The sequence below is a fragment of the Saimiri boliviensis genome, chromosome 11 (assembly GCF_048565385.1).
Source record: "Saimiri boliviensis isolate mSaiBol1 chromosome 11, mSaiBol1.pri, whole genome shotgun sequence".
Lineage (NCBI taxonomy): Eukaryota > Metazoa > Chordata > Mammalia > Primates > Cebidae > Saimiri > Saimiri boliviensis.
In genome coordinates, this window is record NC_133459.1 from 38,672,496 (window position 1) to 38,737,200 (window position 64,705).

Here is a 64,705-nt window from a genome sequence, read left to right on the forward strand (position 1 = left end):
TTGTATTTTTAGTAGAGACCTGATTTCATCGTGTTAGCCAGGATGGTCTCGATCTCCTGACCTTGTGATCCACCTGCCTTGGCCTCCCAAAGTGCTGAGATTATAGGCATGAGCCACTGCGCCCAGCCTCTTTTCTTCCTTTCAAACTGTAACAATTCTTATCTTTTTTTTTTTTGAGATGGAGTCTCACTCTGTCGCCCAGGCTGGAGAGCAGTGGCATAATCTCGGCTCACTGCAACCTCCACCTCCCGGGTTCAAGCAATTCCCTGCCTCAGCCTCAGCCTCAGCCTCAGCCTTAGCCTCCTCAGTAGCCAGAATTATAGGCACCTGCCACCACTGCAGGCTAAGTTTTGTATTTTTAGTAGAGATATGGTTTCACCATCTTGGCGAGGCTGGTCTTGAACACCTGACCTGGTGATCCACCCCCTCCCCCCGCCGCCCCCCGACCTTGGCCTTCCAAAGTGTTAGGATTACAGGCGTGAGCCACCGCACCTGGCCAACAATTCTTACTTTCATTAGGCAGATTCCTGAGCCAGGTGGTCTGAGAGGGCTTTCTGGAGGAGGGAAATTTTATCTGATCTATAAGATACTTAAGATTTTAGTGGAAGCAAAAAGGTGAAGATGGGAGAGGAGGAGAAACAAGATTTAGGGAATGGGGAGGTAGGAAGAGGAAGGGCTCTGCAGCTGGCCCCAGAAGAATTTAACCAGATTTAAAATCTGGTTTCTTGGCCTGGTGAGGTGGCTCAAGCCTGTAATCCCAGCACTTTGGGAGGCCAGGGTGGGCAGATCACGAAGTCAAGAGATCGAGACCATTCTGGCCAACACGGTGAAACCCTATCTCTACTAAAAATGCAAAAAAAAAATTAGCCAGGTGTGGTGGCATGCGTCTGTGGTCCCAGCTACTCCGGAGGCTAAGGTGGAAGAATTGCTTGAATCCAGGAGGCGGAGGGTGCAGTGAGCCGAGATTGCGCCAATGCACTCCAGCCTGGCGGCAGAGAAAGACTATCTAAAAAAAAAAAAAAAAAAAAAAAAAAAAAAAAATCTGGTTTCTTTTTCTTTTTTTTTTTTTGAGATGGAGTTTCACTCTTGTTACCCAGGCTGGAGTGCAATGGTGCCATCTCGGCTCACCACAACCTCCACCTCCTGGGTTCAGGCAATTCTCCGGCCTCAGCCTCCTGAGTAGCTGGGATTACAGGCACGCACCACCATGCCCAGATAATTTTTTGTATTTTTTAGTAGAGACGGGGTTTCACCAGGTTGACCAGGATGGTCTTGATCTCTTGACCTTGTGATCCGCCCGCCTTGGCCTCCCAAAGTGCTGGGATTACAGGCTTGAGCCACTGCACCCGGCAAAAAAAAAATCAGGTTTCTTATTCTGCATTTGTGGCTCTGTTACCTTGGCTTGGGTTTCACTGCAAAGCTGTCCTTTCCTTAGAACCCTAAGGAATGTAGCCTTGCTTTAAGTTCAGTGAAAAAAGGGTTCAGGAGACCTTGTATCTCCCTCTACAGCCAACCTGGGGAAGGGGCCAGGCTTAGAGACAAAAGAGCAGCTTTCAAGAACAGGCTGGGCGCGGTGGCTCACACCTGTAATCCCAGCACTTTGGTAGGCCGAGACCTATATATTACCTGAGGTCAGAAGTTTGAGACCAGCCTGGCCAGCATGGCAAAACCCTGTCTCTACTAAAAATACAAAAATTAGCTGGGTGTGGTGGTGGGCACCTGTAATCCTAGCTACTCAGGAGGTTGAGGCAGAAGAATTGCTTGAACCTGGGTGGCAGAGGTTGCAGTGAACCAAGATTGCAACATTGCACTCGAGTCGGGGCAACAAGAGCAAAACTCTGTCTCAAAAAAAAAAAAAAAAAAATGAAAAAATAGCCGGGCACAGTGGCTCACACCTGTAATCCGAGCACTTTGGGAGGCCGAGGTGGATGGATCACGAGGTCAAGAGATCGAGACCATTCTGGTCAACATAGTGAAACCCTGTCTCTACTAAAAATACAAAAAATCAGCTGGGCATGGTGGTGCGTGCCTGTAGTCCCAGCTACTCAGGAGGCTGAGGCAGGAGAGTCGCCTGAACCCAGGAGGCGGAGGTTGCAGTGAGCTGAGACCGTGCCATTGCACTCCAGCCTGGGTAACAAGAGCGAAACTCCGTCTCAAAAAAAAAAAATAAATAAATAAATAAATAAAGAGAGGTGGGTTGAAGGAAAAACTTCTCTCTTTGAAGCAGTGTCAGGCTGAGCAGGCTTGTACTAACCCTTAGTTTTCTCAGCTGTAGAGTGGTTTTTCCTATTTAGGAGCATTATTGGAGAATTAAACTATTTGCAAAGTTTTAGCACAGTGCCTGGCACAGAAGAGAATTCCAAAAATGCCAGTTTTCTTCTCTTCTTTGGACATTTAAGGTACACAATCTGGGCGAGGTCCCAGCGAAGGCCCTGAAAGCCTGGCTACGGAGCTTGGACTAAAGATGAAAGTATTGGAGAATCATAGGAGGCTTGTGAACAGAAGAGTGACAGATAGATGTGTGCTTTGGAAAAGTCACTTCTGGGAGAAGTGTAATGCAGGATGCAGCGTCCTGAGCCCCAGATCTGCATCTAACAGACTCCATGGTTTCATCCTTGCCCAACATATGAATGGTCTCCATCAGTGTTTCCCCAGTGGGCTGTGAATTGGGTCAGAGCTTAATTCCTAGCACAAACTGAGTCTTCCAGTTTATTTTCCTAGAGATAGAGTTGATTGCGGGTGGGGGGACGGGCAGAGTGTTCCCCAAACCTGAAGAGCTGATATAGCCAGCCTGAGCTGCCACACGGAGGATGAAATGTGTTTTCTGAGCAGCTCTGGAGATGGTGATAATGACTAAAGTCCAAGGGGGCCCTCCTGGCACTGCCCCTCACGGGGACATAACACTAAGTATCTTGCGCTTGAGGGCAATTGTGAGACTGTATGTACCCTCCTTAAGGAACTTTTTTTTTTTTAAGTGAAAGCAAGTTTATCAAGAAGGTAAAGGAATAAAAGAATGGTTACCCCATAGGCAGAGCAGCCCCTTAAGGTCTTAAGGAGGAGTGATGACAAACTTCTTCCGCACCTTTCTTAGGGTACTGAGCTCTGGGCACAGGTGGAGCAAATCACCTGGAAATAACTCTTCTGTCCACTAGAGGGAAACCCAGGCTAGAGAGATGGTGAGGGAAACCCAGGCTAGATGCGTGGGAGCCCTGAGGCTGAGGAAACAGAAGGGGCTGAAAGCCCCAGGACCGAGTGATCTAGGTTCAGTGCTGTGCTGGAACTGGCTTGTATCAGCTTGGTGAGAGTTGACTGTTGCATTTTCAGGAATCTTAAGAGCTGGTTGTTAAACTTGATCATTAAATAGTAAATTATAATATTAAATTATAGCTGCACGTGGTGGCTCACACCTGTAATCCTAGCACCTTGGGAGGCTGAGGTGGGAGGACTGCTTGAACCCAGTTTGAGACCATCCTAGGCAGCATAGGGAGACCCCTGTCTCTACAAAAAAATTAAAAAATTTGCCAGGCATGGTGGTGTCCACCTCTAGTCCCGGCTACTCAGAAGGCTTAGGTAGAAGCATCACTTGAGCCTGGAGGATCCAGGCTGCAGTGAGCTATGATTGTACCACTGCACTCCAGCCTGGGAGAACAGAGCAAGACCATATCTCAATTTTTTTAAAAAAGAAAATAATTATAATATGTCATGGGATTAGGGTGCTAAATAAAGTAAAAATTAAATGATGTAAATTTACATTTAAATAAACTATTTTGGCTGGGCACGGTGGCTTATACCTACAATCTCAGCACTTTGGGAGGTCAAGGTAGGCAGATGACTTGAAACCAGGAGTTTGAGACCAATCTGAGCCACAGGGTGAAACTCCATTTCTACAAAAAATACAAAAATCAGCTAGGCATGACCAGGCGCGGTGGCTCACACCTGTAATCCCAGCACTTGGGGAGGCTGAGGAAGGCAGATCACAAAGGCAGGAGTTTGAGACCAGCCCGGACAACATGGTGAAACCCGGTGTCTACTAAAAATACAAAAAATTAGTCTGGCGTGGTGGCACGCACCTGTAATCCCAGCTACTCTGGAGGCTGAGGCAGGAGAATTGCTTGAACCCAGGAGACAGAGGTTGTGGTGAGCAGAGATCACACCACTGCACTCCAGCCTGGGCGACAGAGCAAGAGTCCATCTAAAAATAAAACCAAAAAAACAAAAATCAGCTGGGCATAGTGGTGAGTGCCTGTAGTCCCAGCTACTCAGAGGCTAAGGTGGGAGGATCACTTGAACCTGGGAGGTTGAGGCTGCGGTCGATCATGTCTCAAAAATAAATAAAATAAAAATGATAAAAAGACTCCAAACCCATCAGTCCCTAATTATTTTACTTATTTAGTTATTATCTACCTATTGTATCAGTTATGGTGAAAGTACTATATAGTGCTGTGCTACTGTCCAACTTCAACTTCATGGTTTTTTTGTTTTGTTTTGTTTTGTTTTGTTTTGAGACAGAGTTTTGCTCTTATTGCCCAGGCTGGAGGGCAATAGTGAGATCTCAGTTCACCGAAACCTCTGCCTCCAGAGTTCAAGCGATTCTCCTTCCTTAGCCTCTCCAGTAGCTGGGATTACAAGAGCCCACAACAACGCCTGACTAATTTTGTATTTTCAGTAGAGACAGGGTGTTCTACATGTTGATCAGGCTGGCTCGAACTCCCGACCTCATGTGATCCGATCACCTTGGCCTCCCAAAGTGCTGGGATTATAGGCATAAGCCACCACTCCTGGCTTTTTTTTTTTTTTTTTTTTTTTTTTTGAGACAGTCTCGCTCTGTTGCCCAGGCTGGAGTGCAGTGGCACAATCTTGGCTCACCGCAACCTCTGCCTCCCAGGTTCAAGAGATTCTCTTGCCTCAGCTTCCCGAGTAGCCGGGACCACAGGTGTATGCCACCACATCTGGCTAATTTTTGTATTTTTAGTAGAGACAGGGTTTCACCACATTGACCAGGCTGGTCGAGAACTCCTGACCTTGTGACCCGCCCGCCTTGGCCTCCCAAAGTGTTGGGATTACAGGCGTGAGCCACCCCGCCAAGCCTTTTTTTGTTTTTTTGAGATGGAGTTTCACTCTTGTTGCCCAGGCTGGAGTGCAGTGGTGTGATCCTGGCTCACTACAACCTCTGCTTCCTGGGTTCAAGCAATTCTCTTGCCTCAGCCTCCCAAGTAGCTGGGATTACAGGCGTGAGCCACACTGCCCAGCCAAACTTCGACTTTGGTTGCTTGCAGTTGGTCTTGGCAGATTATTTATTTCGTGAAAACCCACGAATGCTACAAATCAAGGTTCTCTCCTGCCGCCCACCTTCCAGGTTGTTAAATATTTGCCAGGATATCGCTGCCTAGGCATCCCCACATCAGGAGTTGAGGGAGGACATGGGCTTTTCCAGAGATCTTGCCAACATAAGACATACTTAGAGATATCCCTGTGGAGGGAGCACCCCATTTGAGCAGGCGGTTGTTGGGGGCATTGTGGGAGTATTGTTGTATTGTTGCAGGAATGTGGCCTGGAGGTTCCCACCCACTCTCCAGCTTTGCACAACTGTTCTACCCACCTGAAATCCATCTATACTTAAAGTGCTCAGGCATCCCTTTCTGTCTGCTTAGCAATGAAGTGAGGTTCTGTATCATCTAGCGCTAGAACGTGTTCCCACATCAGAAAGGGAGCTTCATGAAGGGCAGGGAAGCCCCACACCCCAGGTTCATATCCTCAGGCCTGACTCAGTTCCCTGGGCCTAAGTATTGCCACCGCCACAAAGAACGCCCAGGAACAAACAAGACACTGGAGTCAGTCTGGGCTGTGCCACTCCTAACTGTGTCACCTAAACCAATCTGATCTTGTCTCCTATCCTGTAAAATAGGGAGAATCCTGCTCATCATGCCTGGCTGTGAAGATTAAATAGGATAATCCATGCAAAACTCATAGCTGGGCGTTTCCATCACCCAGAAGGTGTTCCATGTGTTGAAGCTATTATTGTTATATTTGGGATGGAGAGGGGGTGCCGAATTCAAAGCGGTTCTGGGTGCGGGTCTACTCTGACACCCTGTGTGTCCAGGAGGAAGGAGGAGCAGGACTAGGAAGCAACAAATCCATTACAGCACAGTTGGAAGATGTGGCCCGTCGCACAGTCGAGAGGTGGACCAGGGACTGGACACCAGCCCTCAGCCCCGGACTCGGCCAGATGTTCCATGCCTAGCAAGGGGCGCTTCTTCCCCCACCCATCCTCCCCGACAACCTAGGCCTGTGGCTTGGAGGGGCAGAGGTGGGGATTGGCAGCCGGACGTCGCAGGCCCCAGGCTGAGGGCAGGAAGCAGGGCCGAAGTCGTCCTAAAGCCTCAAAGCGGCGGAAGGGAGGGAGCAGCCGGCACCTGCATTGTGTGAGCCCGGCTCCCCGCTGAGCCTCTGTGACCTCTGGCGTGCTCTTGGCGTCCGCTGCTGGAGCAGGGCCCCCGGCTTTCAGGGAGGTATTAACCAGGCAGAGAAGACTAGATCTTCGCTGGCTTTCTTTCATTCAGTCACACATCCACTCATTCATGCATCCATCAGTTATCCAGCTGTGGCAAGAGTTAGTGCATAAAAACATAGTCCCTGATCTCAAGGACCTTCACAGTTCGTGGCTGTGTACACCGTCAGGCTGCTGGGTTGGAATCCTGGCTCCTCCACTGACTAGCTGTGTAACTTGGGCAAATTCCTTAACCTCTCCCCGCCTCAGCTGAGGCGTGTTGGATTATGAGTGGAGGTAGCTCCACTACTTCATGGAATGTTGGATTAAATTCTGTGTGAAGCACTTGGAACTATGTCTGCAACTATTTGTTAAATGTAGAATTTTTAAAATTATTTTTATTCTGATTATTACAAAAAGACCATTTCAGGAGTGGAGCATGGACTAGAGGAGCCCAAAGTTGCTAATTGGAGGCCTGAATGGTGAGAGGTTTTAGAGATTTTAAAAAAATTGATTACCAGCCAGGCATGATGGCTCACGCCTGTAATCCCTTCACTTTGGGAGGCCAAGGTGGGTGGATCACCTGAGGTCAAGAGTTTGAGACCAGTATGGCCAACATAATGAAACCCTGTCTCTACTAAAACTACAAAAAACTAGCTGGGTGTGGTGGCAGGTGCCTATAATCCCAGCTACTCAGGAGGCTGAGGTGAAGAATGGCTTGAACCTGGGAGGCAGAGGTTGCAGTGAGCCTCCAGCCTGGGAGACAAGAGTAAAACTCCATCTCAAGGCCGGGCGTGGTGGCTCAAGCCTGTAATCCCAGCACTTTGGGAGGCCGAGGTGGGTGGATCACGAGGTCAAGAGATCGAGACCATCCTGGTCAACATGGTGAAACCCTGTCTCTACTAAAAATGCAAAAAATTAGCTGGGCATGGTGGCGCGTGCCTGTAATCCCAGCTACTCAGGAGGCTGAGGCAGGAGAATTGCCTGAACCCAGGAGGTGGAGGTTGTGGTGAGCCGAGATGGCGCCATTGCACTCCAGCCTGGATAACAAGAGCGAAACTCCATCTCAAAAAAAACAAAAAACAAAACAAAACAAAAACTCCATCTCAAAAAAAAAGTTGATTGCCAACTTTTTTTTTGAAACTGAGCCTTTTTCTGTCACCCAGGCTGGAGTGCAGTGCCGTGATCTTGGCTCACTGCAACCTCTGCCTCCCAGATTCAAGTGATTCTCATGCCTCAGCCTTCAGAGTAGCCCAGCTAATTTTTGTATTTTTAGTAGAGATAGGGTTTTGCCATGTTGGCCAGGCTGGTCTCGAACTCCTGACCTCAGTTGATCCACTCACCTTGGCCTCCGAAGGTGCTGGAATTACAGGCATGAGCCACTGCACCTGGACTGATTGTCAACATTTAAAAGTTACGAAATTTGGGGGCTGGGTGGATGGCTCACGCCTGTAATCCCAGCACTTTGGGAGGCTGAGGTGGGTGGACCATGAGGTCAAGAGATTGAGACCATCCTGGACAACATGGTGAAACCCCATCTCTACTAAAAATACAAAAATTAGCTGGGTGTGGTGGCGCGTGCCTGTAGTCCTAGCTACTCGGGAGTCTGAGGCAGGAGAATTGCTTGAACCTAGGAGGCAGAGGTGGTGGGGTGAGCTGAGATTGTGCCATTGCACTCCAGCCTGGGCAACAAGAGTGAAACTCCATCTCAAAAAAAAAAAAAGTTATGGAATTTCATCTAACATTTAGATTTTGGCTTCTTTTGAAGGGATTGAAGATTTGAGATGCTTGTGTTATGTAACTTGCTGTTGAGTGTTATGCTAGAGGCAAGTGGCTTTTTAAAATAATATAATACTTTTTTTTTTTTTTTTCTCTAATGTGGGCATCAAGAGTGTTGAGAAGACAAAAGTGGAGAAAAACAATTCAGTCAACTGAGAAGAAGAAAAAAACCCTTTATTTTAATTTTATTTTATTTTATTTCCTAGCAATTTTCATTTTTTTAAACCCTTTTTAAAATAATAATAATAAGATCCAAGAGGAGAAAAAAACAACATAAAGGTCTTTTAAATATATGTACAGTTTGGATATCTGCTTTTTTTTTTTTTTTTTTTTTTTTTTTTTTAGAATAAAGAAGAGGAAGAAAGTACTTTTTTTTTTTTTGAGACAGAGTTTTGCTCTTGTTGCCCAGGCTGGAGTGCAATGGCATGATCTTGGCTCACCGCAACCTACGCCTTCCAGGTTCAAGTGGTTCTCCTGCCTCAGCCTCCCGAGTAGCTGGGATTACAGGTGCCTGCCACCACATCTGACTAATTTTGTGTTTTTAGTAGAGACGGGGTTTCTCTATGTTGGTCAGGCTGGTCTTGAACTCTTGACTTCAGGTGATTCATCCGCCTCAGCCTCCCAAAGTGCTGGAATTACAGGCGTGAGCCACTGCGCCTGGCTGTAATACATTATTTTAAATATTATTTGTAGCCTTTTTTTTTTTTCCTTGCAAAGTGGTGTTAGTTGTTGTATAATAAAAAAAGCTCTTGGACAATTTCCCTGTTATAAGGGTCTGAAAAACAAGTTTATTTTTAAGGGCAGATATTTTATTTAGCTGTGTTTTTTTAAATTTGTTTTTGAGGCAAGGTCTCATTCTGTCACCCAGGCTGGAGCACAGTGGTGCGATCCTGGCTCACTGGAACCTCTGCCTCCCAGGCTCAGGCAGTCCTCCCATCTCAGCCTCCTGAGTAGCTGGGACCACAAGCACACACCACTACACCTGGCTAATTTTTTGTATTTTTGGAAGAGATGCAGTTTCACCATGTTGACCAGGTTGGTCTCAAACTCTTGAGCTCAAGTGATCTGCCCTCCTCGGCCTCCCAAAGTGTTGGGGGATTAGGCATGCGCCACCAAGCCCAGCCTTATTTAGTTGTGATTCTTGTTGATTGCCTGATTTTTAAAATATTACTTTCTGGAAATAATCTTCTTATTCTCCTCCTCCTCCTCTTCCTCCTCCTCCTTCTTTCTTCTGTCTTCTTTCTTCTTTCTTTTTCTTGTTGGTCTTGCTCCGTTGCCTAGGCTGGAGTGCAGTTGTGCCATTATAGCTCACTGCAGCCTCAAACTCCTGGGCTAAGTGATCATCCCACCTCAACCTTCCGAACAGCTTGGGACTACAGGGGTCTACTATGTTACCCAGGCTCGTCTTGAACTCCTGGGCTCAAGCAATCTTCCTGCCTCAGCCTCCCAAATTGCTGGGATTACAAGTGTGAGCCACCACACTGGCCCTAAGACATCTAATGAAAGATTTCTCAAACATGTCAGAATGAGCTGCTTATGCCATTTGAGTCCCCTAAACCAAGTAAAAGATCTGTAGGCCTTTGGGTTTGCATTAACTGGAGGCTAGCGGGTAGAAGTTAGTGACTGGGTGGAAGAAGTGTTGGTCTGACCTGAAAGTAGAGTGGGCTGGAGAGAAGGGGCAGACAGGGAACAGGGATTTAGAAGGAAGAATTAATAGGATGTGGGGTCTGGAGGAGAGAGAGGAGACAAAGTTGACTCTTGGGTTTCTGGCCTGGGAGAATGGGTGGGAGGTGGACCTGTTCACTGAACTGAGGATCCAGAGGGAGAATGGGCTTGCTTTTAGTGCTGTGGAGTCTGCAAGTCTGGGTCGGTCATGAGGAGATCAGTGGAATATTGGGGTTCTGGTGCTCAGGAGAGGAAACTGGGCTTAAGATTCACCATGGGTAAAACAGGGCCTCTGGGGAGTGGTAAAATCACCCCCACCAGACTGTGTGCAAAGAGCCAGAGGCCTAGGTTGTACCGGGAGGATCCATTTGTATTTAAGGGATTAAAGATGTTTGGCCGGGCGCGGTGGCTCACGCCTGTAATCCCAGCACTTTGGGAGACCAAGGTGGGTGTGAACTCCTGAGGTCAGGAGTTCAACACCAGCCTGGCCAATATGGTGAAACCCCATCTCTACTAAAAATACAAAATTAGCCAGGTATGGTGGTGCTTGCCTGTAATCCTGGCTATTCAGGAGGCTGAGGCAGGAGAATCGCTAGAACCCAGGAGGCGGACTTTGCAGTTAGCCAAGATCGTGCCATTGGACAACAAGATCTGGGCAACAAGATCAAGCCTGGGCAACAAGATCAAAATTCTGTCTCAGAAAAACAACAACAACAAGATGTTTAAGAGGCCGGGCACAATTAAACGCCTGTAATCGCAGTATTTTGGGAGGCTGAGGTGGGTGGATGGCTTGAGTCCAGGAGTTGAAGACCAGCATGGGCAACATGATGAAACTCCGTCTCTACAAAAAATACAAAATAAATTAGCTGGGTGTGGTGGCACATGCCTGTAGTCCCAGCTACTCAGGAGGTTGAGGTGGGAGGATCACCCGAGCCCAGGCGGACTAGGCTGCAGTGAGCCGTGATGGTACTATTGCACTCCAGCCTGGGTCACAGTGAGACCCTGTCTCCAAAAAAAGAAGAAAAAAAAAAGATTTAGGGAATTGTAAGGAAGTTAAAGGAGGAAGAGAGGAGCCCAAAAGACTGAAGGGTCCAGCTACCTCCCCAGGTGGACTTAGCCTCCATCCTGCTGGGCTGGACCTTTTCCCAAAAACCTTACTACAGAGGCAGACTGAGGAACAGGTGGGGAGGAGGGATTCTGAGCAGAGCCGGCTGTCATCAGATAAAGGGTGAGGTGGGACAAGATTCCAGGCAAATTCAGGATACCCACGTGCCCTTCAGCATCTCCCTCCTGCTCTCCAGGGCCACTTAGTTAGTGGGCCTCTGGGACACTGCTGAGAAGGGGAACTGAGAAGAAGGTCCTGACTGGGACCCACTGGCTGGAGAGTGAGCAAACAGGACACCCAGGACATTCTCAGTTGTAGAGAAGTTGGGAGGCCAGAGGTGCCCACGGCTGCCATCGTAGCTCCTCAGACTGCCCCCAGTGGGACACCGGGCTGGCTGCAGGCCAGGCTAGCGAGCTCCACTCCTTGTGGCCATGAAGCGTGGAGATCGTCATTGATAGAAGCCAGCATCTTGCTTGGGAGCTGGAGATCTGGGCTGAGCAGGGCTGAACTTTGAAGCATGCATTGACTTTTACTATGTGCCGGACACTCTCCTACATGTTTTATTTAATCCTCATGAAAAATCCAGGAAGTGAATACAATTTCCCCCATTCTACAGAAGAGAAAAGTGAGGCTCAGAGAGCACAAGCCCCATATCAAGGATTCACAGCTGGTGAGAGGCAGAGTTGGGTGGGGGACAAGCCTGAAGCTCAGACTCTGTCTCTCCAGTTTTCCCTGGGGTGGTCCCACTTCTGCAATGGCCTCTTGCCTCCCTGTCCCCTGGGGGCCTTTCTGGCCTTCACCCTCTCTCACACTCATCCTCCAAATCATCACCAACTCCTGTCAGCCCTCCCCTTCTACAGATCTTGCATCTGTCCCCTTCCCTCTACCCTTGGTTTAGTCTCCCAGCTTGCACTTCATGGTCTCCTGCCCTGGGTATGACATCAACTTCCTCCTTCATCTTCCTGCCTTCTGGTTCTCCCACCCCCACCCCCAGTCTTGCCTCCACATCAGCAGCCAGAGGGCCCTTTTAAAACACAGATCTGACCTTCTTAGTGCCTGCCAGTGACACCCCATCGCCCTCGGCTAAAGTTCAGCTTCCCGTACAGGTCACCAGGTTCTGTGGGCTCTTGTCACTGACCTCAGCAGCCTCATACTCACTGCTCTGCTGACCTGCTGTGCACTCTCACCAAACAGAATGCTGACTCTTCCTCCTGGGAACAGGCCCTGGGCCAGGCCTTCTTGCCTCTGGGCCTCTCCCATCACCAACCCTGCCCACCACAATCTCTCTCACCCATCTCTGATGACTGAAGTTCTGGCCATCCTTCAAAGCCCAGCTTCATGGAGTGCCTTTTGGCTGGAGCCCGGTGTGCCTTGGATTAAAGTTCTCTGCGTTCCTCTCTCTCTCCCCTACTGTGCAGCGTGAGCTCCTGTGTGTCCTTTCCTCTGTGCCTGGCATGGTACCCGATATGCTGAGGAGTTCTGGGAGGGTGTGGAGGGGCGCCTGAGCCTCTGTCTCTGTCCTCTTCATCTCTGGCTCCTCGCCCTGATCTGGATGTGTTCCAGCAGCAGCAGCAGTTCCAGGTTTGGCTCCTGGCTCAGAAACTTCGATTCCAGCTCTGACCTGCCTTAAGCCCCTAGCCTGGCGCCAGCTTTGGCTCAATATCCAGGACTAGTATGGGCTTAGCCTATGGCACTGGGACCAAACTTACAACCCATCTGTTTCCCTCCCTCCTGAGGAAACCACAGCTCCATGTGCCTGGGCTGTGGTTTCCTGCCTCAGTGCTCCCCACTTACAGGGTGGGAAGGAGCCCATGCAGGACAGAGGCCCGTGCAGCCAGGGATACTTACCCCTGCCCTGGAGTTGCCTGGCTGCAGTATCCCAGCCCAACTTCAGGGTGCTGGCCAGTGCTGTGGGAACAGGTAGTCCCTGGTCCAAAGAAAGACCCTGTCATTTACTGTCTGTGAGGGTTTGAGCACCTCCCTGGACTCCAGTTCTCTTGTTTATAAAATGGGGATCACATTTGGTATGAGAACAACAGGAAACAATGCTGTGGACCTCTGGGGACAGTGCCTGGCACAGAGTGGATATCAACAAACATGAGGGCCTTTCCTCTTTACTCTTTCCCCAGGTCCATTGGATCAGTTCTTGTAGGTTCTTGCACATTCCCCAGTACCTGTTGCATAAGAGCTTCTCCTGCCACCATGACATTGGTGGGCCTGGCCCAGGCTTGCTTCCAGGCTGCTGGCTGCAGCTGCTGTCCCTAGGGCATCTTGGGCAGTGGGGACAGGGCCGAGGCATCCCATTGGATCTCCTGCCCAGAACTCCATGTCCTCAATGTCAGGGGCAAACGTAGGTCCAGAGGGTAGTGGGGGAAAGGTTGGTCTTCCTTCTTTGCTGTGGGCTGAGGATATGTATTTGAGTTGGGGAGGTAGGGGTGCTTCCTTCTTCCCTCTAACTGCGTGGCTGAGTCTCTGCCCCATCAAAGCTCAGAAGACAAGGGTTCCTATGAATAAGAGAACTTTGGGATCCTTGCCCCACAAACAGAAACCAATATCGATGGGGGTCTGGGTGTAATGTTAGGTGAGTGTATGGGTAATAATGTATGTGTGGGATGTGTACAAGGTATGGTGTGTCGTGAGTCAAGGCGTATTATACTATCATGTGTGTAGTGTATAGATGTCTGTATGTAATGTGGGTGTCAAGGTGGGTGTTTCTATATGTGATGTAGGTAGTGGGAGGGCTGTATCTATATGTAGCATATGTGTCGTGTGTGTGACTTTTGTGTGTGAATAACTATATCTGGAGATAGATGAGGATCTAAGTATGTGGTACAAGCCAGGGGTCCTCAACTCCCAGCCTGCAGACCAGTGCCTGTCCGTGGGCTGTTAGGAACCCTAGGAAGCAAACACAATTTCCCTCATTCTGCAGAAGAGAAAACTGAGGCTCAGAAAGCACAAGCCCCATGCCAAGGATTCATAGCTTGCGAATCAAGCACAGCAGATTGAGCTGGTCTTAAGCACAGCAGAAGGTGAGTGGCAGGTGAGCAAGAATTACTGCCAGAACTCTGCCTCCTGTCAGATCACCTGGCCGTGTTAGGTTCTCATAGGAGCCCGACCCCTATTGTGAACTGTGCATGTGAGGGATCTAGGCTGTGTGCTCCTTATGAGAGTCTCATTAAGGCCTGATGATCTGAGGAGGAACGATTTCATCCTGAAACCATTCTCCCGCACCCCAGTCTGCAGAGATTGTTTTCCATGAAACCAGTTCCTGGTGCCAAAAAGATTGGGGATCACTTGTGTCAACAATATGTTTGGTATGTCTGCATGTGATGTGTGTCTTTGGGAGAGGGGATAGGGGCCACTGGGAGCTGAGGGGCTCTGCTAGGTAATGGGGAGATGCTAGAGCATTTGGGATTCCCTGCTGAACTCTCTGAGTTGGTGATGGGGGCCAAGGTCATTGTCCACCTGCTGTAGGAGCAGAGAAGGTCAGTGGAGGCAGAGTCACGGGGATTGAGTTCATTCCTCCAGAATGCCAGGCACCCTGCACCCAGCCAGCTGCCCTGCCCTGATGTCTGCAAACACATCAGGGAAATAAACACAACCTTTGGAAGTCCTGGTGATGTGTCGGGGAGGAGGCTCCAGCTGGCAGGTTATGCGGGCTCTACTCCCTTCCCCACGGCCCTGACATTGACCAGTGGCTGAGGCTGGTGGGGCCAATGGCCTCGATATCATTAGCCAGTCCTAGACTCTTACCTCAGCACTTTAGCTAAGCTCCAGAGCTTCCACAACGTCCTTGTTAAGGAGACTTGTCCTAATTGCGAATCAGTGTTTCTTGGACCTCTAGGCCTGTGAGGGAGGAGAGTTTAGGGACTTCTATGGCCAAGCCATACCCAAGAACCTAATTTTAGCCCAGGCTGGCCCCTCCCTGCTCCACCTCTAGGTATGCCTCTTTCCTCAGAATGGGCCATGCTTCTCCACTCAGAATGACCCCTTAAATGAGGTGATCTTGGCTGGGCATGGTGGCTTATGCCTGTAATCTCAGCACTTCGAGGGGGCTGAGGTGGGCAGATCACCTGAGGTCAGGAGTTTGAGAACAGCCTGGCCAACATGGTGAAACCCCGTCTCTACTAAAAATACAAAAATTAGCTGGACATCAGGGAGGGCACCTGTAGTCTCAGCTGCTTGGGAGGCTGAAGCAGAAGAATCACTTGAACCCAGGAGGTGGAGGTTGCAATGAGCTGAGATCATGCCACAGCACTCCAGCCTGGGTGACAGAGTGAGACTCTGTCTCAAAAAGAGGTGATCTTGTTGGTGTATCATACTACATCCAAATATGTACTTCATGCTGGAGATACCCTGACTCACTTGCATTTCCAAAAATGCACTCTGTAGCCTCCTGCCAAAAACATTCTACTCTGCCTGGCTAATTTTAATTCATCTCTTGAAACTCAGGTTAAGCATCAGCTTGTCAGAATGCTTTCTGAAGCTAAAACTACTAGTTTCCCCCTAATATCCGTATCATCTTTCTTGTCCTTAGTCATAAAAGACTGATATTTAGCTACACACGTAGTTGGTCTGCAGTAAAAACCATGTTTTCTGGAATTCCTTGCAGCGAGGTGTGACTAAGTATTAGCCAGTAGAGTGTATGCAAAGTGTTTTGTGCAACTCCCAGGAACTGTCTTTAATTAATTTATTTATCTTTTCTTCTCTTTCTTTTTTCTTTCTTTCTTTTTTTTTTTTTTTTTTTTTTTCCCGAGATAGGGGTTTTGCCATGTTGCCTAGGCTGGTCTCAAACTCCTGGGCTCAGGCAATCCTCCCACTTCAGCCTTCCAAAGTGCTGGGATTACAGGCGCATGCCACTGCAACTAGCCTTTTCTTTGTTTTAGAACCAGGGTCTTGCTATCTGGCCCAGGCTGGACTTGAACTTATGGTCTCAAGTGATCCTCCCACCTGAGCCTCCCAAGTAGCTGGGACTACTGTCACATAGTACTGCACACCAGGAACTGTTTTGTTTTGTTTTGTTTTCTGAGGCAGGGTCTCACTCTGTTGTCCAGGCTGTAGTGCAGTGATGCAATCATGGTTCACTGTAGCCTCAACTTCCTGGGCTCAAGTGATCCTCCTGTCTCAGCCTCTCAAATAGCTGGGACTGTAGGTATGTGCCACCATGCCCAGCTAATTATTTGAATTTTTGTAGAGACAGGGTTTCACCATGTTTCCCAGGCTGGTTTCAAACTCCTGGGCTCAAGCAATCCTCCCACCTTGGCCTCCCAAAATACTGCGATTACAGGCCTGAGCCCACACAATTATGACTTTTAAAATAGTTCCTGGACTGAGGCCAAATGTGGTAGCTCATGCCTGTAATCCCAGCACTTTGGGAAGCCGAGGCAGAAGGATCACCTGAGGTCAGGAGTTTCACCAGCCTGGCCAAGATGGTGAAACCCCTGTCTCTACTAAAAATACACAAACAAATTAGCTGGGTGTGGTGGCAGGCACCTGTAATCCCAGCTACTCAGGAGGCTGAGGCAGGAGAATTGCTTGAACCCAGGAGGTGGAGGTTGCAGTGAGTTGAGATCATGCCATTGCACTCCGGACTGGGCGACAAGAGTGAGACTCCGTCTCAAAAAAAGAAAAAAAAAGATCTTAGGCCAGGCCATTTTTTACCCCTTCCTTCTTTGGGCTGGAATACAGACACAATTACTAGAGCTTGAGCAACCATATCAGACAATGAGGTAGAAACTTCACGTTAAGCATAGCAGAGAATGGTAGAGCAATACAACAGAAAGCACGGGGCTCTGATGATCGTGGATTCGTCATACTAGCACTGTGCTAGTTATTTCCAGACTTCTAACTGGTGGGGATGACTGTGATTATGGGTTTTCTGTCACCTACAGCCATGCGAAAGCTGGATACACTTTATTTGGACCAGCTGTCTCTTCTCCTGTCCCGTCAGCTATCTCTGCCAACACTCTTTATTCTAATTTATTTTTATTTTATTTTTTATTTTTGAGATGGAGTTTCGCTCTTGTTACCCAGGCTGGAGTGCAATGGCGCAATCTTGGCTCACCGCAACCTCCGCCTCTTGGGTTCAGGTAATTCTCCTGCCTCAGCCTCCTGAGTAGCTGGGATTACAGGTATGTGCCACCATGCCCAGCTAATTTTTTTTTTTTTTTTGTATTTTTAGTAGAGACGGGGTTTCACCATATTGACCAGGATGGTCTCGATCTCTTGACCTCGTGATCCACCCGCCTTGGCCTCCCAAAGTGCTGTGATTATAGGCGTGAGCCACCGTGCCCAGCCCTAATTTCTTTAATTTATTTTTTTTCTGGGTTTTTTTTTTTTTTTTTTTTTTTTTTTTTTAGATGGAAGCTTGCTCTGTTGCCCAGGCTGGAGTGCAGTGGTGCAATATCAGCTCACTGCAACCTCTGCCTCCTGGGTTCAAACGATTCTTCTGATTCAGCCTCCTGAGTAGGTGGGACTGCAGGCGTGTGCCACACCATGCCTGGCTAATTTTTCTATTTTTAGTACAGGCAGGGTTTCACCATGATGCCCAGGCTGGTCTCAAACTCTTGACCTCAGACGATCCACCTGCCTCGGCCTCCCAAAGTGCTGGGATTACAGGTGTGAGCCACTGTGTGTGGCCTATGGACAGGGCCTCGTTTTGTTGCCCAGGCTAGAGTGCAATGGCATGATCTTAGCTCTCTGCAACCTCTGCCTCCCAGATTCAAACGATCCTCCTATCTCAGCCTTTCAAGTAGCTGGGACTACAGTGTGCAAGCCTCACACCTGACTAATTTTGTATTTTTTTTTTTGTAAAGATGGGGTTTTACCATGTTGCCCAGGCTGGTCTTGAACTTGTGGACTGAAGTGATCTGCCTGCCTCGGCCTCCTAAAGTACTGGGATTATGGTGTGAGCCACTGTGCCTGGCTTCATTCTAATTTCTTGGTTATATCTGCTCACTGGATTGGGAGCTCACGAGGGCAGGGTCCATGTCAGTGTCTAACAAACCAAAAAAATGTCAGTTGTATGAGCAAATGTGTAAAATGCACATTAAAAAATGCAGATTTGGGCAGAGCTATAGATTTGGGAGTTATTAATATAAATATGGTCACTGAGGTGGTGGGAGAGGATGGGGTAAAGAGAAAAGAGAACTAAAGGACGAGGTCCACAGAGCTTTATGATTTAAGATCATGTTGAGGAGAAAAAGCCCTAGGATATAGCTGAGAAAGAGCCAGATAACTGACAAGAACCGGGCAAAGGGCTGCAGAGCAGGTGAGCTCAGAGATCACATGGCTTCCTCCAGCAGCTCACAGTAGCCTGGGACAGGAATTATTTGGGCCTGACCCAGGATGAGGGCAAGGGAAGGTGTAGCAAGAGAAATGCCAGCCCTGTGGGAGGAAAAACAAAGTACAATTAGGAAGGACTTCTAGATGGGGAAAAGAGGGAAGGGTGACGGGATATTGTCCCGATAGGGTTAAGAAGCATGTGGCCTGGCACAGTGGCTCACGCCTGTAATTCCAGCACTTTGGGAAACCCAGGCAGGCAGATAAGCTGAGGTCAGGAGTTTGAGACCATCCTGGCCAACATGGCGAAACCTCATGTCTACTGAAAATACAAAAATTAGGCAGGGATGGTGGTATATGCCAGTAATCCCAGCTACTTGGGAGGTTGAGGCAGGAGAATCAAGAATCACCTGAACCGGGAGGTAGGGGTTGCTGTGAGTCATGATCACGCCACTGCCCGCCAGCCTGGGCAACAAAGCAAGACTCTATCTCAAAACAAGCAAGCAAGCAAGCAAACAAACAAACAAAAAAACAGGTGACAGGCCAAGCATGGTACCTCATGCCTGTAAGGCGGTCAGATGGCTTGAACCCAGGAGTTTGAGACCAGCCTGGGAAAGATGGTATGAGCTTGTCTTTACCAAAAATAGTATACAAAAATTAGTTGGGCACGGTGGTGGGTACCTGTAGTCCTAGATACTCAAGAGGCTGAGATGGAGAATCACTTGAGCCTGGGAGTTGGAATTTGCTGTAAGCTATGATTGCACCACAGCACTCCAGCCTGGGCAACAGAGCAAGACGCCGTCTCAATAAAAAACAAAAACAACTACTACAGCAACAACAAAAAACCCAGGTGACATGAGACGGAATGCAGGCATGAGTGAACAGAAGAGAATTTGACATTTTTCAGGGTGTGACCAGGCTACACCATGCCCAGGATAAAAACAATTTCAGGCCGGGCACAGTGGCTCATGCCTGTTAATCCCAGCACATTGGGAGACTGAGGCAGGCAGATCACCTGAAGTTAGAGTTCGAGACTGGCCTGGCCAACATGGTGAAAGCCTATCTCTACTAAAATTGCAAAGATAAGCTGGGTGTGGTGGCACATGCCTGTAGTCTTAGCTACTTTGGAGGCTGAGGCAGGAGAATCGCTTGAACCCGAGAGGCAGAGGTTGCAGTGAGCAGCGATTGCTCTACTGCACTCCAGCCTGGGTGACAGAGTGAGACTCGTCTCGAAAAACAACAAACAAACAAACAAAATCCAATTTCACCAAATAGTGTTTTTCTGGCTCTGCAGGACTCTGCCTCCCTCAAATTCCTCCTGGAGAGCTCTGGGAACCCCAGGAGCTTTTCATATATGCAGAGAGAATTAATTAGCTCATGAGGCCCCTCCCCATTTTCCCCTTTTCCTGCTCCAGATCTCAGTGGAGTTGACCCTTGTCAATGCCAATACCATGGAGAGCCCTGCTGCTGGAGAAGCTCAAAGGGGGGCCTGATGTGACTTCTGGTCTCCCCTTTGGTCTGCACTGAAGCCACCACTCCCCAAAGTCAAGGACATTACTGTTGAGGGAAGTAGTGGTCAAGAGCTCAGTGTTCTAGAATCAGGAGATCCAGGTTTCCAACCTGGCTCTATAGTTCATGAGCTCTGTAACCTTAAGCAAGTTGATTAATTTATCTGAGCCTCTGTTTCCTTGTCTGCAGAAAGGAGGATAATAAAGAACCTGTCTCATGGGGTTGTGGTGAAATTAGAATGAACAAATGTATGTAAACCACTCAGCATAGTGCCTGGCATAGAGAGAGTGATTAACAAATGTTGGTGATTAGGATTTTTGTTATTATAGTCGTGAATTCATTTAACAGGCAAGCTCTAGGCATTCTCCCACATGTGCCCAGTACATCAGACAAAATGTATTTCCTGATATTTCCCAACATGTAACATGTTTCCTCACCCCACTGTGGCTTTGCACATGCCGTTTGCTCTGCCTGGATTGGCCTTCACTTCCTATCTGCCTGGCAAACTTGCCCTTCGAGCCTCAGCTGATGCCTTATCCCCTTGAGGCGCTTGCCTGGACCTCCCACACTGGGTGAGACACCTCCTCTGATCTTGCACATGACCAGGGCTGCCTCATTACACAACCCCAGAGGAGACCAATCATACCGACCCCCAGAGTTGTGCAATGTGGCAGACAACTTTGCCCACATCTCTTGTGTATTTTCTTCTATCATAATTTTTATCACACTCTTACTGTAATGATTTGTTTACCCGTTGGTTTCTTCCTCAGACTCTGAACTCCTCGAGGACTCTGTTTGACACAGGGTCAGGGCTCAGTTAGTGCCTGCCTGAATGAAGGGATCCTGGCCCAGTTCCTGCACTCTGAAGCTGCAGCCTGGTTAGGGAGATGGAATGAACCAACATGAGACATGTCAAGAACTGCGCATGAACGGTTCACATCCCTGAGGCTTTTCTAGGAGAGACAATAAGAGCTGTAAGGGAGGATGCAGTGGTCAGAGTGGGAGCCGGGTGGAGATGGAAAGAATGAGGATGTACTTAGAAAATCCAGTAGCTGCCGGGCACGGTGGCTCACACCTGTAATCCCAGCACTTTCGGAGGTTGAGGTGGGCAGATCACGAGGTCAGGAGTTCAAGACCAGCCTTGCCGACATAGTGAAACCTCATCTCTACTAAAAATACAAAAATTAGCCGGGTGTGGTGGCACACACCTGTAGCCCCAGCTACTCAGGAGGCTGAGGCGGGAGAATTGCTTGAACCTGGGAGGTGGAGTTTGCAGTGAGCCAAGATCGTGCCACTGTACTCCATCCAGCCTAGGCAACAGAGTGAGACTCCATCTCAAAAAAAAAAAAAAAAAAGAAGAAGACTTAATAGCTCACACTTCTGGATTGTTCTCCTTAGGGGTGGAAGAATTTCAGCCCTCTCTCCTGTGATTTCCATCTGGTCTAATGTAAAGGAAGTAATCATTTCAAAGCTCTCACAAGGACATTATGTATCCAAGGAGGGCTGTGGTGGATTGATGTTCTTTATCAGGCCCTATTTTTTGAAATGGAGTTTCACTCTTGTTGCTTAGGCTGGAGTGCAATGGTGCAATCTCAGCTCACTGCAACTTCCGCCTCCCAGATTCAAGCGATTTTCCTGCCTCAGCCTCCCAAGAAGCTGGGATTACAGGCATGCGCCACCACACCTGGCTAATTTTGTATTTTTAGTAGAGATGGGGTTTCACCGTGTTGATCAGGCTGGTCTCGAACTCCTGACCTCAGATGATCTGCCCACCTCAGCTTCCCAAATTGCTAGGATTATAGGTATGAGCCACCATGTCTGGCCATCCAGGCCCATTTTTTGTGCACGATAGGTGGAGGCACAGCCTGGAAGCAGGACAATGCACCCAGAGCATCTGACATTACCCTAAAAAATAATTTGAGCGTTAGCCCCACTACAGGCATGGATCAGGTTATAGGGCTCTTAGGAAAGTATGTCTCTCCCTCAACATGGATTTAGACTGCATCTTTCCTGAGAATAAACACTTGTCTTTTGTAAGTGTGTGCGTGTCTGTATATTTGATCTGCCTTTAAGCACCCTACTTAAGCCATCTTCACTTGCTCTAAAAGGCCAAGTCTGAACAATAAGGAGGAGGCACAGCTCATCACTTCTCATTGGTAAAGAGACATGAAAGGAACAAGACCAGGAGGATCAAAATTGCCACGCCTACCCTAGACTGTTTGGCTGAAACCTGTTACCTGCACTCCTCCATCCTCCTGCTGTGATACTATTCTAGACTCTTGGGAAGCATTCTACGAAGCGTTTCTTATCCTGTTGATCCCATCCCATGTGGCCTAGGGGGTGAAGTTGCCAGCACAGAGCCTGGTGGAGATTTTGCCCAGTGGAGAATTGAAAGGGAGTCTTTCTGTGGGTGTGGAGAAGGAGGATCTGAGATGAGAGAATACACTTAGGAACCCAGCGTACCCATGAGGGGACGCTGTGAGAAAGTGTAACAGGTTTTGGTTGTTTTTTTCCGTGGGCGGTTATGTGACATGTGCGATTTTAATTTCTTCTAGTTGTATTTTCCTACAGGAATTCCTGCCTCTTCAGGGAAGTCATGCATGCACATAGGCCTCGAGTTTGTGGGGCTAGAGGGGCAAGTCAAGGGGTGGGGAAGTAAAGGGGGTGTATCCTGCTCCTGGCTGTCTCCTGTGGAGGTCTGTGTTAAGGAAACTGTGTTGACAGCTGAGTGTGACCAGCAGTGCAGCTGCGGATGAATCCTGCTGGGCGGGAGGCTGAGGCAGAGCAGGGAGGAAGGGGACCCTGACGGGGAACAAAAGGGGTGCAGTCCACCGTAACGGACAAGGCGATCAGGAAAAGAAGCAGGGCTCCAGCAGAGGCTGGGGCAAGCCCTGGAGCAACTCTTCTGGGGACTGAGAGCTTCAAGTCTAATTCCTGGCTGGATTAGAGGGTGGGGCAAAGTCTCTGGGAATGAGGTGGACAGGTGAGGGGGTGGAGCCCCTCAGACTCAGTCCCAGGCCCTGGTTGCTGCCTATCCACCCTGCCTTCCCATGTGAAGCCAGGCTGTGGGCCTGCGCCTGGGCTTCCTTACTGATCTCTGCTCTGCAGAAACATCCTTCATAAGTAGTATGGCTTCTGGCCACCTCAGGATACACTCCCATGCCACCTGCCCTACCCTTTACCTACTGCTGCTTCCTGGCAGACAGGGCAGTCTTCAGGCATTTGAGGAAGCCTACTACCACTTTCACTTTGACCATCTCTCCTAGAGGGAAGGAGCAAGGCTGGAAGTATCGAGGAAGAAGAGAGAGTGAAGGGACAGGCTCAAGAAGTTACTACTCTCCCTTCCTTGACCCTCTCCCCTAACCTCCACCTCCACCCATCATAAGCTTAGAGCCTGGAGTTCAGAAGACAGAGACCATAGCTTACTGCTTATGGTCTAGAACCCAGCCCAGTCCGGCCCAACCCAGAGCCTGGATCCGGAGCCCTGACCTCAAAACCCATCCTCATGTTCTTATCAAAGCCTAGAGCCTAGAACCCAAAGCCCAAGACAAACTGGCCCTAGTCTAAGTCCAGCTCAGAATCCAGAACTAAAGCCCAGATCCCAGAACCCAGACCACAGTACTAAAAGCGACACTCAGTCCAGGCCCAAAGTCCAGCCAGGGCCAAAGACCAGAGCTCAGAACTCAGAAGCCAAGCCTGGGAACTGCAGCCTAGCCCACAGACCCAGAGCTCAGAATTCAGACTAAAGCTAAGCCCAGTCTAGAGGTCAGGGCAGCCCAGAATCCAGCTCAGAACTCACCCCAAAGAACCCAGGGTAGATCCCATCCAAGCTCCAGAACTGAGTCTAGCCTAATAGTCAGTGTGGCCTAGAATCCTAAACCCAGTCTAGTAGTTCCTTGATGCTCCTCCTAGGGGGAGCCCCAAAGAAAGAGGTCAAGTCTCCTGTGGGAAGACAAGGAAATGGTGTTTGTGTGTGTTACAAGGAGAATGTTCTGTGGTCCTCCTAGCAGTGGTCTGGAGGGTGTATATTGGGGATTCAGAGACCAAGCAAAACATGGCCTAAGGTTTTCTCTGCAAGGGCTGTCCCACAGAACCCCAACTGACACTGCTAAATTTTAGTGTGATCTTGTGCAGGCCCTTACCTTCTCTAGGCTTACTTTTCCCAGAAAGGAAATCAGAAGATGCTTTATTTAGACCCACAGATCCAGACACAGGGAGGAAGGGACTATTACAGATAGCCCTTTTGATAGTGTAGTCTCTTTTTCTTTTTTTCTTTTTTTTTTTTTTTGCGACAGGTCTTGTTATGTTGACTAGGCTGGCCTTGAACTCCTGGGCTCAAGCAATCTTCCTGCCTCAGCTTCCTGGGTAGCTGAGACTATAGACATGGACAACCATGCCCAGCTAATTCATTTATTCTTTTACTCATCTAATAGTTATTGAGCATATATAATAAGTACATTTACTTTATTTAATTTTTTATTTGTTTTACAGAGTCTTGTTCTGTTGCCCAGGATGGAGTGCAGTGGTACCATCATAGCTCACTGCAGCCTCGAACTCCTGGGCTCAAGTGGTCCTCCTGCATCAGCTTCCTGAGTAGCTAGCACTACAGATGCACGTTACCATGCCCAGGTAATTATTTTATTTTTGTAGATACAGGATCTCAGTGTGTTGCCTGGGTTGGTCTTGAACCCCTGGGCTGAAGTGATCTTCCCACCTCAGCCTCCTGAAGTGCTGGGATTACAGGTGCCTGGCCCAGTAAGTGGATTTTAAACAGGGGCATACAATGATCTGATTAAAAATTTGTCTGTTTTTTGAGATTGGATCAGAGGGGAATGCTTAGGCATTGCTACAACAGTCCAGGAGAGATGGGATGGTCTGAGGATAGCAAGTGGCAGTGTCGTCTTTACAAAGCACAGATGTGGTCATTTGACTCCTCTGCTAAGAATCCTTTCAGTGGCTTCCCACAGTCTTCAGGAGGAGAATGCAAGGCCTCCTTCTATCTTCTTGGCCTCAGGGGCCACCAATTTCCCATCCAGCAAAAAACGCCCAACCAGCCCACCCTACTCACTGGTTCTGCCAGCACCACCCTCTACCCTGCCACCACATCTGTGGTGTTCCCTTTGCCTGGCATGCCCTTACCTATGTCAGGAACTCCTTCTCAAGCCTCAGGGCTCAGCTCCATTATCGTCTTCTCTGTTAAGCCTTGCCAGACCACCACACCCAAGCAGAATCTGCTGTTCTTAATTTCGCACATGCAAGCAGACCTTGATTAAGCCTTTGCCAAATCATTTTTTTAGTTAGTTTTTTTTCACAGAATCTCACTCTTTGTCACCCAGGCTCAATGTAACCTCCACCTCCTGGGCTCAAGCAATCCTCCCACCTGAGCCTCCTGAGTGGCTGAGACTACGGCAGTGCACCACCACGTCCAGCTCATTTTTTATTTTTTGCAGAGATAGGATCTCCCTTTGTTGCCCAGGCCTCTGTTGTTCTAGCTACTCAGGAGGCTGAGGTGGGAGGATTGCTTGAGCCCAGGAGGTGGAGGTTGCACTGAGCCTTGATCATGCCACTGCACTCCAGCCTGGATGATAGAGTGAGACTCTGAAAAAACAATTAAGTAAATAATAAAAATCTCCCTATGTTGACCAGGAGTTCAAGACCAGGGCAACATGGGGAGATGTTTGTTTTTTATTTTGAGATCCTTTCTAGAATCTCCCTGTGTTGCTCTGGTCTCAAACTCCTGAGCTCAAGAGATGCTCTTGCCTTGGCCTCCCAAAGTGTTGGGATTATAGGTGTGAGCTACCGTGCCTGGCCCCAAATCATTTTGTAATGGTCTGCCGTGTTTGCCTCCACAACTAGATGTGACTCCTTCAAAGGACAAGATCATCCATGCCTTATTCATCTATATCGCTGGGTGGGCCAAGAGCAAATTCAGTGAATGTATTGACAAGGCCACCTTTATATCTATCTCCAAGTATCCTTTTATGTGTTTTTTTTTTTTCTTTTTTTTGAGATGGAGTTTCGCTCTTGTTACCCAGGCTGGAGTGCAATGGCACCATCTCGGCTCACCACAACCTCCGCCTCCTGGGTTCAGGCAATTCTCCTGCCTCAGCCTCGTGAGTAGCTGGGATTACAGGCACACGCCACCATGCCCAGCTAATTTTTGTATTTTTAGTAGAGACGAGGTTTTACCATGTTGACCAGGATGGTCTCGATCTCTCGACCTCATGATCCACCCGCCTCGGCCTCCCAAAGTGCTGGGATTACAGGCTTGAGCCACCGCGCCCGACCATGTTTTTTTTTTTTTTTTCTTAAGGCTCCCATGTTTTATGTTTTTAATCTCAGAACATGGTAAAGAACTTGTTTTGCCATTTTCTATTAATTGAAGACATATATCCTTGCCAATCAGAGGGAAAGGATGAAGAAACAAAACGAACATTTGTTGAGAGCAAACTGTAAGGCTTGTTTTGTACACACACCTTGTCTCATTGGATCCTGAGGATACACTATGAGGTATTATTACAGATCATATAAATGAAACACAGAGAAGCTGTGACCTGCCTAAGGTCACATGACTAGCTAGTGGCAGAAATGGATTCAAACCCTGATAGGGCTGACTCCAGGCCCACATAGCCCCAGCTATGCTGTTATCTCTTGTTCTTAGTCAGCATGAGATCACAGCGTCGCTGCGCTGAGTCTGAAGCCAGCCACGCAGAGCTGGAGGTCTTGGCTAGCCATAGTAGAGGAAGTAGCCACCACAGAGCTCTGGGTTGCCCAACATGCTTTTTGTGCAGATGGGCAAAAGGAGGCCCAAAGAAGGGGAAGGACTCCAGGGGTACCCGGCAGATTCTGGCTTCTGCCACCCTGGTCTGAGTGCAGCAAATCGCTTACTCTAAAAGATGCTTCCAACTCTGAGAGGGTCCAGGCTAGCAGACCAAGGCAGTGCCTCCTTGCATTAACATGGTGTGGGTGTGAGGGCAGAGCTCTGGGCAGCCAGGAAGAAAGAGTGGGTGTGAGGGCAGAGCTCTGGGCAGCCAGAAGAAAGAAGCTCAGGCTTCAGTCCCCTCTCTGTCCTCTGAGGCCAGGCTCTGGGCTCTTGCTCCAGGAGCCCTTCCCCTGATATAATGGGTCCTGAGGCCAAGTAGTAGCTTGGTCCAACCACTGGGGCTCCCTTAGAGCTACACCTTGCTCTCGGATGGCGTAGCTCTCTGTGCCAAGGCTGACGTTACACAGCTTCTCACACTGTCATTCTTACAACTTCTTGGCAGTCTTCCTGAAAAAGTAGGGCTGTCTTTGTCTTCTGGGGAGGGTCTGGACCTTGGGAGAGTCTAGAATGAGATGCTGGGACATAGGCTGGTGGTGGGAAGGGCACTAGCTGTCCTAAGGAATCTCTGGGTGCTCTCCATGCTCCTCAGCCCCCCAAGAACTGAGACTCAGCAGCCAGCCTAGTCCCAAGGCCCACAGAGGGCCTCCCTGTGGCACGGGCCATAGCCTCATGAGATCAGATGGATCAGCCATGAGGTCATCTCTATGCCATTGTTGCTCAACCAACATCCAGGCAGGAACTGGCAACCTCAAGTGACTTCAAGGCCCCTCAAATACTTCCTCCCCAAAGAGCCTCTCTTGGACCCTCAAGAGTCTCTCCTTCCTATTTTCTGCTCTACCTGCTTTACCACAGGGCAAACAAAGGGGCAAGATAGGGAACAGGCCAAGGCATCCCCGTCACAGCAGCTATTCCAGGAAGCTCTTGTTACAGAGCCTGCCCAACCTTTACCTCTTCAACATGACCATTGCTGTAGAGCACCATCTAAGATATCAATTTCCTAGGGACTGTAGCGCCAAGTGTGTTTCAAGGCATAGTCATGGCTCCTTTTCTCCAGAAGTCAGGTGGTAGATCTGCCAGTTAGGGACTGAAGAGATCTTAGCACTGGATAACAGACTGCAAGCTGACCCACCTGGCAACGCCGGAATCCAGCAACACTTTGACTCAGCAATGGTCTCCTAGCACCAACACCCCAACAGCTCCACCTGGTAACCCTGCTCTGACTGCATCCCACTATGCTGGAAATACTACCTCGAGCCACCAGATGTAAATCTAGCCCCTAACCACTTACTAGCAAATTTTCTTCCCTCTGATCTAAGCGGCCTTATGCGGTGAGGTTTTATCAGGGTACTAATAATGATAATACCAAGGAACCTTTTTAAATGCTTACTGTATGCTAAGCACTTAATCCTCATGTGAACTTATGAGATAGTTACAATTATCATTTCCATTTGACAGGGTGGAAACTGAAACTCAAAGAGATTTAATAATTTGCTCAAGAGCAAACTGGAATGGCAGAGATGAGCTACGGAGCCAGGTGGCCTGTCTTTGGGATCTTTGCACTTAACTCTGTTGCTCAGCTTTCTAAGAAACTCAGGGGACCTGGTAGCCTTCCCAGGGGCTGTCAGGAGAGTATGCTAGGGCATTTAAAGAGGCCCCCCCTGCTGGGTTTGGTGCCTCATGAGGGCATAGAGGGGTGCAGGGCATCAAAGGAAACTCAGTTCATTTGTCCTAGGCTACAAGGCTGGGCTAGGCCAAGAAAGGCTCAAAGATGGTAGTGAGGTCAGTCTCACTGTTAGCGGTGGTGAATCCACAGAGGTCTGCAGCAACCTCAATTCTTGCCTCCTCAGAAGAAAGAATTTGACCAATGGCCATAAAGCAGAGTGAGAGACCAATGCAAGTTTCAGAGCAGATGTGAAAGCTGATGAAGTTTTAGAGCATGAATGACAGGAAGTAAAGCACATGTGAAAGAGTGCCAAGCGAGTGACGAGAGGCTCAAGTGCACGCTTTGACCTATGACTTTGGGGTCTTACGTGTTGGCATGCTTCTGAGGTTGAATTACTTCTCCCCTGATTCTTCCCATGGGGTGGGCTGTCAGCATGTGCAGTGGCCTGCCAGTACTTGAGAGGGGCCACATGCGCAGTGTGTCTACTGAAGTTGTGCGTGCGCTCACTTGAGGCATTTTTCCCTTTACCAGTCAAGTATTCCTAAAGGAAGTTCATATACCAGTTAAAATCCACCATCTTGCCTCCTAATGCACATGCTTGAGCCTATTTACCCAACTCCTGAGATGTTATCGGGAAGCTGCTGATGATCAGTTTCAGATTTTTCCCATTATTGGGAGACTGTCTTTCCCTGTTGCTGCTTACGACCAATTATTATTTTAGAGAGATAGTTTGACAACCACCTGACCATCACCTGATGGTTGCCTGACATTCTTGGTTGGGGGCGGGGCCTCTCCTCCCCTACTCATGTCTGACTACCTACTGTAACGCTGCCACAGACGATGAAGCTGTCTGCCCCTCAGGAAAAAGTTTTTGTTCTCACTGCTGTTCTAGATGGAAAGAATATTGCTATGAAGAATGGGCCCAAGTCTCTGCTCCAGGCTCCTTGTGAGGTTGCCCTCTGCCCACTATGGACTAGAGCCTCAGCAAAGCCCCTTGGACCCATGCCTGTAATGCAAGCACTTTGGGAGGATCACTTGAGGCTGGAAGTTCAAGACTAGCCTGGGAAACATACTGAGAGCCCACCTCTAACATAAAATAAAAATAAAACACTTGCCCAGCATACAGTGCATGCTCAATAACTGGGAGATGTTGTATTGGCAGTGCCCTGATTCAGTTAATGGTGAATGAGTGCTGGAGAGCTCAAGGGTTTAGGAAAAAGCCTCAAACTGTGTTTTCCTCTCCTGTCACACTACCACCACAATAGTCATCAACACAGAAGACATCTGTGACCAAAGGTGTGGGAATTTTTCCCCATACACCAAGTGCACAGGGTTGGTGATAGCGGCAGATACATGGAGATAATTTCAGATCCCACAGGTTTGGGGCTCAGTCCACGAGACTGCTCCCCAACCCCAACCCTAGACACCAGTCACAATGCCAGGCCTCTAGAACTTCTGCCCTACTGGCTTCGAGTGGGGGCTCCCATGACCCTTTCTTTGAGTTCCATTAATTTACTCTAACAGCTCACAGAACTTGGGGAAACACATTTACCAGTTTATTATAAATCATATTACAAAGGAAACAGATGAAGAGATGTATAAGGCAAGGTATTGGGGAAGGAACATGGAGCATCCATGCCCTCCCTGGGACACCACCCTACGGGAACCTTCATGTGTTCAGTTAGCCAGAAGCTCTCTAAACCCAGTCCTCAGCGGGAGGGCAGGAGAAAGTCAGAGAGATTCTGTTTCCTGAGCCCTGTCTCTGAGGCCTAACACCAACATTATAACAAAAGACTAACAAAGACTATGGAAGTTATAAGCCTGGAACTGTAGACAAAACCAATATATACATCTGACATCAAAGGCCGCCCTCTGGTTTTCAAACACAGATCTTTTACATCAAAAGAATATATATTTAGTCAGAGCTGAGAGATTAGAAAAAAGAATATGTATTTCAAAAGATACGCCACGTCACTAGGATCCCATTTAGTCATGAATAATTAGTCCAGTCCATCATACTGCATGAACATCTCCCACACTGAAGCCACTCAGGTTTGCAGCTTTCTTTTTCTTTTTATTATTATTATTATTATTATTATTATTATTATGAGAAAAATGCCTCAAGTGAGCGCACGCACAATTTCAGTAGACACACTGCGCATGTGGCCCCTCTCAAGTACTGGCAGTAGCTGGGATTACAGATAGGCGCCACCACAGCTGGCTAATTTTTCTATTTTTTGTAGAGACGGGGTTTAACCATGTTAGCCAGGATGGTCTCAATCTCTTGACCTTGTGATCTGCCCCCCTCGGCTTCCCAAAGTGTTGGGATTACAGGCGTGAGCCACCGTGCCCAGCCTCTTTTTTATTATTTTAACTTAAAAAAAAAAAAAAATAGAAATGTGGTCTTGCTTGTTGGCCAGGTGGACTCAAACTTCTGGCCTCAAGTGATCTTCCTACCTCAGCCTCCCAGATGCTGCGATTACAGGTGTGAGCCACTGCACTGGCCCCAGGTTTTCTTTTAATCTTGTCAAGTTCTGAAAACAGGAGTGGTCTTGACAAACATAGAGCTTTACTTTTTCAGGCATAATATAACTTAGCTAAGAGACGACGTCCTCTTTCTAGGTGTTAATGTAACCCATCTACTCATTTCTTTTTTTTTTTTTTTTTTTTTTTTTTCTGAGACGGAGTTTCACTCTTGTTACCCAGGCTGGAGTGCAATGGCGCGATCTCAGCTCACCGCAACCTCCGCCTCCTGGGTTCAGGCAATTCTCCTGCCTCAGCCTCCTGAGTAGCTAGGATTATAGGCACGCGCCACCATGCCCAGCTAATTTTTTTTTGTATGTTTAGTAGAGACGGCGTTTCACCATGTTGACCAGGTTGGTCTCGATCTCTCGACCTTGTGATCCACCCGCCTCGGCCTCCCAAAGTGCTGGGATTACAGGCTTGAGCCACCGTGCCCGGCCACCATCTACTCATTTCTTTACCCTCGGCTATTATTTCTCCCTTTCTCCATTTGTCATTTACTCTTTCTTTTTCTTTTCTTTTCTTTTTTTAGATGGAGTCTTGCTCTATTGCGCAGGCTAGAGTGCAGTGGCACGATCTTGGCTCATTGCAATCTCCACCTCCTGGGTTCAAGGGATTCTCGTGCCTCAGCCTCCAGAGTAGCTGGGACTATATAGGCACCCACCACCACGCCCAGCTAATTTTTTTGTATTTTTAGGCAAGATGGGGTTTTACCATGTTGGACAGGCTGGTCTTGAACTCCTGACCTCAAATGATCTGCCCACCTCGGCCTCCCGAAGTGCTGGGATTACAGGCATGAGCCACCTCACTTGACCATTGTTATTTATTCTTACCCAAACTTTTCCACCTCCCAAAGGGCCATGAGGTTCAGCCAGTGTACTGGTCCAGATCACTGCTAGCAATGCTAGTCTAGCGAGTGCCTCTCCCTCAGTACATTCCCATTCACAGAGGGTAAGGTTACATAGGTTCTGAAGCAGTGAGCCATTTCACCACCAGCCAATACAGGCATATTCATTCTTAACTCCAACTTTGCTAGATGGGTGAAGGCTACTCCCATCAGGCCCTTAGGAATTCTGACACAAGATTTTAAAACACAGTTAGTTTCTTGCTTAGAAATCATCCCTGCTTCCAATGCTCCAATTGTAGCCCTGCATCAGGAGAGAAAAAACATGTTTTTAGGTGATTTGGGGAAGAAACATGTCATTTTACCACTGTACTCTTCCCTCAGCAAGAATTGCATAGTCATACCAGCATCCTCCCACTCCTCCTCCCCAGATCAACCAGAAACACAAAAATCTAATGAGGATTAGATTTTTGCACTCAATCCTGATTAGATTTTTGCACTAAAAGTCCCACTCACGTTGAGTGTGAGCACATACTCTTGAAGTCCTGTACACCAGCCTTTTCACGCTTTTATCTCCCCGTTTTAGATAACCATATTTCAATTGCCTGTTCTATTTCTCTATCAAACTATTACTCTAAGGAGGATGTCTCACTCTGCCCTTTGTTGAACATTATGGGCGGTACAGCGTGTTCCTTGGTCTGATAAAACAATGGTTGGCCATCCAAATTCTTGCAATGTCTTCTATTCTGGTTTCATTTTTTAATTTTTTTTTTTTTTGCCACCATCAGGAACCTTAATATTTATTTATTTATTTATTTTTTTTTTTGAGACGGAGTTTTGCTCTTGTTACCCAGGCTGGAGTGCAATGGCGCGATCTTGGCTCACCGCAACCTCCGCCTCCTGGGCTCAGGCAATTCTCCTGCCTCAGCCTCCTGAATAGCTGGGATTACAGGCATGCGCCACCATGCCCAGCTAGTTTTTTTGTATTTTTAGTAGAGACGGGGTTTCACCATGTTGACCAGGATGGTCTCGATCTCTCGACCTCGTGATCCACCCGCCTCGGCCTCCCAAAGTGCTGGGATTACAGGCTTGAGCCACCGTGACTGGCCTTATTTATTTATTTTTAAGACTAGTCAAGTGCAGTAGTGGGAAGCAGGGAAAGAGTAGAACAAGGAGTTCGATCTGTAACTGACTGCACCATCAATTGAGAGAACTCATTACCTTCAGACCAGCCTGTGTGGTTTTTTTTAATGGCACTCTCAGCCTTTTTATCTTTAATTGTGTAAGCAAAGCCCACTCCAGAGTCAGTGTTTATTTCTGTCAAGACTTTTTTTTTTTTTTTTTTTTTTTTGAGATGGAGTCTTACTTAGTCACCCAGGCTAGAGTGCAGTGTCATGATCTTAGCTCATGTAACCTCTGCCTGCTGGGTTCAAGCGATTCTCCTGCCTCAGGCTCCCAAGTACCTGGGACTACCATCACGCCTGGCTGATTTTTGTATTTTTGAAGAGACAGGGTTTCGCCATGTTCACCAGGCTGGTCTCAAACTCTTGACCTCAAGTGATCCACCCAACTTGGCCTCCCAAAGTGCTGGGATTACAGGTGTGAACCACTGAGCCTGGCCTGTCGAGACCAATTTTCAATCTCCACACTTTGGGAGGTGGGAGGATAGCTGGAGGCCAGGGGTTTAAGACCAGCCTGGGTAACACAGTGAGACCCTGTCTCGATTTAAAAAAAAAAATTTTTTTTAAATCCATTTTTATCCCTTCCTGGGTTACCAGCATCAGTCTCACTTGCCAATTGTGCTTAGGGCCTTCGCATCAGGAAATCTGTTCCATAGCCATTGGCCGTCTCTGTCTCTCTTGCTGACCAACAGAGCAGTTTTTACTCGCATTATGTGCCTGAGAGGGAGCAAAAGGAACATGTCTAGATTTAGCCCATCTTTAAACTGCGGCAATACCCCCATTCATATCCACTCATTTCATGGACACAGGTGGCCACTCTAGGGAGTACACAGGGATATCTGCTTGTCAACTCTAGTTACCTTCCAAATGTGGACGGGAGTTCTGATGTGCATTGACTTGTTCTACACGAATGCACCCCTCAAATTTCCATAGAGCCATGCTCCATATGGGCATTCCTTTAATAAGCCAGGTTTCCATTGCCCTTTTTCCTGGGTGTGTGGCCAAGCCATTGGTCACTGCCCGTAAGTCAGTAAAAACCCAAACACAAGGTTTCCATCACTATTCAATTCTTCCATTACTGTTAGAAAAATAGCATACAACCCAGCCCACCAAGCTGATCTATTTTTACCATCCAAACAGGCTATCGTTCATTCTCTTCAGTCTGTAAACCAAGCACCTTGGGCGGGCCACTGTGACTTACGCCTGTAATCTCAGTGCTTTGGGAGGCTGAGGCAAGAGGATCACCTGAGCTCAGGAATTCAAGGCCAGTCTGAGCAATATAGAGACACCTTGTCTCAAAAAACAAAAGCAAAAACAAAAATTAGCCAGGCTTGGTGGCTTATACCTGTAGTCCCAGCTACTCAGGAGGTTGAGGTGGGAGGATCGCTTGAACTCAGGAGGTCAAGGTTACAGTGAGCCATGATTGAGCCACTGCACTACAGCCTGAGTGACAAAACAAGACTCCATCTCAAAATGCCCCCCACCTAGGCCAGGCAAAGTGGCTGACACCTGTAATCCTAGCACTTTGAGAGGCTGAGGCAGGCAGATTGCCTGAGCTCAGGAGTTTGAGACCAGCCTGGACAACACAATGACAACCTGTCTCTACTAAAATACAAAAAATTAGCTGAGCATGATGGTGTGTGTCTGTAGTCCCAGCCACTTGGGAGGCTGAGACAGGAGAATTGGTTCAAGCTTGAACCTGGCAGGCAGAGGTTGCAGTGAGCCGAGATTGTGCCACTGCACTCCAGCCTGGGCAACAGAGCGAGACTCTGTCTCAAAAAAAAAAAAAAAAAAAAAAAAGGATAAAAATAAAAAATAACCTCTCCCCCATCCCCCCCAAAAAAACCTCACAAATAAAACCAAGCAGCTCATTGTTGGTCAATCGAGAGCTGTTCATACCATACTACTGTCCAAGTGTTGATGGAATCCAGCAGCTCCTCACAGTTTCAGAATCAGTCTTAGGGGTAAAGAGGCTCCCTGCATTTTAGTATCTCCTCCTTGCATTCTTCAGGTAGCATGATCCTGTATAAACCATTTCGATTTTATTATGGAACACTTCTGGGCACTGCCATCCCCATTGGAGTATTTCCCTGATGTCACCAAAAACATCATGGGTATTTCAGGTTTCAAGATAATTTTTTGCCCGTCAGTCACAGGGACAGCTTTAGTTTATGTGCCAGAACAAGGTAGTAAATAACCCTCAAGTGGAAATTCTCTAGTCCAAAGTCCTAGGAGTCGTTGCTGGGAAGCGCTCACAGCCTTTTGCCGTAAGCCCAGGAAATGTTCAACATGGGGCTATCAAATGGAGAATTTGAACCTAACAGCAATCTGTCTTCTACTCTGCACCATGTAAGCTTGGCAAACTTACGGGTTACCACTTAACATGTTCAATTAATAATGCTGGAAGGGCTGATTTACATGCCTTCTGTTTCACACAACTAGGTAGGGGAAACATTCTCCAATAAGACAATGTTCAATCCCATGCTACAAGCAGGTAACTGAGACCCAACCACTTCACATGAGGTGTATTCACATATACCAACTTTTTTTTTTTTTTTTGAGACGGAGTTTCGCTCGTTACCCAGGCTGGAGTGCAATGGCGTGATCTCAGCTCACCGCAAACTCCGCCTCCTGGGTTCAAGCAATTCTCCTGCCTCAGCCTCCCGAGTAGCTGGGATTACAGGCGTGCGCCACCATGCCCAGCTAATTTTTGTATTTTTAGTAGAGATGGGGTTTCACCATGTTGACCAGGATGGTCTCAATCGCTGGACCTCGTGATTCACCCGCCTCAGCCTCCCAAAGTGCTGGGATTACAGGCGTGAGCCACCGCGCCTGGCCTTTTTTTTTTTTTTTTTTTTTGAGATGGAGTCTCACTCTGTTTCCCAGGCTGGAGTGCAGTAGTGCAATCTCAGCTCACTGCACCTATGCCTCTCGGGTTCAAGCTATTCTCTTGCCTCAGCCTCCCTAGTAGCTGGGATTAAGTTTTACATTTTTTAGTAGAGACAGGATTTCACCATGTTAACCAGGCTGGTCTCGAACACCTGACCTCAAGTGATCCACCTGTTTCAGCCTCCCAAAGTGCTGGGATTACAAGCACGAGCTAATGTGCACAGCCAGCATCTTTTTCGAAAGGCAGCAGGAAGGAGAAGTGCCGAGCACAGGGGGAAGAGTCCCTTATATAACCAGATCTCATGAGAACTCACTCACTATCATAAGAAAAGCATGAGAGAAACCACTCCCATGATTCTGTCACCTCCACCTGGTCTCTCCCTTGACATGTGGGGATTGTGGGGATTATGAGGATTACAATTCAAGATGAGATCTGGATGGGGACACAAAGCCTAATCATATCACTTGAGCTCAGGAATTCAAGGCTGCAGTGAGCTCTGATCATGCCACTGCGCTCTGGCCTGGGTGACCCAGCAAGACCCTATCTCTAAGAAAATAAAATAAAAATAAATAAAATGAGGATAATAAAAACGACCATCCCCAGTGGTGGTATTGGGACTAAATGAGATATAAAGAAAAAACCAGGAATAAATGGGATTGTATGTTTAAAGCACTTATAGGGCACAGTGCTTGCCTGGCATACAGTGGCTGCTTGATAATTGGGAGTTGTTGCATTGACGATGCCCTGATTCAGTTAGTGGTGTGTTATGGGGCTCTGTTCTGACCAACAACATGGCTGGTGGAGTTGAAGTTGCAAGGGATGACCGTATCTAAATTTAGAATGAGAGAAAACAGTGAGCCATCGAACCACTATCCACAACAATTTCGACAGGCTGTTATAAGCAAGATGACATTGTTCTGTTGTGAGCTTCAAGACGTTAGACAAAGCAGAGGATGGGGGAGAGACCTGATTTGACCCCAGCTCCTGTGAAAAGGATCTGAATGATTTAGTTGACCACAACCTGATGGGAACTAATCATGGGAGAGAAAGGCTCTGAAGCCCAGCAGTCTTAGGCTGCATTAACAATGTGTCGCGTCCAGACTGGAAAAAAATAATAGGCCTATTGTGCTGGCTTGGTCAGGTCATATCTGGAATCTTGCGTTGCTACACTGACAGACTGGAAACAGGCCAGGAGGGGGACCAGCCCAGCTTCAGCTCCCAGGGACTTGTGCTAAATGCTTCCTGTGCATTTTCTTGTTTCATCCCCAAAACAAATCTATTAGGGGGCTTTTTTTTTCTTTTCTTTTTTTTTTTTTTTTTTTTTTGACGAAGTCTCGCTCTGTTGCCAGGCTGGAGTGCAGTGGTGATCTCAGCTCACTGTAACCTCCAACTTCCTGTTTCAATCAGCTCACTGCAACCTCCAACTCCCTGGTTCAAGCGATTCTCCTGCCTCAGCCTCCCGAGTAGCTGGGATTACAGGTGTGCGCCACCATGCCCAGCTAATTTTTTGTATTGTTAGTAGAGATGGGGTTTCACCATGTTGGCCAGGATGATCTCCATCTCCTGACCTGGTGATTCGCCCGCCTCAGCCTCCCAAAGTGCTGGAATTACAGGCGTGAGCCACTGTGACCGGCCTAGGTAGCTACTATTAATATCACGATTTTACACAGGGAGGTTAACTGAATTGTTCAGGGTCAGCCACAGAGCTAGTAAATGGAGGAGCCTAGGGCTTTTCTTAAAGGGCTCCTGTGTGCTTATACCTTAGCAGGGGAAGACTGAACATTCACCGAACATAATGAACCAGGCCCTAAGCTAGTTAGTGGGGATGAAGAAGTGAAAAAGATGTGGTTCCTATCTGAGGAGCTCATTGTCTGTTGGGGGATACAGATCACTTGTGATACAGTGTGATTCTGTGGGAGAGAAGATTTGGGGGCTGGAAGGGATCATAAAGTGCACCTAGCTAACTGAGCCTGGAGAGGGGAAAAGAGACAGGACAGTGTCACACAACTTGGAGTCACGGGACCAGCCATTCCCTTTCCTCAGTATTCACTGCCTCACTTTGACTCTCTTCTGCTCAGCAGTGGCCAAGAACTGTGTGTCCAGATGAGATCTGCTAGGCGCATGAGGGAGCTTGGTGTGACCATGAGGCTGAAAGACCTTATCTCTCCTCCCTGCAATCAGAGATTTAGAGAAAGGAAAAAGGAGGCTGACATGAAGAAGCACAGGAACCAGGTGGGTGGCCTTTGAGAGTTCCAACAGTCCCTTCACTAATCAGAGACCTGGAAAGACTGGGGTGATGTTGACATGAGGGACTCACAGATGGAATCAAAGACTTCTTTTCTGGCATCTGTGCCTGCCCTCTGTTCCAAACTAATGTCCTCCCATCTTCTTTTGAGGACCACATTTCTGGGCATTCTCTTTTTCAAAACTTTCCCTATTTCAACCCTCGGGGCCTCTGGAGCCTTGTGTCTCCCGGGGCTTCTTGTTAGGGAGACACATACACCCCATTTAGTCTTCTGTAATTTATGCTAAGAGGCATAGAGCAGGGCTGTTGAGAGCAACTGCTTTGGAATCAAACAAAACCTTTCAGGCCTGCCTCTGTCACATAATAGTTGTTTCACTTCTCCAAGTTTCCCTTTCCTGTGCTGTAAAATGGGGATAGTGATAGTACCACCCTCATTTGGTGGTTTTTGAGGGCCGAAGGAGATCATAGGAAGCATGGAGGAAGCTATCCCTAAAAGGTCACTGTTGTCCTAGTGTACTAGTGGGTGTAGCCCCGGCTTCTCTCCACTTGGGAGCTCCCTGACAGCCAGGGAAGCCACTGTTGCCTCATCTTTCTCCCCACTGCCCAGATGCCAAGGGCAGGAAGGGGGAATGCTGCGTCTTCGGGGACGAGAGAAAGGCATCGGAAGGGTGTCAGCCTACACCCTCTAGCCTTGAAGGAGAAGGAGACACGTCCTGACTCTAGATTTTAAAGTGGGCTTCAGAGAGCCCCTACCTTTCTTAGGCCCGCGGGTCAGAAGTCATGGGTGGTAGGCCTGACTCGGGGAGAGTCGGACCCTGGGGACTCGGGGACCTCGGGCAGATCGCTCCCAGCCTGGGGCCTCGGTTTCCTCGTGCGTGTCTGGGAGGTCTCGCGGTCTGCTACTCACATTGTGAGGAGCCAGCGCAGGCGGATGCCGGTTCCGGGGTTGGGAGAACGTGGCTCGGTGGCAGTGAGCCTCCCGGCAAGGCAGGGGCGGGTAGAGCGGCGACGGATTGGCTGGAGGCGGGGCAGCGGGGCTCGGGGATTGGCCAAACCGGAGAAGGCTGGGCCGAACTTTAGGAGGCGCGGAGGGGGCGTGCAGCAGAGTGTGTGCCTCGCCTGCCAGCCGGCTTTACTCGCGCGCGCGGCGACCGTGGCTAAGGCGGCCACGACGCGAGCCTGGGAGGAGCGGCGGCCTGCGGGGCAGAGGAGCATCCCGGCGATCCGGCCCCAGGCGGCGTGGCCCGCGGGTCATGGCCAAAGGAGAAGGCGCCGAGAGCGGCTCCGCGGCGGGGCTGCTGCCCAACAGCATCCTCCAAGCCAGTGAACGCCCTGTCCAGGTGAAGGTGAGGGCCCGGCACCCCGCGTTGAGGGCAAGGAAAGGGGGTGGGCTGAAATGGGGGAGCGGGGGCGTAAGGGGATCGGACTTGTCAGGGGACCCCTGGATAGCCGGGGACAGGAAGCCTATGGGCCAGAGAGGGCCTGGCGGTTCCCGGGGGCAGGGGGCGATGAAGAAAGGCTGTGGGCGCCGTCGCACCCCTTTACTCACCCGCACTCCACGCTCTGCGGAGGGGCTCTGCCGACTGCCCCTTGTGGTTCCTGGCTCTGCCTATCCGGTTTCGGTTCTTCGGTGCTGAGCGGCTGGGGTTTGCCGCCCCAAACGCCAGTGACGACCCTAGAAATCTGGGAAACTCCCCTTGGTTCCCCATCTCTCATCCCCTACCTCCCACCCCTAACTCTACCGCCTCAATTCTGCGGTGAGGGCCGCTCATTCATAAGAACAAGAGCTCTGCTCTTAAAGGGGCCGCGTCCCTCAGGCATTTGTGTAAATGTGTGTTCGCGCGGGAACGATGCTTTGCGCCTGGAGACCATCAACCCCATCCCCAGCCGTGGGCATCTATTTTATTAATAAAATCAGGCGGCCCCCTAGGAAGGGATCTCAGACAATATATATCTTCGTGGGAAGTGACTGCCTTTTCCTTTTAATTTTATGAACTGATCCTTGGAAGGAGCTGGGTGAGCAATTATGCTGTTACTATGCATGAGTAATATCTACTTTCCCCGGGCAACCCAACCTCTCTAGTGCCCCACCCGGACAGGGCCTAGGCCTGAACCTGGAGGCCTTTCCTCCCCTGTCCAGGCTCCTCTAGGAGCTCGGGGTTGGAGGGTGGTGGGACGGGAAGTGGCAGGCTATATAGGACAGTTCCTGGGTCTGCCTGAAGCTCTGGCTGCCTATAGGGGTCAGAGATACTCCGGGAGAGGTGGAACAGCTGCGCCTGCAGTCAGCTGGGCCCGGCCTCACAGCTCTCTAGAGCTCTCACAGGAGCAGGCAGGTGGATCCTGCCTCTGAGCCAGGGCGGGAGCCTGGGCTGGGCTCAGGCAGCTCTTGGCAGCAAGCGGATTTTCAGGTTGTGGCAGCTGGTGCCGGGTGGGGACAGGTCTGCTGCTGGAGCATGCTCCCCCTGAAACTTGGAAAGGAGCAGTGGCTGAAGCCTTGGGAGGAGTTCTTTAGGGATGGTGGGCTGATAAGTTTCCTTAGATTCTCTAGGAGGGAGGTGGCTTAGGGGCAACTTTCACGCAAGTATGGATTCCCCTTTCCCAGGTTCCTAAGATTGGAGAGCATCTTTCTCTTGTAGAAAGTGGGATCTCCTGGGTGGGAACAGGTCAAGGCAGAGTTGCTTGTTCTGGTAGAATTGGCTGGAAGGGTGGTCCTTCCTGTGGAACCTTGTAGGATGGAGGCCAGGATCTTGGGCCTCTTTTCATTTTCTCCTTCTCTTTCCAGAAGGAACCGAAAAAGAAGAAACAACAGTTGTCCGTGTGCAACAAGCTTTGCTATGCAGTTGGGGGAGCCCCCTACCAGGTGACGGGCTGTGCCCTGGGTTTCTTCCTTCAGATCTACCTATTGGATGTGGCTCAGGTGAGTGGTCTAAGCCTTTGAGGGCTCCTTCAGCATCCTCAGGTGGGAAAGACTAGGCACCTTGGGCCATTTCCTTCTGTTTTCCCCATCTGTGAAATGGGACCAGAAATCACTACTTTGCTGCCTCTCAGAGTCAGTGGGCAAGAAATGAGAAGATCCTGGAAGGTATCCAGGAGGGGAGGTTTTTCCACCCCAGAAGTCTTTGCTGGAAAGGCCTGGCTACTCCTCTTTGACTGGCAAGAGCAACAGAGCCTGAAGGGGTAGGCGGTAGAATGAGGGAGAATGGGGCCTGCTGGGGATGCTATTCTTGGAAGAGACTGGCACACTGTGTCCCTGGCTAGGAGAGAGCTGGCTTGGCTCAGGGGCTGGTAGGTGTTGCCAGGCTCATGGATGATATGCATCCCACCTTTACCTGAGGAGCAGAGGGACCCTCAGGTGCTAGGCTAAGTTAGAGTGCGCCAGGACACAGGGTCTCTGACTGGGAGGGGTACTTATGGTGAAACACGGCTATTCTGTGCATTGGGAAGCCTTGGAAAGAAGCCTGGCATCCTGAGAATTTGCCCTGTCTGGATGAGAGAGTGGGAGGCGGAATAGCCGTGACAACCAGGGCTCCCGCACTGGCTGTCTTCTCTATGTAGCATCTAATTTGGCAAGCGGCACATCTTAGTTGTATCCATTGAGAGAGTGGGGACACTGAACTCTAGAAAGAACAAAAAACTTCAGCAGCTAATTTTTTAATAACTCTCATGGGCTGGGCCTTGAGTGGGGTGTAAATATGGAGTCAAAGTATAAACCTGTTGTAGTGGGTGTTAGAGCTGGGGTTGGGGGGTCAGACTGGGGAGACTATGTTATGGGGAAGAACAGCCACTTTCCAGAGCAAGAGCAATAGCAGGGCTTTGATGGATGACAAGTCTGGAGAGTCTGTATTTAGGGCCTAGGGGGCTTGGGGGAAAGGGGTTAGCTTGAGTGGATGGTGACAAGTGCCTTTTTAAAAAGCATCTATAGACGCCTTCTTCCACATCCAAGATAGAGCTCGAACGTGTCAAATAGAGCTCATCATTCCCATTATACAGATGTGGACACTGAAGCACACTGTGTTCACCCCGTGAATGCTCATTCTGATATCAGGTGGTCAGGGGCTCAGGGCCGAGAGAGGGAGGGAAGGAAATGTTTGTGGATTCATTTGAATTGATGGAAATGTCTTCAAGGGCAGTGGAGGGAAGCCATTAAGGGGACAGATCTGGGAAAGCTTCTAAGAAGGCGCCGAGTGCTACCATTATTGGAGAAACGCTATTGTCATGATTAACGAGGCAAGTGAAGATGTGTAAGGCCCACGTGGGAGCAGCTCAGGGTCACAAGGTCCTGGCTGACAGGGAAGGAGCCTCTGCTTCTGCCTACCAATGACAGCTGAGGCGAGTAGAAGGATGAGGAAGTTGTCTTTTGCTTCTCCCCATTCCAGGTGAGCCCTTTCTCTGCCTCTATCATTCTGTTTGTGGGCCGAGCCTGGGATGCCATCACAGACCCCCTGGTGGGCTTCTGCATCAGCAAATCCTCCTGGACCTGCCTGGGTCGCCTTATGCCCTGGTGAGTAGAAGAAGCTCTTTCCAGGTGGCACAAGGCAGGACTTCCAGCATATCTGTTCCTTGGTCCTTCTAGCTGTCTTGTCACAGGCTGGGGAGTGAGGAGAAGGGAGGAGGCAAAAGCCCAAGGATGTTGAAACCCCATTCGAGGCATTGGCTACCCAGAGCATGGGCACTGGAACACTCAGCCAGTTCACTTCCAGGCCAGCCAAAGGGCTAGGCTGAGCAGCTCTGGCCTCATTCCTCGCCAGGATCCACTCATTCCCCTTGGTGAAGCTGGAATTCTGAATTCTCCCACTCTATCACTTTGGAGCCAGCCTGCCTGGGCTTCTTTTCTTTTCTTTTTTCTTTCTTTCTTCTTTCCTTCTTTCTTTCCCTCCTTCCTTCCTGTCTCTCTCTCCCTCTCTCCCTCTCTCTCTCTCTCTCTTTCTTTCTTTCATCTCGCTGTGTCACCAGGCTAGAGTGCAGTGGTGTGATCATCACTCACTGCAGCCTAGACTAGCTGAGCTCAACTGATCCTCTCACCTCAGCCTTCCAAGTAGTTGGGACTACAGGCATGTGCCACCACACCTGGCTCATTTTTTAAAATTATTGTAGAGACAGGGTCTCACCATGTTGCCTAGGCTGGTCTTGAACTGCTGAGCTCAAGGAGTACTTCCCCTCAGCCATCCAAAGTGTTAGGATTACAGGCATGAACCACCAGGCCCGACCTCTGCCCCGGTTTGAATCCCTTTTCCCTACTTACAGCTGAGTCACTTCACATCTCTGAGTTGCAAGTTTCTTCATCTGTAAAATGGGGATAATAATTATGCCTATCTCACAGAGCTGTAGTGAGGATTAGTTTTTATTATTTGATGTTCTTAGAACAGTGCCTGGCTTAATTCTCCTTCATAAGGTCGATATAATCTTGAGACTTAAATAAGTTGATACTAAATATCAAGCACTGCTTGGGACACTAAGCGCTATGATGATCACATCAGGGAAGCTCAGCAGGAGAGCTGGCATGCGGTCCCTCTTACAGGCCACACCAGGGGAACTGCGGAGTCCTGGGCTGGGAATCAGACTTCAGGCGCAGCCTGCTGCATCTCCACCTCCCAGTGGGACCCTCCTGACAGTGCGGTCATATATAATTTGGCACCCCAAACAGGGGGTGGGGTAATACCTGGAATGGGGTAGCAAACCCATAACCTTTGGCACTTGGATGACGTAAATTACCTTTTCCCTTGGTACAAAGCCTGTGCTACTCAGCTTCAGGCTGTGGGGCAAGGTAGGGGGAGGTGGTGCCACAGATCAGACGGCAGGGGAGACGCACAGGACAGGCTGTCAGGCCGGGGCTCTGGTTCCCTCCAGGACATCCTGCTTCAGGGCGTGGGGGGCCATACCCCTTTCATCTCCAGCACATCCAGGCTTAAGTGGGCGCCTTCCTGCCCCAGGGGCGCCCATACCTGGCCTCCGGCCTTCAAAGCTCTTCCCGCAACCCCTGTCCCCGCCACAGCTTCCTTTCCCACGAGGCCCCCCACCCACCCCAATCCTGCCAGCCCCTGGCTAAGGCCCAGGTTGGAGCCTTTGATCCAGTCTTCAGGGCGGGGGGCAGGACAGCCTGCCTTACCTGTGCAGGGTGCTCAGGGCTCCCCCGGCGCCAGCCCACGAGACTTGGCCCAGTGCCCGCCTCCCTGGCAGCCAGTGGAAGGCGGGGCTCTGCTGCCACATCTCCTCATGAGGCCCAGCCAATGGGAGGCAGCTGCTGGGCCAGCCCCATGCAGGCTGGGTCACTCTCAGTCACACTGGGTTCCTCAGCAGCAGCTGCTCAGCTGCCTATGAGCAGAGGATGGAATGTTTGACTAAGGCTGATGAGGAGCTCTTGTTCCCTGAGGAGACAGATTCAGGAGAGGAGGAGGCGGGCAGGCCCTCCCTGTGGCGTGTAGGAACTGAGGGACTCTTGCTGGGCAGGTGCGGCAGCCAGCATGGGGAAGTTGCTGGCGCCCTTCGGGCTGGTTTCAGATCTAGCAGGTCCCGTGTCTGGCAGCGCCTGTGTATTCGTGCACGTGGGATGGCTCATAGGCTAAGGTCTGCTGTACCTATGACCTCCCTGTCCAAACTTGTGTTTCCTTTTTGTGGAGAATGGGGTCTGACTGTGTTGCTCTGGCTGGTCTCAAACTCCTAGGCTCAAGCTATTCTCCTGTCTCTGCCTCCCTAAGTGCTGGGATTAGAGGTGTGAGCCACCATGCCAGGCCAGATCTCCCCATCCATACCACCTGGCTCCTCCTCAGGCCAGGCCTGAAGACCTGAGGAACCCCCTTTCCTTTCAGTATAGGAAGAAACTGTGCCTGTCAGGGTTCGTGAGCCCTGTAGCCCTCTCCTCCTGGACTTCTCCTCCCTCAGGGCAGCCCCTGCTCTAAGCCTACATTCAAATCCTCTTCTTCAAACCAGAAAGACTTTTCTTTTTCCTTTTTTAATTAAAAAAAAAAAAAAAATATATATATATATATATATAATATGAGAGAGAGAGAGAGAAAGATGGGGTCTTGCTATATTGTCCTGGCTGGTCTTAAATTCCCAACCTCAAGCCGTGCTCCTGCCTCAGCCTCTTAAAGTGCTGGGATTACAGGTTTGAGCCATCTTTCCTGGCCAAACCGGAGAAACTTTGACAGTCACTTTTCCTGGAGTTCTTGGGGCCACTGTGTGAGAGGCCAGGTGTCAGCAGGGTCCCATGGGGAGGCTAAGATGCAGCAGCTGGGCCTGAGTTCTCCTTCCCAGCCTGGGCTTTCAGCGGTCCCCAGTGTGGGACCAGTTACGCACGTGCACTAGTTACGCATGCCAACTCTCCTGCTGAGCTTCCCTGATGAGATCATGATAGCACTCAGTGTCCCAAACAGTTTGGCATTTTAGTTTTGACCAAATCTGAAAGTTACTTCAAGCCTGTAAACTAGAACCAAGCCACCTCCAATGGCCTTTCGGGAGTCTATTTCTACTCCTGCGTCATCTAATTCCATCTCCCCTGCTCTCCTCACTGCAGCCCTCCTGGCCTTGCTCTTCCTCTTCCGAGGACCTTTGCACCGACTATTCGCTTTGCCCGGCCCACTCTTGCCTCAGGTGACTGCAAGGCCGACTCCGTCCTCTCATTCAGACCTTGGCACAGATGCCACCTTCTCAGTGAGGCCTACCCTGCCCACCCAGTTGTGAACTGCACCCTTATTCTAGTCCCCTGGGGCCAGTTTTATTCCTTTTCTTCAGAGCAATCATCTCCCAACATGTTCTATAACCTTTTTGTAAAACTATGGTAAAGTATATGTAACATAAAATTTACCATGACCATTAAAAAATGTTTCAGAGGCAGGATGTTGCTATGTTGCCCAGGCTGGACTCAAACTCCTGGGGGAAAGCAATCCCTTTGCCTCAGTTTCCCAAGTAGAAAAAACTGGGACAGAGGCATGTGCCACTGCCATTATAGCCATTTTCAAGGGTACAGTTCAGTGGCATTTTTTTTTTTTCTTACAGCAGGCATACAAACCTGTTGGTTCTCTAATATTTGTTTTTTGGGCAGTACAGTTTCAACATTCCACATTAAGGATGTAATAATCAGGAATCTTTTTTTTTTTTTTTTTTTTTTTGAGACAGGGTCTCACTCTGTTACCCAGGCTGGAGTGCAGTGGTGTGATCTCGGCTCACTGCACCCTCTGTCTCCTGGGTTCAAGTGATTCTGCTGCCTCAGTCTCCTGAGTAGCTGGGATTACAAGTGTGTACCACCATGCCCAGCTAATTTTTGCATTTTGAGTAGAGATGGGGTTTGTTGGCTAGGCTGGTCTCGAGCTCCCGACCTCAGGTGATCCATCCACCTTGGTCTCCCAAAGTGCTGGGATTACAGGTGTGAGCCACCGTGCCCAGCCTAAGTACATTCACTTTGTCGCCACCATCACCACCATCCATCCGTTTACATCCTCCCACTACATACCAGATACTAATTCCCCATTCCCCTCTCCCCACATCCCCCAGCAGCCACTATTCCACTTTCTTGATGAATTTGTCCACTCTAGGTACCTCATGAGTGAACTCACACAATATTTATCTTTTTGCATATGGCTGATTTTCCTCGGCTTAATGTCCTCAAGGTTCATCTATGTTGTAGCATGTGTCAGAATTTTATTCCTTATGAAGGTTGAATGATACATATAACTTTTAAATCATGTAAATTTTTCTGTTTGCCAGCTAATGTAAGTTCTACAAGGGCAATGATTTTTTAAAATCTGTTCTCTGGTATATCCTAAGTAATTAGAATAGCACCCAGCCCATAGTTGGAACGTAATCTTTCTTAGGGAATGCTGAGTGTCAATTATGTGCTATTACTACTCTCACTTCACAAATGAGGAAATGAGCTTCAGAAAATTTAAATAACTTCCCAAGACTAAGTTTTATCATTAGTCCGTGGAGCTAGAATCAAATCCCTGAAGAGTGGTTTAAAAGGTCTTTCACTTTACCACGGCCTGTGCTGCCTTGCTGCACTGATGCCATGGAGTTAGAGCATCCTGACGTCTAACCCCTTGTGATGGTGTGGAAGTCACATGGGGAAGGCAGACGTTTGCCCACCTGGGCCCTCAGCTTTCCTTCACCTGGAGCTGGCCTCTCTCCATCACACCAGCTTCCCTGTGTGTGTGAATGGTGTGTGTGTGTGACTGATGTGTGTGTGAATGGTGTGTGTATGTGACTGATGTGTGTGAATGAGGTGTGTGTATGAATGAATGATGTGTGTGAATGGTGTGTGTGTGAATGGGGGTGTGTGTGTGAATGGGTGTGTGTGTGAGATGGTGTGTGTGACTAGTGTGTGTCAATGGTGTGTGTGTGAATGGGGGTGTGTGTGACTGGTTTGTTTGTGAGTGGTGTGTGTGTGAATGGGGGTGTGTGTGACTGGTGTGTGTATGAATGGGTGTGTGTGAATGGGTGTGTGTGAATGGGTGTATGTGTGTGAAAGGGTGTGTGAATGGGTGTGTGGTGTGTGTGAATGGAGGGTGTGGGTGAATGGATGTGTGAGAGAATGGTGCGTGTCTGTGAATGGGCGTGTGTGTGAATGGTGTGTGTGTGAATGGGTGTGTGTGTGAATGGGGTGTGTGTGAATGGTGTGTGTGTGAATGGGCGTGCATGTGAATGGCGTGTGTGTGAATGGGTATGTGTGTGAATGGGTGTGTGTGAATGGGTGTGTGTGTGAATGGTATGTGTGTGAATGAGTTTGTGTGTGAATTGTGTGTGTGTGAATGGTGTGTGTGTGAATGGTCATGTGTGTGAATGGTGTGTGTGTGAATGGGTATGTGTGTGAATGGGTGTGTGTGTGAATGGTGTGTGTGAATGGTTCGTGTGTGAATTGTGTGTGTGAATGTGTGTGTGTGAATGGCGTGTGTGTGAATGGCGTGTGTGTGAATGGTGTGTGTGTGTGAATGGTGTGTGTGGGTGTGTGTGAATGGTGTGTGTGTGAATGGGTGTGTGTGTGAATGGGCATGTGTGTAAATGGGGGGGTGTGTAAACGAGTGTATGTGTGAATGGGCATGTGTGTGAATGGAGGGTGTGTGTGTGAATGGGGTGTGTTCACGTGAGAACACAAGGATTAGGGCTGTTCCTTCTCTCTGCCTCCTTGTCTGGCCACCTGAGGTCTTGGACTCCTGTCCGCTCTCTCAGCCCATTAGAGGCTGCCTGTGGACGAGACTCAGGGTCTGACCTCACACTCCATGCCTAGGATTTCAGTCTGGGGGCCCAGTTCCCATCTGCCATTCCGGGCTTGGCCATCAGCCTCTTCCCAGAGGCCCCAGGGTGGGTGGATTCCGCAGGAAGACAGGGAAGAAAGGTAGACACTGTGAGGCGCAGCAGTCTGGGCTGGGCCTGGCTCCTGGGCTCCGGCCTCCGGCCTCCACTCACACCCTCCTCTTCCTCAGGATCATCTTCTCCACACCCCTGGCCGTCATAGCCTACTTCCTCATCTGGTTCGTGCCTGACTTCCCACAGGGCCAGACCTATTGGTACCTGCTTTTCTATTGCCTCTTTGAGACGCTGGTCACGGTGAGTGTGGGTACCTCCCCTGGTTGTTTCTAGGGGCCAGGAGGAGGGTGGTCCTTGGCGCCCCCGGGGTTGGGGCCAGAAGCTACACTGGTGAGTCCGTCGGCCTGACCGGCCAAGGGCCTGTCTTCCATGCCAGTGTTTCCACGTTCCCTACTCGGCTCTTACCATGTTCATCAGCACCGAGCAGACTGAGCGGGATTCGGCCACCGCCTATCGTGAGTCTCTCCCCAGCCCACCTGACCCCACCCTCCAGGGACCCTCTAGCCACACTTCTTCCCTTGCAGATCCAGCTCTTTACTCTGCTCTAGAGTGTGGGTGTGAAACCATCTTAAAAAACGAGTCAATTCCCTTATTGCTCGGGTGAAACCTGGAGAGGTGCATATGCGTTCAGGCCAAGGTGTCCACTGCCCCACCACCTCTACCCACCCTGCCTGGAGCTACAGTTGGGTTCCCATCCATCTGACCTTCCTCCCTGGGCCCACAATCCATGAGGTGCCTCCAAAACACCTCCTTTTCTCCTGTCCAGGGATGACTGTGGAAGTGCTGGGCACAGTGCTGGGCACAGCGATTCAGGGGCAAATCGTGGGCCAAGCAGACATGCCTTGTTTCCAGGACCACAATAGCTCTGCAGAGGCTTCACAAAGTACCAACCGTACACATTACATCACCTCACACAGAGAAACGGTGAGGCCCCAGGCAGGGCAGGGATTTGGGGAGGTGAGGAACAGCGAGGTGATTTGTAGTCATCCTGAAGATATAGTAACAACTAGTGTTTATTAAATAAATGTTGGGCCTTTGGTATACATAACAATTAATAGACCCAACATACCTACTTTGCAGAGAAGGAAACTGAAACTTAGAGAGGCTGAGTAAATTGCTTAGAGTCATAAAGTTAGTGAATTGCAGAGATTTGGGAAGATTTGAATTCTGGTCTGTCAGACCCCACAGCCTGGTTTTTTTTTTTTTTGAGACGGAGTTTCACCCTTGTTACCCAGGCTGGAGTGCAATGGCACGATCTCGGCTCACCGCAACCTCCGCCTCCTGGGTTCAAGCAATTCTCCTGCCTTAGCCTCCTGAGTAGCTGGGATTACAGGCACGTGCCACCATGCCCAGCTAATTTTTTGTATTTTTTTAGTAGAGACGGGGTTTCACCATGTTGGCCAGGATGGTCTCGATCTGTCGACCTCGTGATCCACCCGCTTCGCCTCCCAAAGTGCTGGGATTACAGGCTTGAGCCACCGCGCCCGGCCTTTTTTTTCTTTTATTATTATTTGTAGACATGGGGTCTTGCCAAGTTGCCCAGGCTGGCCTCAAACTCTTGGGATTAAGTGATCCTCCTGCCTTGGCGTTCCAAAGTGCTAGGATTACAGTTGTGAGGGCTGAACCCAGCCAGCCTGGTTTTTTTGTGACTCCTAACTATCCAGCCTTGGGAAGCAACAGCAGGCCTGGGACGATCCTCCCATTTCACGGATGGAAACAGGAGGCTCCCAGAGGGGAGGGGACCGGCCCAAGATCATTGACTGGGGCTGCTGGGACTGGGGCTGCTGGGATGAGCTCAGACTGACCGTCCTTGTATGTCACCTTCACCTCCTTATAGCAAAATGCATACCTGCTGGCAGCGGGGGTCATTGCCTCTATCTATGTCGTCTGTGCTGTCATCCTGACCCTGGGCGTGCGGGAGCGGAGAGGTAAGGGGGTGCCTAGGAAGGGGTGCAGGCCCCAGCATAGGTGGCTATGTCTTTCTGCCTGGCCCTCAGGCTTTGGGAGGGGCTTCTGCTCCTTCCTCACTGTCCCCTCTGGCCCCCAGAACCCTATGAGGCCCAGCAGGCTGAGCCGATCGCCTACTTCCAGGGCCTACGGCTGGTCATGAGCCACGGCCCATACATCAAGCTGATTACTGGCTTCCTTTTCACCTCCTTGGCTTTCATGGTGAGTGGGGGTCTGACATGCTTAGCCTAAGAAGGGGATGTAATGGGAGTGGGGTGAGCAGAGCTCTCTGGAGCATGGGGGACATATGGGGGAGGCTCAGCCCCAGCATCACCTCCTTCATTGCATTTCCTTCCCTCCCTTGCCCTGTGCCCAGCTGGTGGAGGGGAACTTTGTCTTGTTTTGCACCTATACCTTGGGCTTCCGCAACGAATTCCAGAATCTACTCCTGGCCATCATGGTGAGTATGGGGCCTGAGCAGAGGCGGGCAGGCTGGGCGAAAGCGGAATAGGCTGTGGGATGGTTCCTGGGACAGGCAGAGGACATTTCTCAGGCTGGCCTGAGGTCATGAAAGGATAAGGGAAGCTTCTCAGGATATTTGGTTGGACCTCATGTAGGTAGGACTGTGAGAGAAAGAGTTTGAGGTGAGATGTTCAAGGAGAGAGCACAGCAAAAGCAAGGGTGAGGACATGAGGACACCAGGAGCTTTGCTCAGAGGTTTGCGAGGGGCAGCAGACGAGGTGAGCCTGGAGCGGCTCTGAGCTCCCCTGGGGAGCTATCAAAGGTGCCTGTCAACTTCCTTGCTGCTCACATGATGTCATCTGGATGCTCTTGGGCAGGGCTGGGAGCCCCTTCGTGGTTCGGGGAAGGGTAGGAGGAGCTCGGTGGCGCTAAACCACCTCCCTTTAACGTTGTCCATCCACAGCTCTCCGCCACCTTCACCATTCCCATCTGGCAGTGGTTCCTGACCCGGTTTGGCAAGAAGACAGCTGTCTATGTTGGGATCTCAGTGAGTGGGGCTGAAGGGCAGAGCCTGGGATGAGCTGGGATGTCTGGTGGGAACCTCCCAGCTGACTCATCTTTCTGCACCCCTCCCCAAGTCAGCAGTGCCATTTCTCGTCTTGGTGGCCCTTATGGAGAGTAATCTCATCGTCACATATGTGGTAGCTGTGGCGGCTGGCATCAGTGTGGCAGCTGCCTTCTTATTACCCTGGTAGGTATATGCAGGCCCCCTCCTCGGGTATCTCCGGCCCCTAGTCCCCAGCGTTGAAGCTCCCTGGGGAGAGTTCTGTGGGGGTTTCTCCCATAAGCCATTCTGTGGGTCAAGATTGGGAGTGGGGGAAGGTCTGTCCTGTACATCTGTACAGGTAGTGAACTTTGCAAGGACACCTAGTCAGAGTGAAAAATGGGGGCTCTAATCTGGCCTGTGCTCCATTTGCCAAGCTGAGTTGCTGCAGGCAGGGGTACTTCCTCTTAGAGCAAGAGGCCTTCTCTTATTTGTGTGAAGGTGCCATCTCCTCACTGAGCTGTGTGCCCATGGTACTGCAAGCTTCCAGAAGGCCACCTCTTCTCATTAACACACAGGCCCATCAGGTGGGTCGGTCCTCACGGCTGTCGCCACTCTGCGCAGGTCCATGCTGCCTGACGTCATTGATGACTTCCATCTGAAGCAGCCCCATTTCCATGGAACCGAGCCCATCTTCTTCTCCTTCTATGTCTTCTTCACCAAGTTTGCCTCTGGAGTGTCACTGGGCATTTCCACCCTCAGTCTCCAGTGAGTGGGGTGGGGACCTGGGGCAGGACTGAGCAGGGCCAGGCCCCAGGTGCCCCATCTTCACCGCTCTCCTGCCCCCTGGGTCCCACAGCTTTGCAGGGTACCAGACCCTTAGCTGCTCCCAGCCGGAACGTGTTAAGTTTACACTGAACATGCTTGTGACCATGGCGCCCATAGTTCTCATCCTGCTGGGCCTGCTGCTCTTCAAACTGTACCCCATTGATGAGGAGAGGCGGCAGCAGAATAAAAAAGCCCTGCAGGCGCTGAGGTGAGTGGGGAGGGGACAGGATGCTGGAGAAGGGGACGTCATCACGTCTAAGCCCTCAATTTGTGCCTCCTGTGGCCAAGTCCAGACTCACCCCCTGAAGGTCTTCTCTGGACAGCACCAACACTCAAGTACACACCAGGCACTGTGTTGAGTAGTCTTACCTTTGTTCAACAAATATGGGCTGGGCGTGGTGGCTCATGCCTGTAATCCCAGCCCTTTGGGAGGCCGAGGTGGGCGGATCACGACAACAGGAGTTCGTGACCAGCCTGACTAACATGGTGAAACCCCATCTCTACTAAAAACACAAAATGAGCCAGGCTTGGTGGCACATGCCTGTAATCCCAGCTATTCAAGAGGCTGAGGCAGGAGAATCACTTGAACCCAGGAGGGGAAGGTTGCAGTGAGCTGAGATCATGCCATTGCACTCCAGCCTGGGTGACAAGAGTGAAACTCCATCTCGAAAATAAATAAATAAATAAATAAATAAAACTAAAAGAAATACGTCCTGGCTGCCTACTGTGCGCTAGGCATTAATTGCTCTAGTGAACAAGACAAAAATCTCTGCCCTTAAGGAGCTTGTTATAGGACACATGCATCCATGACCTCCCATATCCCTCCAACAACCCTAAGTATCAGGTTCTTCAGGTTCCCCCTCTGCAGGTGAAGAAGCTGAGGTTTCAGCAGGAGGTGTACCTGGCCCAGCTGAACAGGACGGGGCTGGGATTTGAGCCCCAGCATTCCACCTCAAGAGCCTGCACGCTTTATCAGCCTCCTGGCATGCAGGACCTCGAGTGTGGTCTGAACCCTGCATTTGGGGAAACCAGAGGGCAGAGTGGAGTGAGTCATGCCAGCCCATCAGCCAGCCCAGGCAAGGGTGTAGTTCTGGGGTTTGCGGTGACCTGTGTGCAGCAAGGACAGCAAACAGACCAACCAGCAGTTTCTGGGCTGAAAGTGGGAGTGAGCAAACTCTGTGTCTTGTGGTTCACTTTAGTCCGACAGCAGGCCCAAGATCACATGAGGAAGGAGGCAGGTGAGGCTGGGGAGGGGTAAGGATAGATACTTCCTCCAACCCATTTCCTCTGGCTCTTGCAGGGATGAAGCCAGCAGCTCTGGCTGCTCAGAAACAGACTCCACAGAGCTGGCTAGCATCCTCTAGGGCCCACCACGTTGCCCGAAGCTACCATGCAGAAGACCACATGAGGGATCAGGACCTGTCTGCCCCCTTGCTGAGCAGCTGGACTGCAGGTGCCAGGAAAGGAACTGAAGGCTCAAGAAGGTGGCCCAGGACACTTGCTGTGCTCACTGTGGGGCCGGCCGCTCTGTGGCCTCCTGCCTCCCCTCTGCCCGCCCATGGGGCCAAGCCCTGGGGCTGCCACTGTGAATATGCCAAGGACTGCTCGGGCCTAGCCTGAAACACTAATGTAGAAACCTTTTTTTTTTTACAGAACCTAATTAATAACTTAATGACTGTACATAGCGATGTGTGTGTATGTATATGTCTGTGAGCTATTAATGTTATTAATTTTCATAAAAGCTGGAAAACAGCTGCCTGTTTCTGTCTGTGTCCTCAGCCACTTACTGAGCCCTTCTACCTTAAGACTCAGTTAGGACACACTGAGCCCCAGATGCCACTGGGTGGGGTAGAACACGTCTGAAGGTGTGGCTGGAGTGCAGTGGCGCAATCTTGGCTCACTCGCGATCTGCCTCCCAGGTTCAGGCAATCCTGCTTCACCCTGCCGAGTAGCTAGGACTATAGGTGTGTACCTCCAACCTGGCTGATTTTTAAATTTTGTGGAGAGATGAAGGTCTCACTATACTGCCCAGGCCAGTTCTTCCCATTGGACTCCAGCAATCCTGCCGCATTAGCCTCCCAAAATAGTGGGATCACAGGTGTGAGCCACTGCAACCGGCCTCTTGCTAAGTCAGGACTGTTTCTATTCGAAAAATAAGATAGCCGGGCATGGTGGAGGGTGCCTGTAATCCCAGCTACTTGGGAAGCTGAGGCAGAAGACTCGCTTGAACTCAGGAGGCGGAGGTTGCAGTGAGCTGAGATCGCGCCACTGCACTCTAGCCTGGGTGACAGAGCAAGACTCTTGTCTCAAAAAAAAAAAAAAAAAGAAAGATAAGAACACCCCAGTGTAGAGGGATTTAGCTAAAGTCACATAGCCTTGAGCGACCTAATTGAAATTTCATCCCAACTCTGTTAAGACTCCAGTACCATAATCACCACTATCTACTTCCCTGTGCCTGAGAATGACCAGGGACCAGCACACAGACGCTTGCCCTGGCTGTGCCTGTACACTGCGCTTCCTGCTTGGTGCATGCCTGAGCCTATAGGACTGGCAGGGCTGGAGGCCGATGGTGTCCCTGGAGACCTGTGGTTCTTTCTCCACAACTGTTACGATGGTATTGAAAGGTGAGAATGTACCTGCTGAATGTGTGTATCAGATGAAGGAGGATCTCATCACAGATACACTGGTGACAAAATAAAACATAACAAATGCCTCCGGTGAGGAACAGGGTGGTGGAGAAAGCCTAGTTGGGAAACTAGGTGATTTCCATGGTGTGAATAACTCCCACTGTAGCCAATTTCAATATGAGTTATCTTGGATAGTTTGCAGAAAGAAGGTGAGGAGATCAAACTAGCTTGGATAGTCCTTTCTGCAAACTATCCAAGATAACACAGCTCTCCTGTTTAGAAATATTTTTGTAAGCTGGGGGTAGTGGCTCTGCCTATAATCCCAGCTACTGAGGAGGCTAAGTTGTGAGGATTGTGAGACCAGGGGTTTAAGACCAGCCTGGGCAACATAGTGAGACCCTGACTCTGTAAAAGAAAAACCAATTAGCCAGGTGTGGTGGCTTGCACCTTATAGTTCCATCTACTCGGGCGGCCGAAGCAGGCGGATCTCTTGAACACAGGAGGCTGAGGCTGCAGTGACCTATGATTGCACCACTGCACTCCATCCTGGGGAACAGAGGGAGACCCTGTCTCAAACAAAACAAAAAGTTTCCTAGAAAACCTTCTGTGAGTTCCTGAGACCCCTACTGACCTCCCCAGGCCCAGATCTAGATGCCGCTCCTCTTGCAGGTCCCCTGGCTGGCCCTGGGATACACCTGCCTCAGCTCCATCTGGCAGACACCCATCCAATGTGTCTTGACTCCAGCAAGCCTCTCTGAAGCAGTCCCTGTCCCTCTGCCCTTGGGATACCTCTAAGGGTTCGTCCACTTCATCATGGTCTCCCACACCTAGCCCAGGGCCAGGCATGGTGGGGTGAGGCAGGCACGTGGATCTGAGTGAATGGGAGCTGTGAGAAGAGCAGGCTTTGGCTGGGCGTCAGACCTAACTCCCACTGGCCCACTATGACGCTTCTCTCCAGCTCACAATTTCCCCCAAACATCCTATGGGGATTTAGACTTGAATGCCCTTGCTTCTCTCCGGTTTCACACTCACAGAAAATCGCTCTCCTCTTCCAAGATCCCCTGTGGAATTCATGGAGGCTGCTTTGGGGGTGGGACAGGTGGGTGAAGAGGGAAAGCAATGTCTCTTGGGTCACTGGCTACTCTAGGTCCCTTCTGGACAGATCAGACCTACTTTTTCTTTGGAAGAAGAGCCATATTGACTTCCTGTATGCTTGCATCCAGCATGGCTACAGCAAGCCCTGACCCTCGATCTTCACTCGGCCCTGCTGCCCTGTCTTGCCACCCGCACAGCCCACCCACACCTCTGCCAAGGACCAGCTGCAGCTTTAGTGCCACCTTCTGGAAGAAAGGAGCAACACCTCCACTTTTCAAAGAAGGAATTCCAGATCTGCCACTGTTTTGGAATATCGATTCCGTTGATCCAAACAGGTATTTACAATGAGTCTATTATATGTCATACACCATCTAGGCTCTGAGGATGAAGTGGTGAACAAAATAGAGCTTGTATTCTTGGTGGGGATCAATGACAACTAAGTAATTTCAGACTGTAGTAAGCACCATGAAAGAAATAAGCAAGGTGATGTGATGGAGGGAACTGGTACGGAGCTTCTTTAAATTCTCAGGAAAGAATGTCCTGAGAAAGTAACATTTGGCTGTGCACAGTGGCTTATACCCGTAAACCTAGCACTTTGGGAGGCTGAGGTGGAAGGATCACTTGAGCTCAGGAGTTCGAGACCAGCCTAGACAACATAGTGAGACCTCATCTCTACTAAAAAACAAAACAAAACAACAACAACAACAACAACAAAACCTCTCTTCCTCGGCGCTGCCTACGGAGATAGCAGCAATCTCCTCGGCATCATGGCCACCCTTAGACCCCTTGTGAAACCCAAGATCATCAAAAAGAGAACCAAGAAGTTCATCCGGCACCAGTCAGACCGATATGTCAAAATTAAGCGTAACTGGTGGAAACCCAAAGGTATTGACAACAGGGTTCGTAGAAGGTTCAAGGGCCAGATCTTGATGCCTAACATTGGTTATGGGAGCAAGAAGAAAACAAAGCACATTCTGCCCCAGTGGCTTCCGGAAGTTCCTGGTCCACAACGTCAAGGAGCTGGAAGGGCTGCTGATGTGCAACAAACCTTACTGTGCTGAGATTGCTCACAATGTTTCCTCCAAGAACCACAAAGCCATCATGGTAAGAGCTGCCCAGCTGGCCGTCAGAGTCACCAACCCCAATGCCAGGCTGCGCAGCAAAGAAAATGAGTAGACAGCTTACGTGCACATTTTGTGTTTAAATAACACTGGCATCTTCCTTCCTTAAAAAAAAAAATTAAAAAATTTTTTTAAAAAGAGGAAGAAAGAAAAAGAAAGTGATATTCATAAAGGATGGGAATTAGCCAAATGTGAGGAGAGTTTAGAGGGAAAGCATTACAGGTAGAGGAGACAATACAGACCTGAAGGGCCCAAAGAGCTTAGACTATTCAAAGGACAGGAAGGAGACCAGTGTGGCCAGAGTGTAGTGAATGAAGCCAGGCACGGTTGCTCACACCTGTAATCTCAGCACTTTGGGAGGCCGAGGCAGGTGGATCCCTGAGGTCAGGAGTTTGAGACCACCCTCACCAATATGGTGAAACCTGTCTCTACTAGAAAACACAAAAATTAGCCAGGTGTGGTGGCAGGTGCCTGTAGACCCAGCTACTTAGGAGATTGAGACAGGAGAATTGCTTGAACCCAGGAAGCGGAGCTTGCAGTGAGCCAAGATTGTGCCACTGCACTCCAGCCTAGGTAACAGAGTGAGACTCCATCTCAGAAAAAGAGAAAAAAAGGGAAAAGAAAAGAAAACAGAAAAGCAGAGTGTAGTGGATGAGAGGGTAGGTGGAATGAGTTGGGGTGGGGGAGGTGCACAGGAGCCAGATCATCCGGGGCCTTTTAGCCCAGGGTGAGAATTGGAATTTTATTTTGAAAGCAGCCAAGGCCGGGCGCAGTGGCTCAAGCCTGTAATCCCAGCACTTTGGGAGGCCGAGGCGGGTGGATCACGAGGTCGAGAGATCGAGACCATCCTGGTCAACAAGGTGAAACCCCGTCTCTACTAAAAATACAAAAAAAAAGTTAGCTGGGCATGGTGGTGCGTGCCTGTAATCCCAGCTACTTAGGAGGCTGAGGCAGGAGAATTGCCTGAGCCCAGGAGGCGGAGGTTGCGGTGAGCCGAGATCGCGCCATTGCACTCCAGCCTGGGTAACAAGAGTGAAACTCCGTCTCAAAAAAAAAAAAAAAAAAAAAAAAAAAAGCAGCCAAAAGTCACTGAAGGCATTTAAACAGAAAAGTACAGTATGTTTTTAAAAAACATTGCCCCATAGAAATAAAAACAAACAAATGTTTTCCTGACACTGTGCAGAGAATTGATTAGAGAGGATTAAAAGTTGGGTGGAAGAGAACATTCAGAGGCTTATATGAGAGCTTGTTGGTGGCTCAGGCTGGGTAGGCACACACTGAAAGCTTCCTGTCTACAAAGTGTGGGCCAAGTAATCCTGCTTTCTTCCACTTAGATAAGGCATACGCAGAAGCTGTTTATGCATTATGATTCCAGGGAAAGGGAGATTAGTTTCTGCAACAAGTACTGAGTGAGCAACTATGTGACAGGCTCTGTTCTGAGTATGGAGAGACAGCAGAATCCTGCCTCTACAGACTTTTTCCCTGCCTTGAAAAACTGTGAACATGAATGTCATGAATGTTACAGGGAAGGGGAAGGAGATTTGAACATATGTAGCAGTGTCAGAGAAGGTTGAGAGCTCCCGGCCTGAGGTCTGAAGAAAGAGTAAGAGTTGGCCAGGCAAACAGAGAAGGGGAGTAAGAGAGTATTTCAGGGAGAAGGAACAGCATGTGCTAAATCCCAGAAGCCAAGGAGATCATGGTGGAGTCAAGGAACAGAAAGGCCAGTTGGCTGGAGCACAAAGATTGAGGGAAGGCGGTGCAAGATGAGGCTGAGGATGAAGGCAGAGGCAGATGGTCCACAACATGGCTTTGTGGGTTATGTTAAGCATTTTGGTCCTTATCCTAAGAGCAGAGGGAGGCCATTGAAGACTTTTAATTAGGGAAGCCATATGATAGATTGAGAGTATAGAAAGACCTATCAGCTGCTCTGAGGAGAAAGAATTGGAGGAGGTGAAAGGGGAAGCTGGAAGGCTAATGAAGAGGCTGCTCATGTAATGTTCCAAGAATGAATGGTATTGATGAGCGCAGGACGAATGGAGGCAGCGAAGATAGAAGAGGACTGGTTTGGCAGCTGGTAGGACTGGATGCAACTGAGATGAAGACGGAGAAGGGGAGACAGAACAAAAGTGATGTCTTAAACTGGTTATTCTAGTTAGCAGTAAAGAAAAACAAGCGATGTCTAGATTTCTTTTTTATTTGTTTGTTTTTGAGACGTCTCAGTGTTGCCCAGGCAGGAGGGCAGTGGCACCATCATGGCTCACTGCAGCCTCCATCTCCCGAGCTTCAGTGATCCTCCTGCCTCATTTTTTGGCTTTTTTTGTAGAGACCAGGTCTCGCTATCTTGCCAAGGCTGGTCTCAAACTCCTGGGCTGAAGCCCTCGGCTTCCCGAAGTGCTGGGATTACAGGTATGAGCCACAGAGCCCAGCGGTGCCTAGATTTCTATCTTGGAAAACAATGAGTGGCACTTCTAAACACAGCACCCACGAGCAAGCTTGGGGGACCAAAAAAATTCATTTGTCACTTGTTTGTAACATTTTCAGAAAAACAGGGAAGAAATCACACTTAGGAATTCCACTGTCATGGACAAGCTTACGCACTGTCAGCCCTACTACTACAGAACATTTCATTGGCCAGTATAAACAAGCAATATAAATTTCATTAGATAATGTAATTAGATGAGAAAAAGAAATAAACATTGGAAAGATATATGTAAAATTTTACATTTAATTTTATTTATTTTTGTTCATATATATATATATATATATATTTGTTCTTATATATTTTTTAAAGACAGAGTTTTACCATGTCACCTTGAACTCCTGGATCTGGGGGATCCGCCTGCCTTAGCTTCCCAAAATGCTGGGATTATAAGAGTAAGCCACTGCACCTAGCCTGATAAAATTATCTTTATTTGTCAATGTCATGTTCATACTCCAAGAGAACCCAAGTGAATCGACTGAAAAACTACTAAAAAAATGAGAAGTCTCAGTAAGGAAAAGAGGTATAAAAGTATTACACAAAAACAATCCCTTTTATATATACAAACTGTAATAAGCCAAATTGCATTGTTCACTGTGATAACCACACCGCATTGCCTATTTAATCTTAAATTTAAAACAATCGAAATGAAATACAACGTAAAAGTCAGTTCCTCAATCATACTAATCACATTCTGAAGTCTCATCACCACATGTGACTATTGGTTATCATATAATAGAATATGCTGTATCAGAGCATTTCAATCATTTCAGAAAGTTCGATTGTTCAGTGTTGACTTAGAAGATACAGTGAAAAAAGTGACTTTATGAGAACAACAAAATGCTTCTGAATAAGAAGGAAATAATTCTTTGTCAAACCACATAACTTAGTTTTTGGTCATGGCCCCCCAAGTGGACCCCCCTGTATTTCAGGACATAGCTAAAGTATCATCTCTTTGGGAATCTTCCTTGATGCTTCCAACCTGAGTCAAAGATTCCTCCAAGATCTCCTAGAGCAAAACACAGTTAGCCTTCATTATTCACAGATTCCCTATTTGTGAATTTGTCTGCTTGCTAACATTTATTTATGACCCCATATGTTTTCCATTGCTAGTGTGTAGCAGTACAATTGATTTTTTTTATTATGAACTTTTTTTTTTTTTTTTTTGAGGCAGACTCTTACTCTGTCACCCAAGCTGGAGTGCAGTGGCGTGATCTCGGCTCACTGCAACTGCCGTCTCCCAGGTTCAAGCGATTCTCCTGCCTCAGCCTCCTGGGTAGCTGGGACTACAAGTGCCTGACACGATGCCTGGCTAATTTTTGTGTTTTTAGTAGAGAGGAGGTTTCACTGTTTGCCAGGCTGGTCTCAAACTTCTGACGTCAAGTGACCCGCCCACCTTGGCTTCCCAAAGTGCTCGGACTATAGGTGTGAGTCACCATGCCCAGCCTGAACTTTATTTATTTAAATAGGTTTTTGGGGAACAGAAGGCGTTTGGTTACATGAATAAGTTATTCAGTGGTGATTTCTGAAATTTTTGTATACCATCACCCGAGCAGTGTACATGGTATCCAATGTGTGGTCTTTTATCCCTCACTCCCTCGACCCTTTCCCCTGAGTCCCCAAAGTCTATAGGATTATTATGCTTTTGTGCCTGGTCAAACCAATCCCCTGAGCCCTATGCAAATCAAATATGGCCTCCTCCAGCCTCTTTACATACCTAGCTGGTATCTGTAGCTCGTGGGGTCTCCTCTCTCGGCTTTGGAGCCCCTCTCCCTCTGTCTCCATACAGGGGAGCTTCTGCCTTTTATTCTCTCTCTTCCTTCTTGCCTTTTATTTTATTTATTTTTTTTTTTGAGACGGAGTTTTGCTCTTGTTGCCCAGGCTGGAGTGCAATGGCGCGATCTCGGCTCACCGCAACCTCCGCCTCCTGGGTTCAGGCAATTCTCCTGCCTCAGCCTCCTGAGTAGCTGGGATTGCAGGCATGTGCCACCATGCCCAGCTACTTTTTTGTATTTTTTAGTAGAGACGGGGTTTCACCATGTTGACCAGGATGGTCTCGATCTCTTGACCTCGTGATCCACCCGCCTCGGCCTCCCAAAGTGCTGGGATTACAGGCTTGAGCCACCGCGCCCGGCCCTTCTTGCCTTTTAAACCCTCCATTCCTTAAAACCACTCCACGTGTGTTCATGTCATTTGTTTTATCTAAACTGGCATGAGGACCAAGAACCCTGGTGTTCCTCCACTTACTGGAGCCGTATTGTCACTGCCACAGCCTGGGCAACAGAGTGAGACTCCGTCTTAAAAAAAAAAAACAAAAAAAACAAAAAACAAAAAAAACTGTTGTGATCAGAGGCTCTCAGAAACCTAATTTTGTATTCCCCATTTCCCCTAGGAACAATGGTCTAGTATTTGCTAATTCAGTGTTCATGGTGCCTATATGGGCTATAATAACTACAAGTCATAAGAACCAAGTGTACGTGTCTGTGTCTCTCCTAGGCTTTGAGCTCCTAGGGCAGGACCCACCTTGGATCACAAGTCTTTGTATATCTAGGATATAACACAGTGCCTAGCACAAAGTGGAAGTCATAATGTATGTTGAAGAAAAGAATGGAGGCAGGGAAGAGAGGAGGTAGCAGTCAGAGAAGGTTTAGGACTGGGTGTTTTGGATAAGATCTAGAGCCTTCCTTTTTTCTCTGCGGCAGCAGGGCAGGGTTGGGTGGGGCTTATATCTCCAAGGCAATCAAGGAAGTCCCTGATTGCTGTGGCTTAAGGCTCTTTCTGGGGCGAGGCCCAAGCCCTACAGAGGTCCAGCCCTGACTGCTCACCCTCCAGGAAATTGCCCTTTGTCTGGAAGAAATCCTGTTGAAATTAGCCTGGGTTGAGTGGACCAGATTCCTGCCCCACGGCGATCCAACGTGGCCTGGGTGACTCAGGAGGAGTCTGGGATGTCCTAGGGCTACTGAGGGTCAGAGAAATAGGAAGGGGCAGGACTGTTTGCCCTTACTGTATTTCATGAGAGATGGGGAATGAAGACTAAAGTCTCTCTCCTGTCTGCCACTATAGTCACCGTGGTCACTCATCCCAGTACCTTCTACTTCAGTGACTTCCATGTGGCCAACCCATCGGGCCTCAAAGGATACTAGTACTAGAGAAAGCCCAAGAACTACCCAGCCTAGCCCCCAGGCTCAGAGACGGTCAGGGAGTTTCGTAAGGTCACACAGCCAGCCACAGGCAGAAGGATAAATAATAAACTCCTAGCTCAGAGCTATTTTTGTTTTCCCACCAATTACTTTCTCTCTTTTTTTTTTTTTTTTTTTTTTTTTTTGAGATAGTGTCTCACTCTGTTGCCCAGGCTAGAGTGCAATGGCGTGATCTCGGCTTACTGCAACCTCCGCCTCCTGGGTTCAAACAATTTTCTTCTGCCTCAGCCTCCCAAGTAGTTGGGATTACAGGTGTGTGCCACCACCCCCAACTAATTTTTCTATTTTTAATAGACACGGGGGTTTGCCATGTTTGTCAGGCTGGTCTTGAACGCCTGAACTCAGATGATCCGCTCGCGTCAGCCTCCCAAAATGCTGGGATTATAGGCATGAGCCACCACTCCTGGCCACTTTTTCCCACCAAATTTATCTTTTTTTTTTTTTTTTTTTTCTTTTTTCATTTTCTTTTCTTTTCTTTCTTTTTCTTTTTTTTTTTTGTTTTGTTGAGACAAGGTCTCACTCTGTCCCCCAGGCTGGAGTGCAGTGGTGTGATCATGGCTTCCTGCACTGCAACCTCGAACTCCTGGACTCAACAGATCCTCCTGCCTCAGTCTCCTGAGTAACTGAGACTATAGGCAGGCCACCTTGCCCAGCTAATTATTTTATTTTTTGCAGAGACAGGCTCTCCCTGTGTTGTCCAGGTTGGTCTTGAACTCCTGAGCTCAAGTGATCCTCCCTCCTTGGTCTCCCAAAGTGCTGGGATTACAGATGTGAACCACCTTGCCTGACCTGTCAGTTTCTTAAGAACCAAGACTTTTGTCCTGTGTCCTTCTCTCCCTTTTCACTTCCATCAGGGCTCAGACTACAGAGTTAGCTCCCCAGCAGTCTGTGGCTTTCAGCTGATGGGCTTGACCGTTTCTGTTAACACAAAGGGACAACTTGTCATGTGGGAGGGGCTGTTCTACTCCTTGCTATTCTTTTTTTTTTTTTTTTTTTTTGAGACGGAGTTTCGATCTTGCTACCCAGGCTGGAGTGCAATGGCGCGATCTTGGCTCACCGCAACCTCCGCCTCCTGGGTTCAGGCAATTCTCCTGCCTCAGCCTCCTGAGTAGCTGGGATTACAGGCATACGACACCATGCCCAGCTAATTTTTGTGTGTGTGTGTGTATTTTTAGTAGAGATGGGGTTTCACCATGTTGACCAGGATGGCCTCGATCTCTTGACCTCGTGATCCACCCGCCTCGGCCTCCGAAAGTGCTGGGATTACAGGCTTGAGCTACCGCGCCCGGCCTCCTTGCTATTCTTTAAAGGAGTAGCAGAGGCAGAGACAGAGGAAGAGACCTAGTCTGTCTAATCCAACCCTACCTGATGCATGGATGCCTGTGGCTGCCTTCTGCTTGCTCGTGCCGTTGGCAGGCAGCTCATTTTGGCTCGAGGTAGCCTGTTTCATGTCTGGAGAAGGGTGTAAAAAAAGGTTTCCTTCATCTTGAATGAAAGCTATCCACTTGTGGCTTGTCCCCACAGATTCTAGATCCTCTCTTTGGCATCTGCACAATACAACCCTTCTCTCTGTCCCATCAAAGACCTGCATAAATCTGAAGACAGACCTTGTCCCTAGAAATGAGATCAGGGCCTGTCATTCTTCTAGTTATACTTGTTTTAGTAGTCTATAAAGAGCAAGCCTTTATTTTGCTTTTATAATTTAAAAAAAAAGTCTTTACTTTTCACTGTTTTATTGCGATATAATTTACATTCAAGAGGCTGGGCGCAATGGCTCACACCTGTAATCCCAACACTTTGGGAGGTCAAAGCGAGTGGATCACCTGAGGTCAGGAGTTTGAGACCAGCCTGGCCAACATGGTGAAACCCCATCTCTACTAAAAATACAAAACTTAGCTGGGTGTGGTGGTTTGTGCCTGTAATCCCAGCTACTCAGGAGGCCGAGGCAGGAGAATCACTTGAACCTGGGAGGTGGAGGTTGTAGTGAGCCGAGATCATGCCACTGCACTCCAGCCTGGGCGATAGGGTATGATTCCATTTAAAAAAAAAGAGTACCTTCAGGAAAGTACACAAATCTTAACCATAAGCTCAGCTTTTCCAAATGTATA

At 49.1% G+C, this 64,705-nt stretch overlaps 1 protein-coding gene, 1 long non-coding RNA gene and 1 pseudogene across 5 annotated transcripts; 2 read left to right on the top strand and 1 right to left on the bottom strand.

Moving 5' to 3' along the window:
- Positions 1-34,643: 34,643 nt before the first annotated feature.
- LOC141580236 (uncharacterized) lies at positions 34,644-39,763 on the bottom strand. Its single transcript, XR_012512390.1, has 2 exons — positions 39,545-39,763; positions 34,644-34,882 (listed from the first exon to the last, which is right to left on the bottom strand). It is a non-coding gene; the product is annotated as an uncharacterized LOC141580236 (long non-coding RNA).
- On the top strand, positions 39,079-53,837 carry MFSD2A (MFSD2 lysolipid transporter A, lysophospholipid). Of its 4 annotated transcripts, none has more exons than XM_003937014.4 (14): positions 39,079-39,341; positions 40,778-40,912; positions 42,372-42,496; positions 48,411-48,534; positions 48,671-48,749; positions 49,061-49,218; positions 50,132-50,222; positions 50,342-50,463; positions 50,618-50,701; positions 51,167-51,250; positions 51,342-51,454; positions 51,872-52,015; positions 52,107-52,283; positions 53,376-53,837. In XM_003937014.4, the coding sequence occupies exons 1-14, from the start codon at positions 39,249-39,251 to the stop codon at positions 53,437-53,439; spliced, it is 1,593 nt and encodes a 530-aa protein (XP_003937063.1). In that variant the 5' UTR covers positions 39,079-39,248; the 3' UTR covers positions 53,440-53,837. The 4 variants fall into 4 exon arrangements, with proteins under 4 accessions (XP_003937063.1, XP_074236694.1, XP_039329492.1 ...); XM_074380593.1 differs by having other exon boundaries at positions 40,781-40,912; XM_039473558.2 differs by having other exon boundaries at positions 39,079-39,335.
- An 83-nt stretch (positions 53,838-53,920) lies between these two features.
- LOC141580235 (large ribosomal subunit protein eL32-like) lies at positions 53,921-59,607 on the top strand (annotated as a pseudogene).
- The last annotated feature ends 5,098 nt before the right edge of the window (positions 59,608-64,705 follow it).

What these genes read in the sequence shown, in the direction of transcription:
- MFSD2A (XM_003937014.4), top strand. Translation starts at nt 39,249, where the DNA reads ATGGCCAAAGGAGAAGGCGCCGAGAGCGGCTCCGCGGCGGGGCTGCTG. An exon ending in ATCTACTCCTGGCCATCATG is followed by an intron (nt 50,702 to 51,166) that starts GTGAGTATGGGG and finishes GTCCATCCACAG; the next exon opens with CTCTCCGCCACCTTCACCAT. An exon ending in AAAGCCCTGCAGGCGCTGAG is followed by an intron (nt 52,284 to 53,375) that starts GTGAGTGGGGAG and finishes TGGCTCTTGCAG; the next exon opens with GGATGAAGCCAGCAGCTCTG.